Consider the following 72089-nt stretch of genomic DNA (forward strand, 5'->3'; position numbering starts at 1 on the left):
GGTGTTTCAAGGCTGCTCGGACGGCCAGGGAGTTTCCCCCACAGAGCCATCCCCCCAAATACAGACATGTTGCCATGGCTGAGAATATATTGTGAAATACACTCAATAATTTCTGATGACATGGAAAAAAACACAAGACTACACACACACACATACACACACACACACACACACACGCACACACGCACACACACACACACACACACACACACACACACACACACACACACACACACACACACACACACACACACACACACACACACACCACACACACACACACACACACACACACACACACACGCGCGTGCGTATCTGGAGACGCAGCGGTGCAAAAGAAGAAATGAGGATTGTTGAGATCTATTCCAGTTTCCCCCAACAGAGCCATACAGCGACCAGAAACATGTTGCCCTGGCTTGTAAATATTTTACTTCAGATGAAATTAGTATGGACTGAATTGAGAATAGTTTTAGTCTGCAAGTGTCCATCACAGCTTGCAGAACAGCAAAGGTGTGTGTGTGTGTGTGTGTGTGTGTGTGTGTGTGTGTGTGTGTGTGTGTGTGTGTGTGTGTGTGTGTGTGTGTGTGTGTGTGTGTGTGTTTGTGTGTGTGTGTGTGTGTGTGTGTGTGTGTGTCAACATAAACTTTTTTCATGAGGCCTTGTTCCTGGGATAAGTACATTTACGTTTCACTCGTCCAGGCAGAAAGTCACTTTTCTGAGTAAAAAGTCGTCATCTTACAATGGTCAAATTTTTTCATGTTGTTTGCGAACGGAGAATGATGAATTCAGACGAACAAACAGTTGCAATCCTTCACACCATGTCAACCACGTCACTAAAACAGCCATATCCCTCCCCCCAATTACACCGGCTCTGAGCAATAACTGTTTAAATCCTCTCACTCACTCACTCACTCACTCACTCACTCACTCACTCACTCACTCACTCACTCACTCACTCACTCACTCACTCACTCACTCACTCACTCACTCACTCACTCACTCACTCACTCACTCACTCACTCACTCACTCACTCACATGTTCATCGCACACACGCTCACACACACTCTTTCTCACACACAACTTACACCCACACTGTTCCCGATTCCCAATGCAATATTCCCTCTGTGAGCCAAACCCTCTCCCTGTGATTGGACGACACTGTGGAACAGAGTGAGCGTACGCCCCCCCCAGCCCCAGGTTGGTTTTCAAGTCTAATGAGAACCCTTCGTCTCTCTCTCTCAATCTCTTTCTCTCTCTCGCTCTCTCTCAGTCTCTCTCTTAGGTTGAATCCCATTACTTGTCTCGCTTCAAAATCTCAGCCCTAACCCTTGCTGTTGCGCGTTCACGCGCCGTGGAGCCATGTCCCAATACAGTTTAAAGGTAGCTTAAGGGGTAAGGGGGAGGGCTAACATCGTCTCAAAATTGAGATTTTCGATGGGCACCCTCAAAGCGCTTCAGTTCTGACTTGCTCCCACAATACCTTGCGAGAAAACGGAAAATCAAGAAATATCCTAGACAAGATGGAGGGCGAAAAGATGCGACAGGATTGGAAAAACACAAATGTAAGTGTTTTCTCTGTAATTAACTATTAATTATTTTATTGATTATACTCTGCAGCCCGGCCGCGGTCTTCGAAGCCCGGCCGCGGACTCTCGGAAGTCTGTGGCCGACTTTCGCGGAAGATCGCGAAAGTCCGACGGCCGGGCTCTGCAGCCCGGCCGTCGGACTTTCGCAGGCCGCCCGACCCCGGTTCTCGGCCGGGCTGCAGCCCGTGATCGTGCTCTGCAGCCCGGCCGAGAACCGGGGTCGGGCGGCCCACTCTGCAGCCCGGCCGTCGGACTTTCGCAGGCCGCCCGACCCCGGTTCTCGGCCGGGCTGCAGCCCGTGATCGTGCTCTGCAGCCCGGCCGAGAACCGGGGTCGGGCGGCCCACTCTGCAGCCCGGCCGTCGGACTTTCGCAGGCCGCCCGACCCCGGTTCTCGGCCGGGCTGCAGCCCGTGATCGTGCTCTGCAGCCCGGCCGAGAACCGGGGTCGGGCGGCCCGCTAAAGTCCGACGGCCGGGCTGCAAGACCGGGCTGGATATCATGTCGTATGATATCCAGATCTTCCATGTTCTAGTGACTCCAGGTTAAAAATAAGCTTTATACTAATATATTATATTATATTAGTAACATTCTATAAGTAATATTATATATACTAATATATTATATTATATTAGTAACATTCTATAAGTAATATTATATATACTAATATATTATATTATATTAGTAATATTACATGGTTAATCAATGTAATTTTTGGCAGTACTATATTGTGTTGCATACATTATATATTGTACGTAACATATGGCCATATCACCCAGTTCTGGCACATAATTCCTAATTCCTTCTTATTCGTTTTCTTTCAGGACATCGTTGAGTCCACTGCCACCAGCCCCCCCACCTCTCCCTCATGCTCCTCCACCCCAGGCACCTCTTCCACCACCCCAGACACCCCTTCCAAGAGAAGAGTGCCAGGGAGCAGGCGAGGCATGAGGAGAGCGAGGCAAAGTTGGCGGAATGGTGGAGAAGATGTGATTCTCCACCATTCTCTCAAAAGCTGAGAGAGAGTGTGTGTGTGTATTTTTAGGTGTGCGTGTGTGTGTATTTTTAGATGCTTGTGTGTGTATTTTTAGATGTGTTGTTCAGTGTTTCTTATTTAAATAAAGTGTTTCTTCTAAAGTGTTCTTGTTCATAACCAATTATTATCTAAGGGTGCACTCACACTAGGCCAAAATATAAATACCATTTCAGGTTAAACATCTTTACAATGGGTCTTGCTCGTTGCCCGAGACAATGGCAGCCAGTCTGTCTCTTGTAACATTACCAGGGGTCTGGTTATCTGCTAGGGGGCACGGGGAGGCCATGATGACGTCACAGGGTAGGGTTGTCCCATTTGGTAGGGGATCGGTTTGGGTAGCAATGAGGGGTAGCAATGAGCATGAGCAATGAGGGTTAGGGTTGAGATGTAGGGTTGGGACAGTGAGCAAAGAAACGGGATTGGGCCTAGGTATTTAGTTGACTATTTCCTTCATACATTCCTCTTAAATGAGTCATCTCGTTGGGTTGGATTCATCTTGTGTTTTTCCTTCATCACACCCTTTACTGACAGGTATGGAATGGCCAAGGCAAGGCGCACACACACACACACACACACACACACACACACACACACACACACACACACACACACACACACACACACACACACACACACACACACACAGACACACACACACACACACACACACACACACACACACACACACACGATTAACTGTATTAATCCCAAAAGGGGGATCTTCATTGTTCCAGCGAATATACGACCAATCATCGAAAGAAAACATGACATTTAGCGAGCTGTACCTTAGCTTCTCTGTGATGAAAACATGTCGTGACCCGTGTTGTATGAAAATATAAAAGCACAAAAGAAGGAAAGTAAGATCCGTTGAAGGAAGAGATTCAGTTGTTCACAAAACACAAAGTAAGTGTTCAGAACGGAGACAGAACGTGAACACGGTTCTAAAGGTTCTGAGTAAAGACTGAGCAGCTGGGCTCCTCAGTGAAGACAGATCGAATGAGGAAGGAACTTTGAACACAGCTCACTACGTGTAAAGCCTTTATGATGAGGCCAGGGCAGGGCTTCACCAGAACACACACGCAGAACCTTATCAAGTGATAAGATAAGACGGAGCAAAGGTTTGATGAAGTCCCTATAAAGCTATGAACCACCAGGTCCCAGTCACGATGTTGGAGGTTAAAAGAGTGGAACTAAAGTGACTTCTAGTCTACAAAGTACAATTGTATCGCCTGCGGTGAAATCATGTCACTCCCAACGTATCAAAATACAGACAACACCTAACCCCTAACCCTAATTGTAAGAAAAGCTAAGGGAACACTTCTAATTTGAAGGAGAACAAAACCACTTTTCAGAGTTAGGAAACAGACAGGACAACAAACCAAACAAACATAGTAAAGAGATCTTTAGAAGAGTATCCACGCTGCTCGGATCAAATCAGGAAACGACCTGGACCTGAGGAAGAGCTGTCAGTAAGACCATCAATCATTAACTTACTAAGGAGGACAACTGGTTTACCTGTAGCACACAGTCTCTCTCTCTCTCTCTCTCTCTCTCTCTCTCTCTCTCTCTCTCTCTCTCTCTCTCTCTCTCTCTCTCTCTCTCTCTCTCTCTCTCTCTCATTAATCCCAAAGGGATAAGGGTCAAAAGTAGAGCAAAGAGAGATTTAGTGATAAATACGATAAAAGATTAAAAACGATGGACACTGTATACATATAGTTTATATGCTCAGTATAATTGCATATGATCATTTGTGTATGCATCGATATGAATAAATCAAGTTAAACATAGACTCCTAAATAATAATACCCCACCAAAACAGTCATAGTTAGATATTATAATATCAACCCCACCCAAATAGAAAGTCAGTTATATAGATTATATTATAAAGTAAAGACAAACAGAACAAACAGGGCAAACCAAAAATAAGGTATAAACAATATACATTTAAAATTATGAGTGTAAATGATAAAGTCGCAAAGCACATGGTCGTCAGTTTGGTTTGAAATGTGCCGGGGACAGAGACGCATTCAGAAGTGCATTTTCAGAAGTGCTGGGTACAATGAGGATGCACTCTTTTTTTTCTCTTTAGTGCCGGTAATGAAAGGTTCTGAAAGACGGCATACCCATGTAGCTAATTACTAAGGAATGAAATGTAAAATCTGTCTGGCACGCTTATGAAGAAAAAGTTTCCAAAAAGCATCGGACACATGACCCACTATGTTCTGCTCCATGTATCCAATGTTGACACAACCCGGTATCACGCAATTGCGTGCTCCTGCGCACGAACGTTAATCTATTGAAGCGTGTTCCCGAGCACGATAGTCCGACTTTTTGCGTGTTACACAAAACGAAATGTAAACCAATGCATTCTGAATGGGAGTGTTCTAAGACAATTAACGTGCTCCACAAAACGGTACGAGAGAGAGAGAATGAGAGAGCGGGAGGGACAGAGAGAGAGAGAGAGCGAGAGAGAGGCTTCAGAAAGGGTGTGCGCAGATAGTACAGTGCACCCTAGTTATGTTTATGCCAAAACCTATATATATAATTAGGCTGTGGAAATTGCAATAAGTTAAGAACACAACTTCGCACGTTGAGCACACAGCCGTGTGACTCGTTTATTTTGTAAAAAAGAAAACCGGAAAACAAAGCGTGCTGAAGGTAAACAAATCCAGCATGGTCTGTGACGTCATGAGACGCACGTAATCCTTAGGGACGCGATCCCTGAACCACCAAGAACGTAAATGACATGCAGTAAACAACAACACAATTGAAAGAACAACACATAACGAAATACTGTAGGTGAATTATGTTACGGTCACTACAAGGCTATAATTATATTATTTAGCGTGTAATGAGACAGTCTATAGCCAAATTGTCGAAGATGCCCGAGAATCTTCGGGGATATCAGCATGGGAAATCGGCGAATCAGACCCATGAAGGGGGGGGGGGGGGGGGACACGTTAGTTGAAGGGGGGGGGGGGGGGGGGAGGACACGTTTGTTGAGGGGGGGGGGGACACGTTTGTAGGGGGGGGGCACGCTCGACAACGAGAGTTGGTTTTTATTGAACGCTCAACAACGAGAGTTGGTTTTTATTGAACGAGACTTCAACACGGAACAGCTGCACGAAACGATGGTCACGTCACTCTCGGTGACGGTGTCGACAATAATGAACACACAAACAATGTTATTAGAACAACACACAACCACATAACATCCCGAACCCATTAACCCCACTTAATCCTAACAACAAAACAAGTTAACAAAAGCCCCATTTGTCAACTGAGAACCCCAATTCCCAGAATCCCCCGCGGCTCCGGAACACGGCGTAGCTTATATTAATCTTTATTATCTGAATGGGAAATGCAATATTTTAGGACAGATACACCATTAAATGCGTTTCTAATGACATTTCTAGCGAGAAATGTACATTTTCCTTACATAATCTTCAGTCAGTGAATGTGTATGATCTTTATTAATCTTTATTATCTGAATGGGAAATGCAATATTTTAGGACCGATTCACCGTTAAACGTGTTTCTAATAACATTTCTAGCGAGAAATATACTTTTTACTTGCATAATCTTCAGTCAGTGATTGTGTCTGATCTTTAGTTTTATAGTTATTAGGATTTGATCGGCTCGCTCGCATGTTTCAACGACGTCAGGTTGCTTTCGCTAAACTAGCAGCTCACGTGCTTCCTGCGTTTGTGTTATTAAACTGTTACTTTATGTAACTTTTAATGATATCATCTTGTTAGAAACACAAGATGATATCTGAGAGCCAACCCAGTCGCCAAAAGCATACGTTGACAGTGTACTTTTCGTGAACACTGGATTACGTCGCATTTCAACATAAAATAGTGTGTTATACACACACACACACGCACGCACACGCACAGACACACACACACAAGCACACACAAGCACACACACGCACGCACAGACACACAGACACAGACACAGACACACACACACACACACACACACACACACACACACACACACACACACACACACACACACACACACACGCACACACGCACACGGTGCATTTCGCTGCTAAAACCACAACAAAAAAATATTCCCTCAAATAATATTACTTTCAAAACGTTGGCCAAAATGGCCAATAATATCATTTTTTATTTGGGATGCTTCTAGGACATTTTGGGTGGATTTTGAACGGTATGTGTTGGGCACGTTTTTTTGCAGGACCTGGCAACCCTGCGCTGTTGCCCGAGATCTGGATCCACCCCGGCGTGGTGCAGTCTCCTTTTGACCTTTTGACCCCAGACTTCTATGGAGGACCACAAGTGTCACGGAAATAGTAATAAAGAAATAGACTCAATTATAAAGTAATTCATTATTTGATCTTTTAATGGGCAATAAAAGAGGAATTAAAAAAATGTATTTACAAATAAAATATTAATCTATCAATAAGTAGCTCAAATTAAAAAGGGATTTACAAAAACAACATAAAACAGTCAATAAGTACATCGTTTAAAAATACATTAATGAATTCATAAATAAATGATGCAATTTAAAAATCGATTTGAAAATGCAGTTTAAAAAGAGAAATAAATAACTGGATTCACAAATTGAATTAAGAATACAGATTTTAATCAGGCATTTAAATGGGCGATTTCCTTGGTATTTGCATTTCCATTTCCCCGCTGCTTTTCCTTTTCCTATTAGCTATTCGATTAGCTTAGTCATTTAGCTTCTCCTATTAGCCTCTCCATTTAGCTTTTCCGTGACACTTTGGTCCTTGCGCTGGTAAGACGAGGTAAAGCAATGCAAATTAGCCATGTAACAAGCTCTCTGATTGGCTATCACCTGGCATGTCATATGCAGACGTATGACATGGATGTGGGAAGGAGAAGGTGGGGTTTTTTTAAGCACTAGATGGAACTAAATGGAAGAAACACGGAATAACACAATAAATGCCATAATTAATTTGGCTGACTATGTCGACAGTAATGTTCCAGTTGACTATGACTATGCTCTAACGAGGTTGCTTCAGCTAAGGGAAAACTTGGAAGCATCCAGCTGCCATTTAGAGGACGCTGTTCGGGCCAAGTTTGATGAGGTGGAGCATTTAATTCGCCAAATTGGTAACATTTCAGAGATTCAGCCCTGTCTTGACATACAAAGAGACCAGTTACAGCGGCAGATCTCCTTCGGAATCCCGCGCAGGGAGATAGCAAGACGTTTTGGTGTGTCTTTGAAAACTCTCCATCGCAGTTTTGCACTGCGGTCAAGCCAGCCGACCCATCGAGATCGGCAGTCAAGCCAGCCGACCCAGTTTTTTGCTGTACCTGTTTATACTAGCCATTACGGTAATAGCGTCTCAGAACTAGTTTAAAATAAAAGCATTCGTCGGGTACACACAAAAAGACAGTCGCAAATACTATCAAAGGAAGTGTACGGCCGTTGTGATATTTACTTTCAAAATAAAAGCCCACCAAACATTCCAATATGAGACATATTACATATGATTTTGGATTCGATTCAAAAGGAAATGCCCTGTTGTTCCATGTTCATTTCACGCGTCCCAGCAGCCAATGCTCCGTCTATGCTATAAGATGTCAATGGCTCTCTAACCAATCAGAGAGCTTGTTACATGGCTAATTTGCATTGCTTTACCTCGTCTTACCAGCGCAAGGACCAAAGTGTCACGGAAAAGCTAAATTGAGAGGCTAATAGGAGAAGCTAAATTACTAAGCTAATCGAATAACTAATAGGAAAAGGAAAAGCAGCGGGGAAATGGAAATGCAAATGCCAAGGAAATCGCCCATTTAAATGCCTGATTAAAATCTGTATTCTTAATTCAATTTGTGAATCCAGTTATTTATTTCTCTTTTTAAACAGCATTTTCAAATCGATTTTTAAATTGCATCATTTATTTATGAATTCATTAATGTATTTTTAAACGATGTACTTATTGACTGTTTTATGTTATTTTTGTAAATCCCTTTTTAATTTGAGCTACTTATTGATGGATTAATATTTAATTTGTAAATAAAACAATTGAATTCCTCTTTTATTGCCCATTAAAAGATCAAATAATGAATTACTTTATAATTGAGTCTATTTCTTTATTACTATTTCCGTGACACTTGTGGTCCTCCATAGACTTCTGGGGGAATAGCTGAATCAATTCATTAGTCAATCAGAAGCATGTAAATATCGTCCCGGTGGCGTAAGAGGACGAACAAGGTGTCCTTCAACATCTTCGCTTCCAGGAGATTGCAACGGTGCCACACATGAGCATATTCGAACATGTTTAATGGTAGTAATTAGCTGTCGAAATTGGAGGCCTTAATCAATACTGAGCAGCTATTGATTTGCTTCCCGATAAAGATTTGTCACAAATGACATGTTATTTAGCATCTACACGTTGAGCTGAGTCCAATGACACCAAGAACGACATCTAGCTAATGGTAACATGTATTTTACATGGTACATCTAGGTCTAGGACATGATCTCGGTGTAGCAAGAGGCCGAGCTTGATCTCATTGGACTCAGCTTAACGTGTAGATGCTAATTAACATGTAATTTGTCAAAAATCTCCATCGGGAAGCAAATCTATAGCTGGTCATTATTGATAAAGGCCTCCAAAATCGACAGCTAATTACTACCCCGAAACATATTCAAATATGATCATGTGTGGCACTGTTGCAATCGTCTCGAAACGTAGATGTCAAAGGACACCTTGTTTGCTCTGTTGCACTACCGGGAAGATATTTTCATACTTCTAATGGATTGATTCATATTTTAAGGTTCTCGGAGTGAGACTTTAAGTGGCTGCAGCAGAAGTGTTGAGACGAAAGATGATATCAAGAGATTTATAGAATATTCCCATTCACATTATGATTCTTCGTCGTAACATCCGACCAAACATCCTTTACATTCACAGAGCGAAGATTATGAAAGTCCAGGCTCAGCAAGTGCTCCATCTCGTTGCACCTGCACCCAGCGGCTCGCTTGCAAGATTTTGGCCTGAAGTTCTTCCCAGACCTACACCCTAGCCATCCAACATGCATATCTGAGAATCAGGCCTCTCTTTAATAATGACAAAAAGTTATGAGAGAAACACACATTAACTTTTTGTTATCTCATAAGCGGCGTGGTGCCGGCTCCTTTTGACCTTTTGACCCCCGACTTCAAAAACGTGGCCACAGGCCAGCTGTGTCTACACACCTTTAGCCACAAATGTACACCTCCATCCCACAAAAAATGGGGACTAGAAACTAACCTCTGTCTTATGTACATTTACTGTACTGTTGGAGGTCACGCCCCTTTGCCGACCTTTTCGAGATAGCTAGGGATGCTAAAATGTTTACACACATTTCCCGGGGCCCCGTGTACGACATATCCGAGATTTGGAGTTCTAGCCCTTAGAGAAAAAAAGTTTTCCCAAATGGAGTGTCATTTGGACAAAGCCCCTCAGAAGTGTAGCCTGCAAGGCCTAATGGTTCAGAATGTGGTGGTAAAACAGTTTTTGAGATAGGAAGGTCCTACCGCCCTGAAATTTTAATACCTTATTCTAGGGCTTACCTGGGACCTCCGCACCGAAACTTGGCCCGGTCGGACCCCGAGGGCAGGAAGGGGGGGCCCTTCCTGCCCGAGACTTGGCCCGGTCAGACCCCGAGGGCAGGCCCCCCCTTCCTGCCCTCGGGGTCCGACCGGGCCAAGTTTCGGTGCGGAGGTCCCAGTTATCGGGACCGGGAAGCAAATCAATAGCTGCTCAGTATTGATTAAGGCCTCCAATTTCGACAGCTAATTACTACCATTAAACATGTTCGAATATGCTCATGTGTGGCACCGTTGCAATCTCCTGGAAGCGTAGATGTTGAAGGACACCTTGTTCGTCCTCTTACGCCACCGGGACGATATTTACATGCTTCTGATTGACTAATGAATTGATTCAGCTATTCCCCCAGAAGTCTGGGGTCAAAAGGTCAAAAGGAGACGGCACCACGCCGGGGTGGATCCAGATCTTGGGCAACAGCGCAGGGTTGCCAGGTCCTGCAAAAAACATGCCCCCCACATACCGTTCAAAATCCACCCAAAATGTCCTAGAAGCATCCCAAATAAAAAATGATATTATTGGCCATTTTGCCCAACGTTTTGAAAGTAATAATATTTGAGGGAAGATTTTTTTGTTGTTGTTTTAGCAGCGAAATGCACCGTGTGCGTGTGTGCGTGTGTGTGTGTGTGTCTGTGTCTGTGTGTCTGTGCGTGCGTGTGTGTGCTTGTGTGTGCTTGTGTGTGTGTGTCTGTGCATGTGCGTGCGTGTGTGTGTGTGTGTATAACACGCTATTTTATGTTGAAATGCGACGTAATCCAGTGTTCACGAAAAGTACACTGTCAACGTATGCTTTTGGCGACTGGGTTGGTTCTCAGATATACGTGTTTCTAACAAGATGATATCATTAAAAGTTACATAAAGTAACAGTTTAATAACACAAACGCAGGAAGCACGTGAGCTGCTAGTTTAGCGAAAGCAACCTGACTGAAGATTATGCAAGTAAAAAGTATATTTCTCGCTAGAAATGTTATTAGAAACACGTTTAATGGTGTATCTGTCCTAAAATATTGCATTTCCCATTCAGATAATAAAGATTAATATAAGCTACGCCGTGTTCCGGAGCCGCGGGGGATTCTGGGAATTGGGGTTCTCAGTTGACAAATGGGGCTTTTGTTAACTTGTTTTGTTGTTAGGATTAAGTGGGGTTAATGGGTTCGGGATGTTATGTGGTTGTGTGTTGTTCTATTAACATTGTTCGTGTGTTCATTATTGTCGACACCGTCACCGAGAGTGACGTGACCATCGTCACGTCACTCGTGACGAGTGACGTGAAAGTCTCGTTCAATAAAAACCAACTCTCGTTGTCGAGCGTTCAATAAAAACCAACTCTCGTTGTCGAGCGTGCCCCCCCCCTACAAACGTGTCTCCCCCCCCTCAACAAACGTGTCCCCCCCCCCCCCCCTCAACTAACGTGTCCCCCCCCCCCCCCCCCTTCATGGGTCTGATTCGCCGATTTCCCATGCTGATATCCCCGAAGATTCTCGGGCATCTTCGACAATCTGGCTATAGATTGTCTCATTACACGCTAAATAATATAATTATAGCCTTGTAGTGACCGTAACATAATTCACCTACAGTATTTCGTTATGTGTTGTTCTTTCAATTGTGTTGTTGTTTACTGCATGTCATTTACGTTCTTGGTGGTTCAGGGATCGCGGTCCCTAAGGATTACGTGCGTCTCATGACGTCACAGACCATGCTGGATTTGTTTACCTTCAGCACGCTTTGTTTTCCGGTTTTCTTTTTTACAAAATAAACGAGTCACACGGCTGTGTGCTCAACGTGCGAAGTTGTGTTCTTAACTTATTGCAATTTCCACAGCCTAATTATATATATAGGTTTTGGCATAAACATAACTAGGGTGCACTGTACTATCTGCGCACACCCTTTCTGAAGCCTCTCTCTCGCTCTCTCTCTCTCTCGCTCTCCCTCTCTCTCTCTGTCCCTCCCGCTCTCTCTTTCTCTCTCTCTCGTACCGTTTTGTGGAGCACGTTAATTGTCTTAGAACACTCCCATTCAGAATGCATTGGTTTACATTTCGTTTTGTGTAACACGCAAAAAGTCGGACTATCGTGCTCGGGAACACGCTTCAATAGATTAACGTTCGTGCGCAGGAGCACGCAATTGCGTGATACCGGGTTGGTTGACAACGTGACATGACATGGCTAAGCTACCAACATAAACAAGAGGAGTTATCAAAGGATATTAACTGCGTGTTTAAGTTCAGAAGGGCCAAAGGTGTGGCTACACACAGCACTACAAAAGTCGTCAAGATTGAAAAAGAAAAATATATTTGTTGCACAGCTGAACGCTGTATCACATCGTGAGCTGGCTGTTCTCAATTCACAACACGCATTCCATCCAATCTAGCCTACATCAGGCCTTCTGACCAAACCTCATGCACTCCCCCACAAAATTATTCCAGAATTCAAGCAAAGCAAGAATGACTAGAAGCAGGGGTGATTCTAGGGTCAGAGCTTTAGGGGTGCTGAGCTCCCAATGAGCCCCACTGCCACCACCCAGAGTGGTAGATATAACAGAGTGGCGACACTTCCATTGGACTCCGTTGTAGCGCCTACTTCCGGGGTATGGAGCCTCGAATAGTTCCAAACAACCAGTTTACGGCGTAGGAGATCATCCATTTCCATTGCTGGCCGTCGAGTAACTTCTGCGGTAAATTGATTAAATAGCTTCCTCTTTTGAATTGTCAACTGTCTATATTGTATCAGAGGCCCTTTATGATGCATATACTGATATTTATTTGTAAATGCACAGCGTAGTTATATATATATTTATCTTGGTAGACGACCGTTTGCCTGCTAGTTTGTTAGCTCAACTTCGCCACCTGTGAAGGTATCTCCAGGGGTCAATTGTTTAAATAGCTACCTCTTTTGAATTGTCAACTGTCTATTGTATTAGAGGTCCTTTTATGATGCATATAATGATATTTATTTGAATATGCACGGCGTAATTATATATATATATTTGTCTTGGTAGACGACCGATTGCCTGCTAGTTTGTTAACTCGACTTCACCACCTGTGAAGGTATCTCCAGGGGTAAATTGATTAAATGGCTACCTCCTTTTGAATTGTCAACTTTCTATTGTATTAGAGGTCCTTTTATGATGCATATACTGACATTTATTTGTATATGCACAGCGTAATTATATATATTTTTATCTTGGTTGACGACCTATTGCCTGCTGGTTTGTGAGCTCGACTTCGCCATGTGAAGGTATCTACACCAACAATTACGAAGTTCAGTAGTGAATCAAACTTTTATTTAGTTAGTTATTTATGTTGGTTTACTAGGATCATTTAGGTTGATTTAAGGACGGGTTTTATGATGCGATAGCTAGTAGAAATAACGGTGTGTTTGTTTAATTATATCCTGGAAAGGGTGATGTTCAGCACATGAAGCCCTACAGATGCCGCCGCTTCAACAATGCTGATTATGATGGGCGGTGAATTTAACCTGTATGGCTTTTTCGTTTTAACTTCTCCAGTCGCCCCATCAGTCCCTGGCAGTCTGGTCCCTGGAGCAACTGGCCCTGGAGCAGCTGCCCCTGAATCACCTGCCCCTGGCAAAGTGGCCTCTTGATTGCTCTCGGTGTCTCCTGTCATGTCCTTTTCATCGCTCTTGAAATCCACCTCAATTTCTCCCTCAATCTCTGTAATAATTACAAGGTAATGTTGCTGTTTTATGTATTTTGACTTTGCATTTGCAACTACTGTCATCTCCAATGTAAGAAAATTAATTAAAGCGAATCATTTCTGTAATGTGAATTAAATCATCTCCCACAATCAGAAACCAATAAAATGTATAAATGGATCTACCGGCAATTGTTAATTGGGTAGAAATGTGTCGATTATCTACATTGTGTGCAAATCCTCAGTGAATCCCTGACCTCTGGTTGTTTTTTAAACTGAATGTACAAATATGAATTACGTAATCTCATTAGGAGTGTAGTCTATCCTTGAATTACATGAAATGGGGAATATTGTTAGCTGCATGGATCATACCGAAGTTTAATTTGATGAAATATGTGTGGTCCGTTGCACTTGGTTCTGGAGGCACCCTCACAGAAGGGGGTTTCCTCCTCTTCGGCTTAGGGCGATGAATGAAAACTGTTGGGACTGCATCGGGCCTCAACATCAACATCCCTTCTCTTTTTGTGGCAGTGAATTGGTCATCTTCAAAGTGTACCTTTTTATAGGTAGGCTTGTAAGATCAGTTTCCATTGCACTTAAAATATCATTGAAAAGTCATAATTCTCTACACTTAGAATTATTATGCCCTTTGAAATGCTATCAAGTGATGTGAACATTAATTACATTGCATAGTTTTTGACGGTTGCTGACCCCTGTCACTTGTACGTTTTGACGGCTGACCATTGCCATCCATTTCTTCCTGCGCTCTTGGTCCTTGGGGAAGCCATACATGTGGTAACCCTTCTCGGACCGATTGGAGCATCCAAACGCTGCACAGCCAACCATGTAAACCAATTTTGAAGGGCTATTGTAATGGCAAAGTATAGTATATTTGCAACGTTATATGTTAATGGTTTGCCCTAAGTATATTATATAGTGTTCCCTGCTGTGTCCATTGTTGAATCTGTTAACACAATCACACTCACTTGTTCTTGTCACACTAATTGTTTAATAAAAATAAAAACGATTTCATTCATCCAAGCGTAATGAGTTGTTATTCTTTAATATATTTGATACTTTGTGTGGCTCATATCTTAAAATGATCATGGTAAAACATCTTGATTACTTTGATTTCAATACAGATGTAGGGTAAAAGTTAAGGTTAAGCCAGTATGCTAACACGACCGTGAAGCTTTCCCTCAAACTTAAAAACGTATCTAACCACTCTAAAGCTAAAACTGACATTAACAAATATGCAATAATGCCATAACAGTCAGACAAATACTTGTATGTGTTTTTTTCATTCATATTTACCATTCAATATTGAAATCTCTGCTGTCGTCCCATAGAATAACATTGACTGCGCGGCGTGTTTGGAACTATTGAGGCTTACATGAACCACGTGACAACCACGTGACCACCCTGTCGGCGAGATCATAGCGTGTCGCAACTCTCTCTCTCTATAGCTCTGCCACCACCCACCATTTTTTCCACACAAAAACGAAAATATGTCAAAAAATAACTTTCATTTTAACATTGGTTCAACTAACTCCAAAATACGGATTATTTCTATTTTTTTTTTTAGCCCTTTCCAGAACACCAGCTTTATTGTGCCAGTTCACACAGACAGCCCCCTGTAACAAACACAAAACCTGCTTCACTCAGCTGGTTTTCCTGACCGTTAACTCCAAGTGCCTCCTTTTGTATCAACAGTCATTCGATTAGATTAGATTCAACTTTATTGTCATTGAACAAAGTACTAGGTACAAGGGACTTGGACAACAAATCTTCTGTTAATTATTTACGAATAAGCCATCTCTATTCTACTTGGTTGCACACCTATCTGAACTTTCATAAACCAATATAAGTCATCAATAATTAATAATACATGCTTCACATCAAGAGCAAAAAAAAAAGAATAAAAAGAAGGTCAACCCAAAAAGTCCAAAACATCGATGTCGCCGCACTTTGAGGGTGGCAAACCTGTCAATGACCCTTTGGTGTTCAATTCTTTCAAGCAACTCCTTCGCAATGGACATCACAGCTAGGTGCTGGAGTCTGCTTTGGCCTGTGGTCCTCCTGAGCCATGTATGGAGCCGACGCAAGGCACTAAAAGACTGCTCACATGTACAGCTGCTGCCGTCGCAAGAGACGCCGCCGCCGCAAGAGACACACCCGTCGCCGCAAGAGACGCAGCCGATTCTAGGTTTCATAAACATCCGGGACTTAGCCCAGAGGGAAAAGAAAAGTATCCCTTTGGGCATACAAAAAAACAGCTTTAAATAGCTACCTGACTGCTTTGCTGCTTATCCCCAAAGATCTAAAGTTCTATTCAATCTATTTCAGAGTAAAATGAATGGAAGTGGGTCTATATATATATATATATACATAGATATATATATATATATATAGATATATAGAGAGAAAATTATTCTTTTATTTTATTTATTTTACCCAAAAATTATATTCAGGGCTAATTAAATAATATCCGGCGCTTTAGCCCCGAATAAAACAGCCTTGTGACGCCACCGAGTATAAGTACACAGGACACTGCCTAAGTATGAGTATAAGTACCCAGGATACTGGCTCAGTATGAGTACAAGTACACAGGTTAGTGGCTCAGTATGAGCATAAATACACAGGTTACTGGCTCAGTATGAGTATAAGTACACAGGATACTGGCTCAGTATGAGTATAAGTACACAGGTTAGTGGCTCAGTATAAGTACACAGGATACTGGCTCAGTATGAGTACAAGTACACAGGTTAGTGGCTCAGTATGAGCATAAGTACACAGGTTACTGGCTCAGTATGAGTATAAGTACACAGGTTACTGGCTCAGTATGAGTATAAGTACACAGGTTACTGGCTCAGTATGAGTATAAGTACCCAGGATACTGGCTCAGTATGAGTATAAGTACACAGGTTACTGGCTCAGTATGAGTATAAGTACACAGGTTACTGGCTCAGTATGAGTATATGTACACAGGATACTGGCTCAGTATGAGTATAAGTACACAGGATACTGGCTCAGTGTGAGCTGGAGTGGGGGGCGTTGGAGGCCCTTTGTGGCCCCCTGCCATCCGTCGGACCCCGTCCTCCGCCACCTGACGTCCGGCCCGTCGATGTGAACGCCGTCGACGGCAGGGGTGTTTCTAGGTCTCATGAACATCCGGGGCTTAGCCCAGGCGGAAAATGAAAATGCCAAAATTATTTCTATGCTTTAATTTGCATGAAAAAAAAAAATCATAATGCTTCACATAAATCAACAAAATACGCAGTTTATTTTAGCATAAAATAGCTACCTGACTGCTGTGCTGCTTATCCACTTCGAGTTATTTGCAGACAAACTAGACCAGCACATGAACATTTTAAAATGTAAATACACAGACATCCCTGTATAATTAAGGTGTATGACAGCTCCCTCTGCTGGACAACAGTCTCGCACCAAACTACATTTTCCGTTTGAACCAACGTAGCTATAGTACATTGATGTGAGACGGGTTGGTGGTTTGAAAGTGTTGTAGTAGCAGAGAATGGCCTGCAGGGCAGTATGTACATTGTTAAATACATGAATAGGCTTGAATTTTGTAGTAATATTGCGGTTTCATATTTTTACTGAATGGATTATGTGAACATTGCTGAATAACAATCATGTATATTAAATGTATTGCAGGAGTTTAGCTTGACATTAACCAAGTTAAAGGACAATTAAATGAACCGGACCAAACATGTAGAAGTCAATGTGGGATTTTAATATATAAACAAAAACACTTGACAGAAGTTCAATACAATTTTGTAAAGGGAAGCAGATGAAAACATTTTCCCGAATGAATCTTTTCAAAATGTCACCACCATTCCGAAAGCAAGTGAAGAGGTTTGTGTAAAAGCAGTCCTCCCTGACCACCTTGGTCCCTGACTCTAAACCCTGACTCTCAACCCTAACGCTGAACCCTCTGAGGGAATGGAGACGCGCCTCCCGTGTAAAGGTTCGAACCACAGAGAAGGAAGAAGAGGAAGCAGTAGAGAGTAGTGAAGTAGTGAGGTTAGTGACAGACGTGAGGGAAAGGCGTGTGGAAGCACACGATTACATGTGGGGTTAAGAAGATCCCTCCCACTGGAGGTCATTGATCCATCAGCCTCAGACTGCTGAGCTCAGCAGGTCTTCTGGAGGACGAGGCTCAGATGAACTGAGGAGACGGGACCAGCAGGATGTCAGGATCAGGGCGGGTTCAGTTCAGGTGTGTCTGCCCGGACCAAACAAGAACATTGATTAGGTTCAATATTCAAAAGATGCAACATTTTCTGAACCAAAGATAAGTCATTAAGGAGCAGGCAGGCTTTAGGGCGCCTTGCTCAAGGACGCATCACTGTATTCTGAGGACTTGAACCCGGCACCATTGGTTTGAGAGTTTAACCCCCTACCTAGTCCACTATGTCCAGATCTTGCAAACTTACGAGGAATCCTTAATGGTAGAGTCCTGGTGGTCCTCAGGATCTGCCTTCTAGATGTACGGCTTCTCCATCAGTCCTCCAGATTCCTGGTCTGGTTACAAACGTAATTGGTCTCTAATGTAAAGTAACAAACACAGTAGTAATTTGTAATTAGAGTGATGTCATCCTCCAGATTTGCGGCTCCCCAACCAACTTGCCTCCGCACCAGAAACACATTCTAGTAAGAAAACACAGCGGTAGTTGGTTAACGCATGTCAAAGTAACAGCTGTATTTTGCCCTTTAAGTCAACCATGTAAGTAAATACAAACTTACAAGGAATCCTTGTTGGTCGATTCCTAGTCGTCCTCCAGCAGCTCTCCTCAGACAGAGTCCTGGTCTGGAACAAACAGAAGTCTTGCTTCAACATGTGGTAAAACAGATGTAGTTGTCTGGTATATGTGGTACAAACGCCGGTAGTTTGTGGTAGCAGTATTCTACAAGAAGTGGCAGTGAGTGTGATGATCACTTCAGAGTCAGGCTCCATCTACCCCACGACGGACGTCCTTCCCCAGACAGGGCCTCCACCAGCTCCTCCACCAGGCAGGGCCTTCAGCACCTCCACCAGGCAGGGCCTTCAGCACGGCTCCTCCACCAGGCAGGGCCTCCATCAGCTCCTCCACCAGGCAGGGCCTTCAGCGGGGCAGCTCCATCAGCCATGGATTCCTGGTCTGGTTACAAACACAGAAGTTTGATACATATTTTTGTAAAGGAAAGCAGAGGAAAACATTTTCCCAAATGAATCTTTTCAAAATGTCACCACCATTCAGAAAGCAAGTGAAGAGGTTTGTGTAAAACCAGTCCTCCCTGACCAGCTCTTTCCCTGACTCTAAACCCTGACTCTCAACCCTAACGCTGAACCCTCTGAGGGCAGGAAGACGCGCCTTCCGTGTAAAGGTTCGAACCACAGAGAAGGAAGAAGAAGAGGAAGGAGTAGAGAGTAGTGAAGTTAGTGACAGACGTGAGAGAAAGACGTGTGGAAGCACACGGTTACATGTGGGGTCAAGAAGATCACTCCCACTGGAGGTCATTGATCCATCACCCTCAGACTGCTGAGCTCAGCAGGTCTTCTGGAGGACGAGGCTCAGATGAACTGAGGAGACGGGACCAGCAGGATGTCAGGATCAGGGCGGGTTCAGCTCAGGTGGTTCTACCCCCGACCAAACATGATCAGGTGAGGTTCAGCTCAGGTGTGTCTGCCCGGACCAAATGGACATGGATTAGGTTCAATATTCAAAAGATGCAACATTATCTGAACCAAAGAGATGTCATTAAGGAGCAGGCAGGCTTTAGGACGCCTTGCTCAAGGACGCATCACTGTATCCTGAGGACTTGAATGCCGGCACCATTGGTCTGAGAGTTGAACCCCCAACCCCCTACCTAGTCCACTATATCCAGATAATGCAAACTTACGAGGAATCCTTGATGGTAGAGTCCTGGTCGTCCTCAGGATTTGCCTTCCAGATGTACGGCTTCTCCGTCAGTCCTCCAGATTCCTTGTCTGGTTACAAACGTAATTTGTCTCTAATGTAAGGTAACAAACACAGTAGTAATTTGTCTCTAATGAAAGGTAACAAACACAGGAGTAGTTTGCTCTAATGTAAGGTAACAAACACTGTAGTAGTTTGTCTCTAATGTAAGGTCACAAACACAGGAGTAGTTGGGCTCTAATGGCGCGTAACAAAGTAGCAGCAGTAGTTTGTCTGGTAACCAACCACAGTAGTATGCCTTAACTTCTACTGGACAAACTAATCCTGCGTTACAACAAGTCCACTCTGTTTACTTAATGCAAACTTACGAGGATCCTTGTTGGTAGAGTGATGTCGTCCTCCAGAGTCTTGGCTCCTCCATCAGCTCTCCTCACCCAGAGTCCTGGTCTGGAACAAACAGCGCAAGTCTGGCCCCAACGTCTGGTAACAAACATGTCGTTTGTCTCATTTTTAAGCCCTTTATTTCCACTTTGTTAGGTTAATACAAACTTACAATCCTTGTTGGTAGAGTCATGGTCATCCTCCAGATTCATGGCTCCCCTACCAGCTCGCCTCCGCTCCAGAAACACGTCCTAGTAAGAAAACACAGCAGTAGTTTGTTAACGCATGTCAAAGTAACAGCTGTATTTTGCCCTTTAAGTCAACCATGTAAGTAAATACAAACTTACGAGGAATCCCTGTTGGTCGATTCCTAGTCGTCCTCCAGCGTCTCAGCTCCTCCATCAGCTCCCCTCAGACAGAGTCCTGGTCTGGAACAAACAGCAGAAGTCTTGCTTCAATATGTGGTAAAACGGATGTAGTCGTCTGGTATATGTGGTACAAACGCCGGTGGTTTGTGGTAGCAGTATTCTACGAGAAGTGGCAGTGAGTGTGATAATCACTTCAGAGTCAGGCTCCATCTACCCCACGACAGACATCCTCCACCAGGCAGGGCCTCCGTCAGCTCCTTCAGCACGGCTCCTCCATCAGCTCCTTCAGCCATGGATTCCTGGTCTGGTTACAAACACAGTTGGTCTCAGCAGTAAATCACCTGGGGACACAACACACCCCACCTCCTGCATCTGAGGTTCACTTGTAAAATGGAAGACGAATTTAAAACATATTTGAACACTTAAATTAGACAACGTCTGCAGATTGTCGCATTCCGCAATTCATCCACTACGGTCATAGCAGCACTAGTAACAATAATGGCTCATATGACTCCTACATAAACCTGGTATGAATTAACTCAAATCACAGCTTTGCACAGATAAAGTCATAAGATGATTAAAACCAGACCTAAACTAGCGTGGATTTTAGTGTTTGAGATGAGCTTGGTGACGGTTACCCCCTGGTCCGGTGCTGCAGGCCCCTGGTCTCCAGCCTCAGTCACCGGTCCACCCTGGCACCACAAGCCTCCGGTCCCCAGCCTCGCCTTTCAGCTACAGCAGCAGATTTATATCAGCATTTGCCCAACAATAAACTTAATTGACTCATCCAAAACCTAGTTATACAATTAAATTAACTATTATTTTATAACTCAAGGCTGGAAAATACTTGAGACCAGACATGAGCATTCCATTTTGGGAATGAAGACAGAGCAGTCTAAAAGTTTAAAGATGTGGTTCAGGCCATGCATTGAAACTGACCACTACTCACACACAAGAGCACTGACCTGTTCTGGAGGACTTGTGAGGAGGTGGAGGTCTGGCTCTGGGTGAGGAGGTGGACACCTTGGGACAAACTACATGTTACCTTTTTAACCTTGTACAGATACAGAGTATCTTCTACTGTAACACATGGGAAGGACGGCCATTATTTTAGCTTTGATATTAACCAGTTGGTAACTCAGCACCAAAGTCGTTGTTTAACGTCATTCCATTAGGTAGGGTTTAACTTATGTGGCAATTAATGACAGCGGATAGAAGTAACAAAGAACACTAAGTAGTATTGATATTAAATCAAATTTACTCGCCATATTCAGGTGCTGGGTTCCGCTGAAGAAATGTCAAATTGCCTTCCACCTTCAAATGTTTTTCAGCCTTCACTGATGTCAGAAATGGGCCCGCAAGTAGAATGCCGTTTCGTACGCAGCGAGAGTCCCGTTAACGTGGTTAAAAGTACGCCGCAACCATCGGAAATTATCAACATATTGTACGTGTCAGTATGTATTTAATATCAAACTTAAGTTGTTCAAGATAAGGGGAAAACATTTCCCAATGGAAACGACTGAAAAATAGTTTCCGTTGGCAACGGCTCGAGGTTACGCAAATACAATCCAGAACGTTCAGCCAGATTCCTATCCAACTAACTGCTAGGTGGCTTCTAATGGTTGTCAAGACTACAACGTTCTATGCTAACCATTGGGACTAAATCAAGTGACCGCACTCAAAACCTTCCACGGCGGGAAGCACAAACCGTCCGACTGGAATCCGAACATTCCGCCCGGAACCAACCAAAGAAAAAACAGAACCAGCGCCTCACCTTGAGCTGAACGGAGGAAGATCCTGTAGTCCAGCGATGGTCTTCATTAAAACACAGCCAACAGACTTACCTTGAGGAGATCTGTTTGTTGCTGTTGGTCATTACTACTATTCAGTGTACCTTTAAATTATTATGCACCCAGTGTGTACAAGTTATATCAATCAAAACCGTACGAAGAACCAAACTACCATGTACATCCCACAACAACAAATCCTTGCCTAAAAACAATGGAATCATTCAATAAGGACTGCCCATACTAAAATAAAGCCCAATTCCTGAACTATCCAACCATCTTCATGGTTTAAAGATTTACAGACTTGACATGCCATTGTGTTCTAATCACCTTTGTCTTCTCCCTCGTTACTTATAAAACTCTACATCTCCATCGCTAGTGTTGCATCCTACTCATGGGGGTGTGGTCTGAGTGAGCAGAGATGCAGGCTGGGATACAGTGCTGTCTGACGTCTTCAGTTCTATAGACAAGCCCCTCAGGAGAAACCAAGTGTTTGAGAATGTGTCGTGACATAAGTTACATGCGCTAGAATATCCTTCAAGATGGCGGCAGGATTCTCAGAGGAGAAAGGCCAAGAGGAAGATGTGAGGGTTCTTCCCCTCAGCCAGTGAAACACAACAACGGTCTTCATCAGAGTACCATGGAACACTTTGAAACAGTCCTCCTCTTTACACCTTGAAGCCCCAGTGAAGGTTTCCTTACCTCCTCAGCTGAAGAGCACAACTTCAGCTCGAAGAGCGCACTAGTTGGAGTTCCCACGATTGGTTCCCTTAAATCAGAACCAATCGTTCAGCTAGTCCTGTCCGAAACAAATACAGTTCAGCCTGCGAAGACGTGCAACTGAGAGCGAGACAAGATCCACAGGGCTCTCCATCAATCCAGCCAGGTATGAAGAGCCGTCTCCTTGCAGGTCTGAAGGTCATCTTGAATATCCATTTAGGTCCATTTCCAACGTCAGACTCTCCTTTGGGAATTCCTTTAGGTGTCCATCCTCCATTGATCCTGATTGGTGTAGTCCTAGTTTGAAGTCACTGATCTGAACACGCCGCTTGCATCCTTTTACACTCGAGTTGGATACTCTCCTTCCTGCCCAGTGTGTTGGATATCGCTCCGGAGCGTCACTCTGGGCTCTGCATGTCAACTGGAGGCCTCAAGTAAACGTGTGGCCGTCCATCAGGTATGATTTAGTTGACCATTCCAATATCCCAAGCCAACCACACAGACCCCCGTATGAACATTATCACCGTCAAAGCAAGCCGGACACACACACACACACACACACACACACACACACACACACACACACACACACACACACACACACACACACACACACACACACACACACACACACACACACACACACACACAGAGAACCCAGGACACGGACGTAGAACCCCATGCCAAGTGGAACCAAACACACGTAGAACCCCATGCCAGATGCTCAAAAATCATCCATCTCATGTCAAACCCACACACACCACTGAGCCATAAAAGGCCAAACAATCATGCAGGGTAAAAGCCTCATGCCAAAGAACATTCCATCATCCAACCCCAGCTCTCCTGCCAGGGCACCCAGAACAGAACAACCAATGTCTCCAGAGGCGTAAATTATGTACAACATTCTTCAGTGGCGTCCCACATTGGTGATGGATTATTCTTGGCGTCTCCAAGGTAGATTCAACGTCTCTGAAGTCATGTCTTTGTAGTCCAGTGGTTTCCTGAATGAGGGGGCTTCACAGATGCAAACGGTGCAGCTTTAGTCAGCCCGAGGACAGGAAGGTGGTCATCCGTTCAGTAGACCACCCAGTGGAGGGGGGTGGCTCTTGAGGAGCAGGATACATCTGGGGATGGCCCCAAATAAGACCTTCTTGGAAATGAAACTGTTCCTGAGGATTCACGATGCCTGGAGGGGACTGTTGAATGTGTTCCATGGTTCTCTGTGTCAGACTGTAGTTGTGTTTCAGTCGTTGAGATGAGGAGCCCCCTCATCTCCCCTGGCGTTTCTCCTTCTGAATCCCTGTCTCCATCTTAAAGAACATTCTAGTCCAGGTAACTGACGTCACGACGGTTTCTCAAACACTCGGTTTCCCCTGAGGGGGCGCGTCTACAGACATGTAGACTTCAGACAGCTCTGTATCCCAGTATGCACCTCTGCTCACTCAGACCACAACCTCATCAGTAAAGCAACACTCATGTGATGAAGATGCAGAGCTCAGGAGAGTAGCTGGAAAGAAGACTGAAGATATCAGAACCCAACCCATTACTCCAGTTTACAACGATAACTTAGAACCTGTAACCGTTTTAACAAACCATTAAAACCAACATAAAACAAACACCTCAGTAACCCATGAACCAATAAAACATCCTCACTTCTCAGATCAACCTTCAGCTAACAGGTTAACTCGCCAGGAAGCCAAAGTACATCAATGTGCCCAAGAGTAATGAGAAACTAATCACTTACAGTTCGCAGTTCAACTTCAAGTGTGTGTGTAGCAGAGAGAGAGGTCATGTTTCCCAAAGCTCCGCTAGGCATTGGAAAAAACTACTTAATTTATCGTTCAGATCTACTTTATCTTATTTTATTTCATGATCACAATACCTAACAGTATATAGTTTGTTTTCGTCGTCCTCCATCGCTCGATTCAACAATACTTTTTGGCACTTTTTACTCCCGGATCAGACCGCAGAAAAAGCCTTGGACTTTCCTATCGCCAACATGCCTCTGTACTCGGATATCTCAGGCACGGAGACTGGGAAATGCACAGACTGCACCAAACTGCAACAGACGGTGGCTTTAATTGAAACGAGACTAGCAGCATTAGAAAAATGCAAAGGACCCCTACAGGATACAGTGCCGATGGGTGAGTTTGCTGAGCTCACTCAGATACAGCAAGATGATCAAAGCTACACTGTATCGTTCCCGAAGCTGGACAAGAGAGAGACAGTTCCAGCTGCGTCTCACTGGCACAGAGTCGGCGCTAAGCCAAAACAACATACCAAAGTGAATCAACAAGATCACTCAACACCAAAAGCTAAACTACCCAAAGCTAAAGTTATCAGCCGGATTAGCCCGTCACTGAAATTAACCCTGCCACTGAAGAACCGGTTCCTGCCACTTCAAGAGTCCACGAACGAGCCTGCCACCCATGCACCCCTGAGCCCCGAGATGCGTCCGGACGGACAGTGCGGACAGAGACGGAACATGAACCAGTCGCCATGGAGGCGAGCTGCGCATGCCTCGGCCACCTGTGCACCCCTGACCCCTGAAATGTGTCCGGACAGACGGTACAGACAGACATGGAACAACCAGTCGCCACGGTGGCGGGCTGCGCATGTGTCTGCCACCGTCCAACAAGGGCCCATCTCAGAGGAAGCAGATGAACCAGACACTCTGATTATAAGAGACTCAACCATCAAGGATATAACCGGTAAGAAGATCAAAACATACAACTTCCCATATGGAATGGTTAGTGATATCAACCATAAACTAGCCAAAATCATATTGGAAAACCCCAATATCTCACAGATTATTGTGCATGCAGGATCTAATGATATTCAAAGAGAACAGTCAGAACTTCTGAAGAGGGATTACACTGATCTATTGGATACACTGGACAAAATACACATCAACTCATTCATCAGTGGACCCATACCAACAGTTGACAGGGGAATAAACAGATTCAGTCGTCTACTTGCACTGAATACATGGCTTTCCAGAGTCTGCAATGAAAGAGGAAGGGGCTTTATTGACAATTTCAACTTATTCTGGGGGCGCAAATATCTTTTCAGAGCAGATGGCCTACACCCAAACAGGTTAGGCTCAAAACTGTTGAGGGACAATCTTCTCTTCTCGCTTTACGCACAGGCCACAATCTTGCCATGGTCTGACGCACAGGCCACAATCAGAGCACAGGTTGAGAAGAAGCGAGACTACAGCCTCCCCCACACATCTACTCTGCCACTATCTGACACACAGATAGCAGACAGCCCACAGACCTTGAAGAGAGACAACAGCCCGCCCGACGCCATCAACACTGTGCCTTCCCCAATCGCTGATGCTGGCTTGACGAGGAACGGCCACCCCCCTCCTCTGCATTACAGACCAAAGACCTTGAAGAGAGACAACAGCCTGCCCGACACCATGGACACCGTGCCCTCCCCCATCGCTGATGCTGGCTTGGCGAGGAACGGCCACCCCCCTCCTCATCTCTCCCATAGCCACAACAACTCCAGCTCCACTGTCTCCTCCCTTTGCGATTTTCCAGCTGAATTTAAGAAACAGGAATATGTAGGCATCAAACTTGCATCTGTGTCAATGATAGCATCGCCAGGTCATTCCCACAGGCTGATAACACCCAAGCGGAGGGCACCCCAGCCCCCCGCCCCCTGTACTGATAGTAGTCCTGAGTATTACTGAGACAAAAAAGGGTTCAGCCGTAGACAAAATATAAAGGAAGTTTCGCATAATCTGCTGAACCCAAGGTTGCCTATGTCAAAACATGGCAACTTTTGCATTCCTGCTGTAACCACTAAGAGAGTAAACAAAGGGAAACTTAGACACACTGCTAACCTCACAAATCTCATACATATTTCCTCCAAACCAAAAACAACCTTAAAGCCTATCAACAACACCATCAGGATGGGTCTACTTAATGTTAGGTCTCTTAATAACAAATCATTTTTAGTTAATGATTTTATTACCACCTCTAATCTGGATTTTATGTTTTTAACTGAAACATGGCTGGAACAAAATAACAGTGCAACCGTTCTGATAGAGACAGCTCCTCCCAACTATAACTTTTTTGATGCATGTAGATCTGGAAAAAGAGGTGGAGGGGTTGCTGTTATATTTAAAAATGATTTTCAGGGGAAACAGATGTTATTTGGTGATTTTCCATCATTCGAATACCTTTGTGCTGTATTGAAATGCTCCCCCAGAGTTCTCCTATTAATTATTTACAGGCCACCCACATACTCTGCAAATTTTTTCGATGAATTCACAGAATTATTGTCTAGCATCTCCACAGACTTTGACTGTCTAGTTATAACTGGTGACTTCAATTTTCATACTGATGATTTGAATGACAAGTGTGCAAAAAAACTTTGTACCATTTTGGACACATTTGAACTGTCCCAACATGTGAAAGAGACTACTCATTGTAAGGGCCACACTCTAGACCTGGTTATCACAAAGGGCCTCAATGTTTCTGATCTCTCTGTGACTGATCCTTCCTTGTCTGACCACTTTTGTGTTTTCTTTAATATATATTTTATTCCCGACATACAGACAAAATCAAATACTGTCAAAAAACGGTATATCAATGAAGAATCGTATGTACTTTTTAGAAAGGCCATCTCCTTACTACCACCTCTCAACCCATGTTCTGCTGATGATCTTGTAGAAAACTTTAATTTGAAAATTTTGAAAGTCATGGATGTCATTGCACCTTATAAGGTTAAAACGATTTCTGGAAAGCAAAAGGCACCCTGGAGAAAAGCTGCTTCTGTAACAGCACAGAAAAAAGAATGCAGGAAGGTTGAACGCATCTGGCGTAAAACAAAACTTCATATTCACCATGATATCTACAGAGAGCCTCTGTGCCTACAATTCAGACTTAAAAAGTGCTAGAGAAACATTTTTCTCCAATATCATTAAATCCAATAATAATAATGCAAAAACCCTATTTGCAACTGTTGACAGACTGACCAACCCCCCAACACAAATTCCACCTGATCTCCATTCCACGCAGAAATGCAATGAGTTTGCAGCTTTTTATACTGATAAAATTGAAGGCATCAGACGCGCCATCAATATCTCCACTTCAAACAAAAATGTTGGACTACCACCCTGTTCAGGCAAAAGTAACGTGGCAGGGATGGCATGCTTTAATGTTATTGACTCTAAAACTCTTGTGGAAACTGTTACGCAACTAAAGCCATCCACCTGTTGCCTTGATTCTTTACCTACCAACCTCTTTAAGAATGTTTTTGACTGCCTAGCAATAGACGTATTGCAGATAGTTAACAACTCTCTCCAGTCAGGCAACTTCCCAAAAGCCCTGAAAACTGCAGTTATTAAACCCCTTTTAAAAAAGCGGAGCCTAGATACCTCTATTATTAACAACTACAGACCAATATCAAATCTGCCCTTCATAAGTAAAATCATTGAGAAAGTTGTCCTCCAGCAACTTAATCACTTCCTGGAATCAACTGGTTGTTATGACACCTTCCAATCAGGATTTCGACCCCTGCACAGCACTGAGACCGCCCTCATTAAAGTTGTAAACGACATCCGTCTTAACACAGACTCTGGCAAAACCTCAATACTAATGCTACTAGACCTCAGTGCTGCATTCGACACTGTAGACCATACAATACTTTTGGACAGGTTAGAAAACTGGGTGGGGCTTTCAGGCACAGTCTTAAATTGGTTCAGATCCTACCTACAAAATAGGAACTACTTTGTTTCCATCGGCGACTTTGTATCAGAATCAACCAACGTGATGTGTGGAGTCCCACAAGGTTCAATCTTAGGACCCTCTTTATTCAACATCTACATGCTCCCACTAGGGCAAATCATGCATAATAACAATATTGACCATCATTGCTATGCTGATGACACGCAAATCTATGTATCGCTATCACCAAATGACTATCGGCCCATAGATCTGCTGTGCCAGTGCATTGAGCAAGTGAAAGACTGGATGTGCCGAAATTTCCTTCAGCTAAATGAGGATAAAACAGAGATAATTGTATTTGGTGCTAAAACGGAAAGGCTTAAAGTAACCCAACACCTTCACTCTCTGTCCCTGAAAACCTCAATCAAAGCCAGAAATCTAGGGGTTATCATGGATTCTGATTTACATTTCGAAAGTCACATCAAATCAGTTACAAAATCTGCATATTATCACCTTAAAAATGTAGCAAGACTTAGAGGGCTCATGTCCACCGAAGACTTACAAAAACTTGTACATGCCTTTATCACTAGTAAGCTTGATTACTGCAATGGTCTCCTTACAGGTCTCCCAAAACAAACTCTAAGGAAGCTTCAGCTTGTTCAGAATGCTGCTGCTAGAGTTTTAACAAAGACCAAAAAATTTGAACATATTACACCAATTCTTAAATCGTTACATTGGCTTCCTGTAGGTCAGAGAATTGATTTTAAAATCATGTTGCTAACCTATAAATCCCTACATGGTTCAGGCCCAAAATATTTAACTGATATGCTTCCACTACATAAGCCTTCTAGAACACTAAGATCTTCTGAGACCAATCTGTTAATTATCCCCAGAGTAAACACGAAACATGGGAAAGCAGGATTTAGTTACTATGCAACAAATAGCTGGAATAAACTCCCTGAGGATTTAAGACTTGCCCAACTCTGAGCACCTTCAAAACAAGATTGAAGACTTTTATGTTTGCTTTAGCTTTCTGCTAAATCTTAAATACTTTACCTTTATTTTACTAAAATGCCTTTTTAACTTTCAATTAAATTTTCTCACTTTCTTAAATACATTGCACTTTCAATTTTACTTACTAAAAAGCCTTTTTAACTTTCAATTAAATTTTCTATTTTTACCAGAAAGATACATGATCTGATACCAGAGAGAAAGGATAAGGGTTACTAGAATCCGGGTTGGAGTCCCAGAGAAAGTACCAAGTTCCTTTTAGGTCGGGTTGGAGTCCCGACGCGGATACCAGAGAGACTGTTGATCTGATCTTAAATACATTGCACTTTCTATTTTACTAATTTCTTTGCATATGTTTTCCTTTACTTATCTATTATTTTATTTTATTGTATAACAATGTTTATATGTGAAGCACTTTGAGTCTGCCTTGTGTATGAAAAGTGCTATATAAATAAAGTTGCCTTGCCTTGCCTTCATGGTCAAGTTGGGATACTCACAGAACTGCAGTTACATATCCATGATAGACCTTTGAAGGAAAGAACAGATTACTAATTTTCCCCAAACTTGGGCACTGTCCCACAGTTCAACATCTACCATCTCCATTAAATCAGATAAATGAATGACAATACAAATTCAGGGCTTTTGGGATCATCCAACTTTTAAATAATGATTAAGATAATTAACTAATCCAGCTTTTTTATATAAGTTACACTAATTATTTGACTGTCATTAGTCAAGAGTGATTTACCTCTTACTTTGACAAGTTTGAATGTATAGTTTCTAAAATGTTACTTTCAGGTAGACTCATTATTTAAATTTCAAATGAGAGTTAAACCACCACAATCCCTGATTTCCTTCGCACATTATCAGTGATTTATATTCAACATACAAGTCACCACAGTTGTGCTTTACCACACAATTCTACTCACATCAGGTTCAGATGAGATGCTCCTCCTTACTTCAAAAAGTCTTTAACCTATGAAACAGGAAGAGATGTCAAATAAGTTACAACAGACCTCAACAAAACATTAAACACACGTTCTGATTTCTGGGAACACAACATACCGCGTTTGGGAGACGCTACACTGCCAGTGGAGAACTCCAACGTACTGTCCGGCTCCCTTTTAAGTGAAACGCACCAGATGCAACCAATTAACTAATTAAGAAAAACACTTGGCAGGCGAGCTTCGGCAGGTGAGCTAATTAGTGAAACCCAACGCAGGTTCTCACTTGGTAACAGTGAGAGGCTATTTCAGCTCTGTGTTTGATCTTATATGACCTCCCTCATTTTAATTAAAGGGATGAGTCTGATTTGACTGATTTAGATTCATACTTCAAAACGAAAAAGTCTTCATTCAATTCACCTTACTGTGTGCATGTGTGTGTGTGTGTGTGTGTGTGTGTGTGTGTGTGTGTGTGTGTGTTACTGATGTCAAGTTGGTGAAAAGCAAGTCCCGTATGATCTTGCGTCCCTGTGTGTGTAGTGAGCGGATGTGGACAGCAGAGGGCGATGTTACCACACGAGAACATCTGCTCTCTGAGCGCTCTGCGAGACACCGTCTCCATTGCACCCGTAACTTGGCAGCATCCTGAACGGCCCTTTGAGGAGGGAGAAGGAAGCTTTCATCAAAGAGACCAGAGAGACTCATTCACTGGTTAAACTGAAGTGCGCACACACACACACACACACACACACACACACACACACACACACACACACACACACACACACACACACACACACACACACACACACTTTCTCCTCTCCTTCCTCCCTTCTCCGTCTCTCTACCACGCATATCGCATTTTTATTGCCTTTATTGTGCATGCAAACATTTTCATAATGCTTTATCTAAATAAACAAAATACGCGGTTTATTATAGCTTTATAGCTACCTGACTGCTGTGCTGCTTGTCCCCAAACATCTGAAGTTCCATTCAAGTTATTGCAGAGTAAAATTAATTAAAGTGAATTCCCTAAATTATAGAATAAGGCAGGTTGGACGTACCTTATTAGGGGTCCGAGCAGCGAAGCTGCTTAGCCCCTATTGTTTCTGTACTGGGGTTTTTTCAGACGCATATAAAACCCCTCTAATCCTAAGTGAGCTTCGTAGTACCATTTAACTCTGATCGTGAGTTGCGTCTCTGTCGAATGGCTGGGTATGTTCAGCGAGGTTCGTATACCCCGCCGGTCTGTTGTCTGGCCAGGCTCCTGCAGCACCGTCCGTCCACACCTGCAGACAATCTCCTAAGTAGGAGGGAGAGAAACACACGCATACACACAGCAGGGGCGGGGTCAAAGACCCGACTGGGTCCTCACGGTGTGCGTGCGTGCGTGTGCGTGCGTGTGTGTGCGTGTGTTTGCGTGTGTGTGTGTGTGTGTATGTACGTGTGTACGTGCCCCCTAGTGGTTCCACATGCCATAACAGAGCCTGGCTTTGATAAACGGCCTCTTGGCTTTCTTTTAGTCATTCATCAAAGAGGAACCTGTAAGTTCAACAAACCACCAATAAGAACCAATGCAGAAGGGTTAAAAAAATAATGGAAAGAAAACAAGGTATTATTTGCATCAAGCCTGTATTTCTTGCTTAGGTGCAACGGGGAAAGGTTACCTCCCCTTTCTCTGCTTTGCCCGCCCAGAGAATTGGTCCCGACCACCCATGAGAAAATGAGCTACGACCGTGTGAGCTCAGCCCACATAGTTCTTTCCTGGAGAGACTTCATGTCTTGCAAACGAGCGAAGCATGGCAGTTGCTCAGTGTTTGGATGTAGTACAAATGAACACAAACGTTTATTTTTACTTCCTTCATCCGAGCCTCTGAAGAAGCAGTGGGTTGATTTCATTTTCTCTGGAAATGCGAAAGTCTGCGCCAAACATTTCACCGACGACTTTTCTGTTTTTATTGTTTATAAATTATGTCTGTGTGATGAATAACTTATTTCTAGGACACTTCTGACAGCAAAATATTTGATTTAATTTTAGAGCTTAATCATGGGAAGAAACAGGCAGCAAAGTTATCAAGCATTCGTCCAATAAGTTAAATTGTTAATGCAAACAATCTTAAAACCTTTCAATTAGAGAGTACAGGAGGTATCTCTAGGTCCAAGGAGAACGTATAGAAATTCCTTTCATTTGACTAGTAATTAAATAAATCGGGTTTCTATCATTTGTATATAATTGTATATTAAAGTAACTCTTGATATTTCCACAATACTGTCATTACCTCTGTTATTAGAAAAATCCTGCAAAGTTCACTAGTGAAATAGACGGCAATTAAACCCCACATTATACATGATTGTGTTCATTTCACTTACCTTTTCATTCTGTGTGCTTAATGCCAACTACCTCTTGTTTTGACTTTCTAATTGCTGTCTTTCTACTGCCATTATTTTCTAGTTCATACCTTATATCACAATCTGCAATCGTGGTTGAAGAGGATCCACTTAAAAGGTCCCTGGTTAAATGTCTAGATCTCAGTGATGCTTGAGTCAGTTCATGGTTGAAGAGGATCCACTTAAAAGGTCCCTGGTTAAATGTCTAGATCTCAGTGATGCTTGAGTCAGTTCATGCCGGTCCTCTCTCTAGAATGCAGCTTTATTCTAATGGGACAGAGTCAGAAGATTCCTAGCATTGGTCACCCTTCACTCCTTGTTTGTCTAATGAAAGTTAAACGAAAAGATGATGAATTTATTATTTTAACTTCAAGTCTAAAAGATATCAATGAATGGTGTGAAAGATAACTTTAAAAAAAAAAGTTGAATCAAACGTTTGACGCATTAGATCAGGGAATAGTAGCATGTACTTTATCCCGATTACATGGATCCCTAAGAAATCAATAATTTCACACAAAATATAGCTAGTTATTGACAGAAGGTTTTTTGACACATCTTCTATAGGTAATAATACCTCAACACAAAACAAACTGAAAATTTGAAAATGCTGAAATATTCATGGTGAAAAATGCAATATTTTGATATGCATTCGTCATTATTTCTTTTACATTTCTAGCGAGAAATGTGTATTTTATTTTCATAAGTCGTTCAATGATTGTATATGACGATTCGTTTGTTAGTTATTACAAAATTCTTTCAGTTCTCAACAGAAAATTATTTGAATTTAACGTTTTTTATCGTTACTATGGTGGTTGATACCATTTAGACCCGTTTACCCTAATACTTCTTACAGTATATAGATACATGCCATTCAAGGGGTAGGTAGGGGTTAGACAGTCAATACAGTTACATGTGATTAAGCAGCACGTAGGGGTTAGACAGTGAATAACGATATATGTGCTAACAGGCAGGGGTTAGACAGTGAATAAGGATATATGTGGTAACAGGTAGGGGTAGGCATCTTGCTCTATAGGTTGCTAAAGGTTAGGTTGCAGTGATTGGGGGTCAAACTTTTTAAAAAATGCTCGGAAAGGTTACCTCCCCTTTCCCTGCTTTGCCCGCCTAGAGAATTTGTCCCGACCGCCCATGAGAAAATGAGCAACGACCGTGTGAGCTCAGCTTCAGCTTCTTTCCTGGAGAGACATCATAGCTTGCAAGCATGACAGTTGCTCAGTGTTCAGATGTGCAAATTAACACAAAAGTCTACTTTTAGTTCCTTCATCCGAGCCTCTGAAGAACCTGCCAGTGGGTTGATTTTATTTTCTCTGGAAGTGCGCCAGTCTGCGCCAAACATTTCACAGACGACTGCTTCCTCAACTTGGGCCAATACAGAACTGGACTTGCTGAACGTCTGAAAATGAAGTGCGGTTTTTCAGTTCAACTCGTGACTGTGTTAACTGGTGACCATCAGCCGAATGCGTCGCTTGTTGTCGTGGCTACGGCAGCTGTTGGAAATCGGGAAAAGACTCGTAGCTGTCCTTGCAAATTCCTCTTTTATTTATTTTTATAAGATGTGATTTCCTGCATTCTAGTCAATTTTAGGGTGACCTGCTGGACATTGGCAAATCCTAAATCCCTTCTAATTCAAATAAAAACCTAAACATAAATATTGTAGCGGCGGCCAAGAAGTACACAGAGTCAGGCTTAAGTCAACTGTAGCTCTGCGTCCCACACACCGCACGACTGCAACGATAAACACACATATTAACATTGAACAACTCACAACCACACACAACCAAATAACACCCCGAACCCACCAACCCCACTTAACCAAATAACAAAACAAGGACGACAAAAGCCCCTCTTGTCAACATCAACACCAACTCCTAGGATCCCCAGCGCAACACTGGAGGAGTCGCCACAAAGCTCCCCCCTGAGGGGTCAGTCGTCCCTGACGACGACCCTGTCACCCGACACGTCGTCTCTCAGGTGTCCAGGGGCCCGGCGCCGCCGGCTAGGCCGCTGAATCCCCCCAGGGGCTGCCACCCGTAGTGCCCCGCTCCCACCGAGCCGTGGACCAGCTGCAGCGCCTGGGGACGAAGCGCACGGTTGCACCAACAGCTGCAGAATGTCGCCCTTACCCCTAGGGTCCTGCCAGCTGCGGTGGGCCGTCCCGTCGTGGAGCCGGAAGCATCCCCACTGGGAGTGGTAGGCCTTCACCTCAGGCCCTCGCACCGACGCCTCCGGCCAGCTGGGGCGCTGCCCCGCCTCCAGCCAGTCCCTCGCCAACGCCAGGGCCTCGTCAGCCCGCTGCTGCTGCTCCAACTGACGCGCCGTCAGCGGGAGCCACCCCTCCGCCTCACCGATGGTCCGGTCAGCCTCGGTGGTCTGGAGAGCCGCCCGCCACCATCGGAGACTCGTGGGCCCGCTCCTCCTGCCGCAGGCAGTAGCGACACTCCAGGACCGCACAGGGCCGCCGGGAGAGTGCGTCGGCGCTGCTGTGGAGACGCCCCGCCCGATGCTGGATCTCGAAGTCCTACTCCTGTAAAACCTCCAGCCATCGAGCCACCTGGCCCTCAGGGTTCTTAAAACTGAGGCGCCACGTGAGGGACGCGCGGTCGGTGCGGATCAGGAAGCGCTTGCCATGCAGGTACGGCCTGAAAGGCCGCACGGCCAGGACCACAGCCAACAGCTCCCGTCGGGTCACGCTCCGCCCGACTCACCCCGAACCCATCAACCCCACTTAACAAAATAACAAAACAAGGACGACTAAAGCCCCTTTTGTCAACATCAACACCAACTCCCAGGATCCCCTGCGCGACCCAGGAGGAGTCGCCACAATATCTTTTATTTATGTATTGAAAAATATATATATAGATATTGAAAACCTCCCCAAACCCGACAAACACAAGTTTGTCGGGTTTGGGGAGGTTTTCAATATCGCTCCATTTGTACTCCCGAGCGAGAATTGCCTTGTGACGGGCGACGTCTTCGAGATCAGCTGTCAGGCTTCTGAACTTCAACACCCATAAGTCTTCCATTTTGTAAATATAACATTTGAAAAAGGAAGAGTTATGGTGATACAGTATATCCTGAAGGATAAATTAGATATATCTAAGGATGATAAATTAGGTAACTTGACTACAGCAGCACTGATTAAAAACATGATTGACAATGTCTTTTACATGTGTAAAAATCTCCCTTTTCACACATAATTAATTATTGCTTCTCTATTGTTTGTCGACTATAGTCAGTTATATTCGTCGCAGTCTTTGTCATCATATCTGACTTTTCGTCATAGTCTTAGTCAACTAAATTAACACTGCTGTAGATGCAGTGGGAAGGCTAATTTTGCTGACAGCAGGCATGTTTGCTGTTTCGACATAGATGCCAGTGCTGCAAGACACTACAAAAGGTGGTAGATGTGGTTGGATAAGTAGCCTACAATACAAAACAGAAAAAAAGCTGCTGGACTTAATTTTATTTTATGTAGGTTGATTGAATGAATCTATTAATCTATCCGTCGTTATCTATCCGTCTAACCGTATGTAAAAGTTGTGTTTTTGTTCATGTTAGTCCATGATTACACATGATACTTTTTTTATTTTTTAGAGAGAGTGGAAATAAAATGTACCACATTCAAAATGTTTTCCCCCCCGTCCATTACTGCGACCCACCCACAAATTTGATGACCTGCCACCACTGCAAACAAGGAGTGAAGGGTGACCAATGCTAGGATTCTTCGGACTCTGTCCTATCAGAATAATGCTTCATTCTAGAGCGAGGACCGGCATGAACTGACTCAAGCATCACTGAGATCTAGACATTTAACCAGGGACCTTTTTAAGTGGATCCTCTTCAACCACGATTGCCGATTGTGATACAATACAAGGTATGAACTAGAAAATAATGCCAGTAGAAAGAGAACGATTAGAAAGTCAAAACAAGAGGCATTAAGGGCATTAAGGACATGCCAAAAGGTAAGTGAAATGAACACAATCATGTATAATGTGGGGTTCAATTGCAGTCTATTTCACAAGTGAACTTTGCAGGCTTTTTGTAATAACAAAGGCAACGGTCATGACGGTTGTAGAAATATCAAGAGTAACTTTAATATACAATTGTATTAAAATGATATAAACCCTGTTTATATAATTACGAGTCAATTTGAAGGAATTTATTTACAATCTCCTTGGACCTAGAGATAACTCCTGTCCTCTCTAATTGAAAGGCGTTGTTTGCATTTTCAATTGAGCGAATGCTTGGCAACTTTGCTGCCTGTATCTTCCCATGATCAAGCTCTAAAATTAAATCAAATATTTCGCAGTCAGAAGTGTCCTAGAAATATGTATTCTTCATCACACTGACAATTTATAAAAAAAATAAAAATCAGAAAGCGAATCATAAGTTTGAAAGCGTTTTAATCATGAAAAAAGGAAGCAAAAGGCAGCACATTTTTCAAAATAGAGGATAGAGAAGCGCATCGTGCATTAATCGCACCTTAAGGGCTTCTCGTCGGTGTGAGTCTTCATGTGGCTCTTCAGGTGGTCACTTTGACCGAAGTGCTTCGTGCATTGGTCACACCTGTAGGGTTTCTCGCCGGTGTGAGTCTTCATGTGTCTCTTCAGGTTTGTGTTCTTCCTGAAGCGCTTTGCGCATTGGTCACACTTGTAGGGCTTCTCCCCGGAGTGCGTTCTCATGTGGCTCTTCAGGTTCTCTTTCTTACTGAAGAGCTTTTTGCATTGGTCACACTTGTAGGGCTTCTCTCCGGTGTGAGTCGTCATGTGGCTCTTCAGCTTGTCTTTCCGAATGAAGAGCTTCGTGCATTGGTCACACCTGTAGGGCTTCTCCCCGGAGTGCGTTCTCAGGTGGATCTTCAGGTGTTGTTTCCGACTGAAGGGCTTCATGCATTGGTCACACTTGTAGGGCTTCACCCCGGAGTGAGAACTCATGTGGAAACTCAGGGAGGACCTATGACTGTAGCGCTTCGTGCATTGGTTGCACCCGTACGGCCTCTCGTCGGGTTGTGTCCTCATGTGGATGATCATATTGGCATTGTTGGGAATAACCTTTCCACACAAGACACCGGGCCGGCCCTTGCGGCCGCCCTGATGCCCAGTCAGCTCCTCAAGGCGGACCAGCCGCACGCTGCAGTTCAGGCTCTTGGCCACGCTGCGGTCCACGGACAGCGAGCTCAAGGCCTCCGGTTCTGACGTGGTGAAGAGGGTGTCATGGCCGTCCACCGCCAGTGGGCCCTCCCCTTTTCCGTAGACGCTCAGGATCCACAGCTCCCCGTTGTGACTGGCCATGTGGGAGGAGCCAGGGGCGTCCACACCCAGACTCTCTGAGGTGTCGCCGCGCTGCGTGCTACGGTCTCTGATGTCATTGCCTTCTTCAGAGAGGAAAACAAAGACAGAGAAAGTAATGGTTTGAATTCATGATTTGCACAAAGGGATACAGCATGTACTTTTACACACTGGTGTATTGGAAGAAGTATATTTTGACACTTTCTTTCTAACGTCTTTTTGATTATTATGTATTTCCCTTGTTCCCCTTGGGGGGGTCAAGGGTCAAAGGCTCCAGCTGAAAAGGCACCGCTACGTCTCCGCCTTTTAAGGATGTGGGGAGGTCATAAAGACACAACCCAGGTCATCTGTTGTTTCCTATCACCTGCTTTACCAATACTGTAGTTATACTGGGAATCAGAGCGGATTCAGCATTCCTGACACCTGCCATGAAGAAGATGGAAATCATTCTACTATAAACTGTATAGTAGTCCTTGTGTTTTAGAAGGGCTTTGGTCATGATGCTTTTCAAAAGAGGACCAGGCTTTTTAGCGCAGGTAGAATCGAGTACATTCTCAGTTGGTAGGTTGTTTGCTTGCATGGATGCAATGTGTATTACTAACCTACAGCGGGAATGCCTCCACCAATATCCTCTTCAACCTTGATTGAAATGGTGTCTGGGGTCTGCTGCTTTCCACATAAAGAAGGAAACACACACAAGACAAATTCTTTAATTTGCACAGAATAGTTGTTAATCCCCACCTACGATAGACAGGGTGCCCCCAGCCTGTTCTGCCGGCGTTTTGAATTCGCCCTGTAGAAGGGTCTGGAGAAGAGCAAATCATTTCTTTCTGCTTCCGATACGTTTTTGGAGAAGCCAATCACCAAGTTGGCGTCTCCCCCTGGCGCCCTATTGGCTGGTTTAACACAATGACGACTGGGAAGCGACGGCAAGCAGCCATTTGGGGACAGAGTCAGTTGAACAAGTTGATCAAGCCTCTTGTGCTGAAGACAATGACAGCAGCTTCCCCAGACCTAAGTGCAATCTACGATTGAGCTTACACTTACGACTCATTAAATGATAAAGGACTGTGCTTTCTATGGATGTGTGCTGGAGTTGTAACAGAGGACACCTCTCATTTGGATGCTGAATAAGAAGATGATTTCCAACCTGCACACTCAGCTCCTCGTGGCAGACCAGCCGCTCGCCGCGCTCCAGGCTCTTGGCCGCGCTGTGGTCCGCAGACAGCGAGTTCAGGGCCTCCACTTCGGACGCGGTGAAGAGGGTGTCATGGCCGCCCACCGCCAGTGGGCCCTCCCCTTTACCGTAGACGCTCAGGATCTTCAGCTCCCCGCTGTGACTGGACATGTGGGAGGAGCCAGGGCCGTCCACACCCAGACTCTCCGAGGTGGCGCCGCGCTGCGTGCTGCGGTCTCCAAAGGCTTCGCAGTCTTCTGCAGAGGGAGAAAAAAAAAAAAGGCCCAGTAATTGTTTTGCTACACTGTGGAAGTGTACATGAAATAAACAATTTAAATTAGTGCATGCAACATTGACACAGAGAGTTTTAATTGTGTACTGCAGTGAGAAAGGGTAGCCCCCCCTTTTCACATACATATGACACTACCCGCAACACATAACGGATCAACACGCACACACGCATCCATCGGTTAATGTCGAGTATCACGCACGGTGCCGGCAAACCGGGTCTCGTCATGAGACACAGCGATCACAAACGACAAAACCTTTCACTTACTTGCATGTCAACATCCTCGCAATCGGTTAGGTACCCGCCGATATGCACCATGACCCATTCTCTGCCGTTAACCCATACATTTTGCGGGACACAAACAGACACCGACAGCCACACCCACTTCCTGGGTCCCTAAACATCTTGAACCCCGGGCAACACGAGCACCTGGAAAATGCAGCACTTCATTGCCTGATTGGGATGCAGGAATATGACTATTTGTAAGGGGGGGGGGGGGGGGGGGGGGGGGGAGACTTTATTTGCACTATGTTTAATTATTACAGTATTTGTAAGTGTATGGTCGAATATCATTTCTTTGTTAAATAAAAATGTATTATGGTACATGGGTCTGTGAACCCCTATGGTAGTTGGTGTCTACCAATTTAGTTAATTGTTCGGCTTTATTTAAGCCCGGTATTTTCTGCTTTCGAGGAGGGTTGGTGGAGGCAGAGTGAGACGGCTTGCTGGTACATGTTCTGTGATTCTCATGTTGTTTGAACTTTGCTAGTGAGCAACCCTCTGGTTGATTTTTGGTTTGTTTATGACAGTATTTTGTCTGGCTTAGCCATTTTCCCTTTGGAAGCACGGTAAGTAAATAAGTCCTTGAGTAGGACGCTACTCAAGGACTTCATTGCGTCTTCACCGCTACATCCCGAAGTGGAAGTGAGTCGGGAGGCTCATTTTCAGATGCAGACAAAGATTCAGAGTTTTGGAGAGGGATGTCTCCTCCAGCACCCTCCCCCCCTAGACTCAAAGCTCAAGCGGAGGCCAGGTGGAGGACACTGAACGAACACCAGCGCAAAATGATCGGAGCACAACATGACATCTGAGACTAGCGCAATTATTCTATTTTGACAATAGCAAGCGACAACGTGTCCTTCCCTGTAAGCTGATCAGCTAACATTCATACATTTTGATTTCATTGATGTTTGAGAATAATAAACCAGCTAATGTGATATCTGTCCTGAAACCCTTCTGGGCTCTTGACTGATTCCATCTTTGAAATGCAACTCCCAAGTTTGACTCGTGTTTAACAGGGCGCTGGTCATGATGCTTTTCCAAAGAGCTTTTTAGCGCAGTTGGAGTCTAGCATCAGCTTAGAATCTATGCTGCCTAGAATCTACTACATCAAAAGTAAATGTACTCAAGTTGGAAAGTACATACCTTCACTTTTAAAATGGGTCTGCAAAGTCTTTAAGGAGAGCCGTGTGGCTACAGTATGTGTTTCCAGGTGGTCTGTATGGCAGGCAACATCCCTTGAGAGAAGCTGCTGAATGTAAGCACTTGATGTGCTGGCCTGTGTAGAGACAACAAGGTCAAATTAGTACTCAATGTATTACTTTGTATTCCAGGTGCAAGTTGTAAGAAGACATAAGATAAGCATGTTTAGTGAATTACAGTAGCCTAACTCAAAATTAGATCTATGAAATGATAAAACGATGTTACATCATTTGTTTATTTGCATAGTTCATATATCTTAAAACTTCATCTCAATACAATTAGCCTACATCAAGGTATTCAGAAACCTGTAAATAACCCATGGATTTGAATCAGGTGTGAAGGGGAAAATATGAGTGGGCCCTGGAATGGCAGTCCAACCCGCAACTCACTACCTGTGAACTCGTACCAGATCGATGTATAACATTATGCTGCGTTCCGGGGACACTTTTTAGACCGTAAGTTACGAGCTGTAACGGAGGTCATCGATCTGGTAGAGGGTTGTGAAAACACGGGTTACCTGGATCGCACCATATTTATTTAGGTAGAGTTAACGGGCCATAATTATCGCATTAGTAAAACGCTACAACTACTGCGGTCACGTAGCTGGAAAAAGACAGTTGTATTCATTTGTAGAAGGGTGAGCAGACATTCTTAAAGATTCGGGACATTCCCTTGGTATCCAAGCAGTAGAGATCAGTGTCTGTACCCCCTTTGCTGAACTTTTGCCCATTCTCGTGTGATCCCCCTGGTTTGCAGAGGTGCACGCTCAGTCAGAACAGTTATCCAAATAACAAAGAAGTGTCCAACACTCGCATTACAGTGCGTGTATTCACACACATACCTGATGCCATCTACCTTTACATTAGAGACAGTAACTGGGCTGGTAGCTGTAGAGCTAATGCTAGGGTAACAAGGTAACCATATACAGTAAAGCAACACAATGATATAGCGGTAGTTGACTTACTTGTCCGAGGTTTGTAGCTGAGCCGATGAGTGTTGGTACTGAAACGGACTCCATTTCCAGACGTTCAGCAAGTCCAGCTTTGTATCGGACCAAGTTGAGGAAGCAGTCGTCTGTGAAATGTTTAGCGCAGACTGACTCATTTCCAGAGAAAATTAAATTAACCCACCGGTTCTTCAGCGGCTCGGATGAGGGAACTAAAATTATACTTTTGTGTTAATTTGCACATCCGAACACTGAGCAACTGCAATGCTTGCAAGCTATGATGTCTCTCCAGGAAAGAATTATGTGTGTGCTGAGCCCACACGGTCGTAGCTCATTTTCTCATGGGTGGTCGGGACAAATTCTCTGGGCGGGCAGAGCAGAGAAAGGGGAGGTAACCTTTACCCGTATTTTTCCTTTTCTTCTATTTTGTAACATGTTTTAAAAATACAAACAAAGAATGACCAATAAAATGCAAGAATTAAAATAAAAACAAACAAATGGGATCATCAGGATCCTATGCAACAAATACAGACTTAGATAATACAGTTCAAATAATACCGTTTTTTATAATTGTGATGATGATGTTCAGCTCTTGGTTAAAAAAAAGCTTTTGAACAAAACAATAACAAAATTGTTGAACAGATTAATTGAAACCATCAAACAAGGAATAGCAAAATAGAAATTCACTGCTCCAGCTCGTAATAATAATAATTTATTTTTTTGTTTTAATTTTACATTTTAACCCTTTTGCAATGGTTCCTATTGGTGGTTTGTTGGATACACAGGTTCCTCTCTGATGAATGATTAAAAGAAAGGCATGAGACCATTTATCAGTCATGATTTAGTACTGTTATTGCATGTGGTACCACTAGAGGGCGGTGACTCCCCCTCGGTGCAGTTCACCTACTGAACTGCACAGACGCTCATCCGCACACACACACACACACACACACACACACACACACACACACACACACACACACACACACACACACACACACACACACACACACACACACACACACACACACAGTAGGCAAGTAAACAGAGAAAAAGTAGAAAACCCCACACAAACACAACCGCTGTTAATGAACACGCAACATTGTTCATCAACGACGACTGCTTCCTCAACTTGGTCCAATACAAAGCTGGACTTGCTGAACGTCTGAAAATTAAGTCCGGGATCAGTACCAACTCTCCTCGGCTCAGCTACAAACCTCGGACAAGTAAGTGAAGTGAACTACCGCTATGTCATCGTGTTGCTTATGGTTACGTTGTTACCCTCATAATGTTGCTGTAGCATTAGCTCTACAGTGTGATGGAAAATCTACATGTTGTATTGTTTTAATCTATGTATGAATTTAAGTTTTGTTGCTATTCTGTGTAATTTTAAATAGGGCCTAGGTTCTACTCCTTGTGGGTCATCTAAAGTGTAAAGCCATCAAGGGTTGAGTGATGCATTTTGATTGCCTGCTCTTTCTGTTATCTTTAAATCAGCTTTCAAGCAATGCTTTGATGTATGGGTTAGGTGGCACGGCCGCTACCCCCTCCAATGGCATCCAGGGCAGCTACAGTTGTAAAGATAACCATCTGCTACACAAAGGCTTTTCTTTATTGGGGGACACACCCCCTCCTGAAAGCCAACCGAAGTGAATAAGATCTCATTGATTCAGACACTCGGTGGACTTGTCTGAGCGTACCTTCAGAGAATGAAGTAACACGCAAAGAGGAGCTCCCATCTGGGGCCTCAGATTATTGTAATGTATGCCTGTTATGTTGTTTGTTGATGCATGTTGTGATGTATCTTTGTTCGTACTTTTATTACAAATATATGACCACTAATTGTCTACAAGTATTGTGTGCTTTTTTGCATTCAAATATCTCATCTGTTTAGACGCAATATCTGACACAGAAATTGCCACGACAGTTTGGGGGCTTGTCCGGGATATCTAACCTGAAGATTCTACGAAATATCGCTCCAAAACAGGTCCGAGTCGGACTCGGTCCCAAAGCTCTACCCCGCCTCCAGGTGACTGTAACCAGACTAATGGGGTCGAGGAGAGAGTGCCTGTGGGGGATAAACTAGTGGTTCTTCAGTACGGTATCCAAAGCAAAAAGAATTCGAGCAGGTGAGATCACAATACTTGTTTAAGCTACAATAAATCTGTTACGAAAACGGTATATACTGTTTTGGGAACGTATATTCGAACAAATCGGCCACGTTCGAACTTTGTTATAGGAACATACGGTAAAGCAACTCCGGTAAAGTTCCGTCAATATATAGGCCTATAGGTTATATATGTAACAGAAAGGGCAGGAGGGTCTGTCAAAACGGTAAAGGGAAACCCGTTAAGCGCTGTTGGGGTTATATATAAATAAATAATAATAATAGGCATTCATTAATAAATATATGTATATGTGTGTAGTAACAAGGAGGTTTCGGCGATATTAGATAATTTGTTAAATAATAACTAGTGTAAAAGGATCTAAAATATGGGGAACAAATCTGGAAAAACGGAGATAACGGGACCTGCGAAGGTGATGTTGGAGAAGCATGGTGAAGCGGCTCTGGAGGGTTTAAAATATTGGTGCAAACTGGGTTTTCCTGAAATGGGGAGTTTTAGCTTAAAACGGTTGTTGAAGTTTTAATTATGTTGGTGTGCATTTCATTTGAGGGAAAGAGAGAGCCAGGATAGAGAAAAAAAAATCAGCCAGGGACAGAGAGCGTAGAGAGTGTAGGAATATTTTTATCTCAATTTCACCCGAGATGTAGACCCGGACCTGGACTGCACCGGCGGACCGCGTGCGAATCCCCCTTCACCTCCACCGTATGACGACAACGCCCAGGCCGCCGCCCCATCATTCAACCTCTATCCAGACCTCACTGCAAAGGAGGCACCCGCTAACAGCGCAACAGGGGTTATGGCAGTCCGGCATACGTTTTCCGTGCATGGAGACCCAGTGACATTAAGGACATAGCAGAATGTCTCCCGGACCCATCTACAGTGGGAGGGGAATCCCTCGCTACAGCCAGTCTGGAAATGGCCCATCACCCATCGGCGAACCACGCCAAGTCAAACTGGGCCTACGGTGGGGTCGTATTCAAGGCGACATTCCCGGGAGAGACCAAGCTGATATAATGTTCGTGGAGGCGCCGGACGGCAAGGACGACCACAGGAAAGTGGGGAAGCACAGAGGCAGGCCTGCTTTCGTTGTGGCGTCATGGATCCTTGGTTCAACGATTCTCCCAAAAGAATCGACAAAGACAATGGAAGGGCCGGCTGGCAGTTCGCACCTTCCCGTGAAGTGACTGTGAATCATCCAAGAGGCAGAGGTGGAAGGGGGCATTCGCATTGACGGGACGCGGGAGCAGACCAGGTCCAAGGAGCAGGTATGAGCACCATAACACATAACACAACCAACCAAATGATTGTTGTATGGTTCACCAGCCTTAAGCGAGCTAATCAGCTACATTTAATATTAGATATGGTTATTTTAAACAAAGGGCTATTGTAGACAGTGGATACTCGATTTTTACAATCTATCACAACCAATTTAATGGTCAACCATATCACACAGCCATGACATGACCCCAACTGACCCAGACTAATCCCGACTGACCCCCACTGACAACAGAAGTGTATTGCCTAATATTGAAAATGCAGATTTTTATATTATGATATTTTGTTAATGTTTTATGGCCAAAATGGCAACAAGGTGAATTAATGAACGTATGAGAGAGATTGGAAGAAGTATGTGTTATGGAAGGAGAAGAGATAGATAAGAACGTAAGGCAAGACAAGATAAGGAAAGGGGTGGAGAGAAAGATAACCCATCTGCATCAAGTTTTGTTCAAATAGATCCGGACCTGGACAACGCTCCTCCTCCTCCTGCTTTCAGCCCGACCAGTGGCCCAATACAGTGCAAATACCCCACGTCACAACTCCTCTGCATCAGACTTTATGAAGTTACAGACCATGGGAGGCCCACCTGAAGAGCTACGGAACGGTCTGCTGGACGACACAAGGAGACAGTCCAGCAGGACCAAAGCACCAGAGTGGTGGCCTCCATGGTGCCTGTGTAGCCACAAGGAAGTGGCCTGAACATTGAGACAAAGGAGGGTCTCAGAGACGGGAGAGACGTGGGGACAGGCACTTCAAAGGACAGCCCGTGATGCAAATGAGAGGCAGAAGGCAGAGAGAGAGGTGGAGGCGTGTCCAGGCGGATGGAGAGAAGAGCAGTGTCCAGGCGGATGTAAAGTATCGCACTAGACACAGCATTAATTTCTTACATCTGAAAGGTTTGAAAGGAAAAGTAGTTTGAAGGATCAAAGACAAGTAGAAAAGTTGAAAGTTAAAGAAATGTTTTTTTTAGAATTAAATTAGAAGGTTTTTGGTGCGCTCGCAACAGCAAGCCATGCTTACAGGCCTGGGCTTTCCCTTATAATGGTAAATTGACACATGGGAAAGTTCATGCGTCAAAAGGGGGGATGGGGAGCCCACAACAACAACCTTGGGTATACCAAAGCAAACCAAAGGAGATAATTACTCAAAAAAAAAAATTAAACAAACCCCATGTAGGTCCCTCAGAGACATCATGAAGGACAATGGGAAAGAGAAGAGGAATACCGTTTAAATGTTGGGTTATACTGTGTGTTATTAATACTGACTGGATTGACAATTAATGTTTAGAGTAGTAAACATTAAGTGCTTGCCAACTACTCATGTGTTTGTATCACGGAAGCAGCATTAAGGACACATCAAATAAGAATATTTTTGTTTAGAAATGTTTTTAAAAGGTAGCCTTGTTTCTTTGTTTTAGTTTTTTTTCTGTTTTTATTTTTATGACTTTTGAATATATGGAAACAGATGACTTGATTGTGATGTCAGGTGATTTTATGCTACCTTCTGTAAAAGCGAACGGTGGTATAAATAGTCTGAACAAACTCCTATAAAAGCGGAGAAGTGCTGATGGTCGGACATGATAGATTTTTGAATTTGTGATTATAAAATAATCAAAGGGGGGATTGTGATGGAAAATCTACATGTTGTATTGTTTTAATCTATGTATGAATTTAAGTTTTGTTGCTATTCTGTGTAATTTTAAATAGGGCCTAGGTTCTACTCCTTGTGGGTCATCTAAAGTGTAAAGCCATCAAGGGTTGAGTGATGCATTTTGATTGCCTGCTCTTTCTGTTATCTTTAAATCAGCTTTCAAGCAATGCTTTGATGTATGGGTTAGGTGGCACGGCCGCTACCCCCTCCAATGGCATCCAGGGCAGCTACAGTTGTAAAGATAACCATCTGCTACACAAAGGCTTTTCTTTATTGGGGGACACACCCCCTCCTGAAAGCCAACCGAAGTGAATAAGATCTCATTGATTCAGACACTCGGTGGACTTGTCTGAGCGTACCTTCAGAGAATGAAGTAACACGCAAAGAGGAGCTCCCATCTGGGGCCTCAGATTATTGTAATGTATGCCTGTTATGTTGTTTGTTGATGCATGTTGTGATGTATCTTTGTTCGTACTTTTATTACAAATATATGACCACTAATTGTCTACAAGTATTGTGTGCTTTTTTGCATCCAAATATCTCATCTGTTTAGACGCAATATCTGACACAGAAATTGCCACGACAACAGCTAACAGCCCAGTTACTGTGTCTAATGTAAAGGTAGATGGCATCAGGTATGTGTGTGAATACACGCACTGTAATGCGAGTGTTGTACACTTCTTTGTTATTTGGATAACCGTTCTGACTGAGTGGGCACCTCTGCAAACCAGGGGGATCACACATGAATGGGCAAAGTTCAGCAAAGGGGGTACAGACACTGATCTCTACTGCTTAGATACCAAGAGAATGTCCCGAATCTTTAAGAATGTCTACAAATGAATAAAACGTTGTATAGACCCTGCGTTCTATATACGTTTGCTGTTATCAGTGTTTTACGATGTTTCACGTGTGTTAGTTTGATATTAAAATCTTTATTGAACGTATCGCATTTCAGACTCAATCGACGTCTGCTGCAGCTTTGTTCTCGTCGTCAGAAGATGATCCACCAGTCAGCACCAATGATGTCAACACCAGTCAAGCATCCTCCCTCTGGCCAAGCACCGTTTGTAAGTTTGTACAGCATATTGTCTCTAATTGAATTGTAAAACTACTGTAATTTGTTGAATTTAACATTGAAAATAAACCTCTTGTTTTATAGTCACCCGGCCTCAATACCAGTGCCAGTAGCCTTGAATTGAAGCTGGTGAAACCGACGAAAGCTATGAGCCTGAGTCAACCCTCACCCCCACATCGGCGTCGTCATCACAAGATGAATCTGTAAAGGACTGCCGTGAAAAGATTATTGGCAATGAATTCAGCCTCATGTCACTATTCAAATTCAAACATACTTGTGAGAATAGATGGCCCTTTTCTCTCGCATATTAACAGCCAAGTTAACGGCAATACACTATGGGGGAGGTGGACATGTCTGCAAGGAACAACAATCTACACAACAAAGTATTCAGTCGATTGGCCTGGCCTGGCGCGTTTCCACTGCAGGGTGCGGAACGGATCGGATCGCAAAGGTGCGGGTCGGGTCGCGTTTCCACCGCCAAAAGTGGGCGTGACCCAGACTTTGCCGTACCCGTTCCGGCCCCATTCTCGGGACTCCTCCGTTGCGGTACCCAAAACGAGACCAGACGCCTGAAAGGGTCCCGTGAAATTCTAGCTACACCCCCCCTCCGTTGATTGGTCGACAGAATCGTCACTTCCGGGTGACGCGGGGATAAAAACAAACAAACAGTAGCCTCGAGGTATTATTCTTTACAATTAACATGTCGCGTAAAAAGCTTGCTTGGGCGAACAAGGAGGTGGAGACGTTCGTCTGCATTCTTGGGGAGGAAGACGTTGTTTACGATGTTTACGTAGCTGCCGCGGCGATCGACATCCGGCCTACCACCAAGGGTACTGTCGGCAGTGGAAACGCGACCTCGGAACTGAGCTGGGCTACACCGCCCCCTCCCTACCGCACCTTTGCGATCCGGTCCGTTCCGCACCCTGCAGTGGAAACGCGGCAGTATCAGACTTAATGGCTCCAGTAGGAATGCAAATGTGAACTATCTTTATGGGGTCAGAACAGTCTCATTCAATAATTCACAAATGTATTTTCTACCCATGACACAATTCTTTCATTTGTGAATAAAAAATACAATGTATCTCCTGCTTTGTCGACAGCAAAGTTCAACATTATAAACTTAGAAGGAGGTCACTGATAGGCAGCTAACTTATAGTGCAATTTAGACTTATAATACTTAATAAAAATGAAGTATGACCGTTATTCTGACAGGGCCTATTGTTTTCATCTAAGGAAACAGTAGCTTAGTAGCTCCGCTTGTGAAACGTTGGTCGTCCAATAATATTATTTCTCGAATATACACTTGGAGCAACACTACTACTACAACAACGTGCATTTGAACAATTTATTTCAAGAAATATAAACAAAAATATATGTAAACAATGAAACTTATAGTTCCTACGGAGCATCGTCAGCTTCTTGGTGCCCGCACTACTGGCCGTCTAGAGCTGGATATTTTAGTCGGATGGTCTGCACGACGCAAGTAGGTAAAACGACACGACAGCCTCTGCCCAATCTCTCGCCTTGCAGGACCCATTCCAGAAAGTCCCGGTAGGCTGAGCCTGCAACCCGGTATCACGCAATTGCGTGCTCCTGCGCACGAACGTTAATCTATTGAAGCGTGTTCCCGAGCACGATAGTCCGACTTTTTGCGTGTTACACAAAACGAAATGTAAACCAATGCATTCTGAATGGGAGTGTTCTAAGACAATTAACGTGCTCCACAAAACGGTACGAGAGAGAGAGAAAGAGAGAGCGGGAGGGACAGAGAGAGAGAGAGAGAGCGAGAGAGAGAGAGAGAGCGAGAGAGAGGCTTCAGAAAGGGTGTGCGCAGATAGTACAGTGCACCCTAGTTTATGCCAAAACCTATATATATAATTAGGCTGTGGAAATTGCAATAAGTTAAGAACACAACTTCGCACGTTGAGCACACAGCCGTGTGACTCGTTTATTTTGTAAAAAAGAAAACCGGAAAACAAAGCGTGCTGAAGGTAAACAAATCCAGCATGGTCTGTGACGTCATGAGACGCACGTAATCCTTAGGGACCGCGATCCCTGAACCACCAAGAACGTAAATGACATGCAGTAAACAACAACACAATTGAAAGAACAACACATAACGAAATACTGTAGGTGAATTATGTTACGGTCACTACAAGGCTATAATTATATTATTTAGCGTGTAATGAGACATCTATAGCCAAATTGTCGAAGATGCCCGAGAATCTTCGGGGATATCAGCATGGGAAATCGGCGAATCAGACCCATGAAGGGGGGGGGGGGGGGGGGGGGGGGGGGGACACGTTTGTTGAGGGGGGGGGAGACACGTTTGTAGGGGGGGGGCACGCTCGACAACGAGAGTTGGTTTTTATTGAACGCTCGACAACGAGAGTTGGTTTTTATTGAACGACACTTCAACACGGAACAGCTGCACGAAACGATGGTCACGTCACTCTCGGTGACGGTGTCGACAATAATGAACACACGAACAATGTTAATAGAACAACACACAACCACATAACATCCCGAACCCATTAACCCCACTTAATCCTAACAACAAAACAAGTTAACAAAAGCCCCATTTGTCAAATGAGAACCCCAATTCCCAGAATCCCCCGCGGCTCCGGAACACAGCGTAGCTTATATTAATCTTTATTATCTGAATGGGAAATGCAATATTTTAGGACAGATACACCATTAAACGCGTTTCTAATGACATTTCTAGCGAGAAATGTACATTTTCCTTACATAATCTTCAGTCAGTGAATGTGTATGATCTTTATTAATCTTTATTATCTGAATGGGAAATGCAATATTTTAGGACAGATACACCATTAAACGCGTTTCTAATGACTTTTCTAGCGAGAAATGTACATTTTCCTTACATAATCTTCAGTCAGTGAATGTGTATGATCTTTATTAATCTTTATTATCTGAATGGGAAATGCAATATTTTAGGACCGATTCACCGTTAAACGTGTTTCTAATAACATTTCTAGCGAGAAATATACTTTTTACTTGCATAATCTTCAGTCAGTGATTGTGTCTGATCTTTAGTTTTATAGTTATTAGGATTTGATCGGCTCGCTCGCATGTTTCAACGACGTCAGGTTGCTTTCGCTAAACTAGCAGCTCACGTGCTTCCTGCGTTTGTGTTATTAAACTGTTACTTTATGTAACTTTTAATGATATCATCTTGTTAGAAACACGTATATCTGAGAGCCAACCCAGTCGCCAAAAGCATACGTTGACAGTGTACTTTTCGTGAACACTGGATTACGTCGCATTTCAACATAAAATAGCGTGTTATACACACACACACACACGCACGCACATGCACAGACACACACACACACACAAGCACACACAAGCACACACACGCACGCACGGACACACACACACACACACACACACACACACACACACACACACACGCACACACGCACACGGTGCATTTCGCTGCTAAAACAACAACAAAAAAGTATTCCCTCAAATATTATTACTTTCAAAACGTTGGGCAAAATGGCCAATAATATCATTTTTTATTCGGGATGCTTCTAGGACATTTTGGGTGGATTTTGAACGGTATGTGGGGGGCACGTTTTTTGCAGGACCTGGCAACCCTGCGCTGTTGCCCGAGATCTGGATCCATCCCGGCGTGGTGCCGTCTCCTTTTGACCTTTTGACCCCAGACTTCTGGGGGAATAGCTGAATCAATTCATTAGTCAATCAGAAGCATGTAAATATCGTCCCGGTGGCGTAAGAGGACGAACAAGGTGTCCTTCAACATCTACGCTTCCAGGAGATTGCAACGGGGCCACACATGAGCATATTCGAACATGTTTAATGGTAGTAATTAGCTGTCGAAATTGGAGGCCTTAATCAATACTGAGCAGCTATTGATTTGCTTCCCGATGAAGATTTGTCACAAATGACATGTTATTTAGCATCTACACGTTGAGCTGAGTCCAATGACACCAAGAACGACACTCTAGCTAATGGTAACATGTGTTTTACATGGTACACCTAGGTCTAGGACATGATCTCGGTGTAGCAAGAGGCCGAGCTTGATCTCATTGGACTCAGCTTAACGTGTAGATGCTAATTAACATGTAATTTGTCAAAAATCTCCATCGGGAAGCAAATCTATAGCTGGTCATTATTGATAAAGGCCTCCAAAATCGACAGCTAATTACTACCCCGAAACATATTCAAATATGATCATGTGTGGCACTGTTGCAATCGTCTCGAAACGTAGATGTCAAAGGACACCTTGTTTGCTCTGTTGCACCACCGGAAAGATATTTTCATACTTCTAATGGATTGATTCATATTTTAAGGTTCTCGGAGTGAGACTTTAAGTGGCTGCAGCAGAAGTGTTGAGACGAAAGATTATATCAAGAGATTTATAGAATATTCCCATTCACATTATGATTCTTCGTCGTAACATCCGACCAAACATCCTTTACATTCACAGAGCGAAGATTATGAAAGTCCAGGCTCAGCAAGTGCTCCATCTCGTTGCACCTGCACCCAGCGGCTCGCTTGCAAGATTTTGGCCTGAAGTTCTTCCCAGACCAACACCCTAGCCATCCAACATGCATATCTGAGAATCAGGCCTCTCTTTAATAATGACAAAAAGTTATGAGAGAAACACACATTAACTTTTTGTTATCTCATAAGCGGCGTGGTGCCGGCTCCTTTTGACCTTTTGACCCCCGACTTCAAAAACGTGTCCACAGGCCAGCTGTGTCTACACACCTTTAGCCACAAATGTACACCTCCATCCCACAAAAAATGGGGACTAGAAACTAACCTCTGTCTTATGTACATTTACTGTACTGTTGGAGGTCACGCCCCCTTGTCGACCTTTTCGAGATAGCTAGGGATGCTAAAATGTTTACACACATTTCCCGGGGCCCCGTGTACGACATATCCGAGATTTGGAGTTCTAGCCCTTAGAGAAAAAAAGTTTTCCCAAATGGAGTGTCATTTGGACAAAGCCCCTCAGAAGTGTAGCCTGCAAGACCTAATGGTTCAGATTGGGTGGAAAGACAGTTTTTGAGATAGGAAGGTCCTACCGCCCTGAAATTTTAATACCTTATTCTAGGGCCTAACTGGGACCTCCGCACCGAAACTTGGCCCGGTCGGACCCCGAGGGCAGGAAGGGGGGGCCTGCCCTCGGGGTCTGACCGGGCCAAGTCTCGGGCAGGAAGGGCCCCCCCTTCCTGCCCTCGGGGTCCGACCGAGCCAAGTTTCGGTGCGGAGGTCCCAGGTAGGCCCTAGAATAAGGTATTAAAATTTCAGGGCGGTAGGACCTTCCTATCTCAAAAACTGTTTTTCCACCACATTCTGAACCATTAGGCCTTGCAGGCTACACTTCTGAGGGGCTTTGTCCAAATGACACTCCATTTGGGAAAACTTTTTTTCTCTAAGGGCTAGAACTCCAAATCTCGGATATGTCGTACACGGGGCCCCGGGAAATGTGTGTAAACATTTTAGCATCCCTAGCTATCTCGAAAAGGTCGGCAAAGGGGCGTGACCTCCAACAGTACAGTAAATGTACATAAGACAGAGGTTAGTTTCTAGTCCCCATTTTTTGTGGGATGGAGGTGTACATTTGTGGCTAAAGGTGTGTAGACACAGCTGGCCTGTGGCCACGTTTTTGAAGTCGGGGGTCAAAAGGTCAAAAGGAGCCGGCACCACGCCGCTTATGAGATAACAAAAAGTTAATGTGTGTTTCTCTCATAACTTTTTGTCATTATTAAAGAGAGGCCTGATTCTCAGATATGCATGTTGGATGGCTAGGGTGTAGGTCTGGGAAGAACTTCAGGCCAAAATCTTGCAAGCGAGCCGCTGGGTGCAGGTGCAACGAGATGGAGCACTTGCTGAGCCTGGACTTTCATAATCTTCGCTCTGTGAATGTAAAGGATGTTTGGTCGGATGTTACGACGAAGAATCATAATGTGAATGGGAATATTCTATAAATCTCTTGATATCATCTTTCGTCTCAACACTTCTGCTGCAGCCACTTAAAGTCTCACTCCGAGAACCTTAAAATATGAATCAATCCATTAGAAGTATGAAAATATCTTCCCGGTAGTGCAACAGACAAATCTACGTTTCGAGACGATTGCAACAGTGCCACACATGATCATATTTGAATATGTTTCGGGGTAGTAATTAGCTGTCGATTTTGGAGGCCTTTATCAATAATGACCAGCTATAGATTTGCTTCCCGATGGAGATTTTTGACAAATTACATGTTAATTAGCATCTACACGTTAAGCTGAGTCCAATGAGATCAAGCTCGGCCTCTTGCTACACCGAGATCATGTCCTAGACCTAGGTGTACCATGTAAAACACATGTTACCATTAGCTAGAGTGTCGTTCTTGGTGTCATTGGACTCAGCTCAACGTGTAGATGCTAAATAACATGTCATTTGTGACAAATCTTTATCGGGAAGCAAATCAATAGCTGCTCAGTATTGATTAAGGCCTCCAATTTCGACAGCTAATTACTACCATTAAACATGTTCGAATATGCTCATGTGTGGCACCGTTGCAATCTCCTGGAAGCGTAGATGTTGAAGGACACCTTGTTCGTCCTCTTACGCCACCGGGACGATATTTACATGCTTCTGATTGACTAATGAATTGATTCAGCTATTCCCCCAGAAGTCTGGGGTCAAAAGGTCAAAAGGAGACGGCACTACGCCGGGGTGGATCCAGATCTCGGGCAACAGCGCAAAAAAACATGCCCCCCACATACCGTTCAAAATCCACCCAAAATGTCCTAGAAGCATCCCAAATAAAAAATGATATTATTGGCCATTTTGGCCAACGTTTTGAAAGTAATAATATTTGAGGGAATATTTTTTTGTTGTTGTTTTAGCAGCGAAATGCACCGTGTGCGTGTGTGCGTGTGTGTGTGTGTGTGTGTGTGTGTGTGTGTGTGTGTGTGTGTGTGTGTGTGTGTGTGTGTGTGTGTGTGTGTGTCTGTGTCTGTGTGTCTGTGCGTGCGTGTGTGTGCTTGTGTGTGCTTGTGTGTGTGTGTCTGTGCGTGTGCGTGCGTGTGTGTATAACACGCTATTTTATGTTGAAATGCGACGTAATCCAGTGTTCACGAAAAGTACACTGTCAACGTATGCTTTTGGCGACTGGGTTGGCTCTCAGATATACGTGTTTCTAACAAGATGATATCATTAAAAGTTACATAAAGTAACAGTTTAATAACACAAACGCAGGAAGCACGTGAGCTGCTAGTTTAGCGAAAGCAACCTGACGTCGTTGAAACATGCGAGCGAGCCGATCAAATCCTAATAACTATAAAACTAAAGATCAGACACAATCACTGACTGAAGATTATGCAAGTAAAAAGTATATTTCTCGCTAGAAATGTTATTAGAAACACGTTTAACGGTGAATCGGTCCTAAAATATTGCATTTCCCATTCAGATAATAAAGATTAATAAAGATCATACACATTCACTGACTGAAGATTATGTAAGGAAAATGTACATTTCTCGCTAGAAAAGTCATTAGAAACGCGTTTAATGGTGTATCTGTCCTAAAATATTGCATTTCCCATTCAGATAATAAAGATTAATAAAGATCATACACATTCACTGACTGAAGATTATGTAAGGAAAATGTACATTTCTCGCTAGAAATGTCATTAGAAACGCGTTTAATGGTGTATCTGTCCTAAAATATTGCATTTCCCATTCAGATAATAAAGATTAATATAAGCTACGCCGTGTTCCGGAGCCGCGGGGGATTCTGGGAATTGGGGTTCTCAGTTGACAAATGGGGCTTTTGTTAACTTGTTTTGTTGTTAGGATTAAGTGGGGTTAATGGGTTCGGGATGTTATGTGGTTGTGTGTTGTTCTATTAACATTGTTCGTGTGTTCATTATTGCCGACACCGTCACCGAGAGTGACGTGACCATCGTTTCGTGCAGCTGTTCCGTGTTGAAGTCTCGTTCAATAAAAACCAACTCTCGTTGTCGAGCGTTCAATAAAAACCAACTCTCGTTGTCGAGCGTGCCCCCCCCCTACAAACGTGTCTCCCCTCCCCCTCAACAAACGTGTCCCCCCCCCCCCCCCCCCCCCCTTCAACTAACGTGTCCCCCCCTTCATGGGTCTGATTCGCCGATTTCCCATGCTGATATCCCCGAAGATTCTCGGGCATCTTCGACAATTTGGCTATAGATTGTCTCATTACACGCTAAATAATATAATTATAGCCTTGTAGTGACCGTAACATAATTCACCTACAGTATTTCGTTATGTGTTGTTCTTTCAATTGTGTTGTTGTTTACGGCATGTCATTTACGTTCTTGGTGGTTCAGGGATCGCGGTCCCTAAGGATTACGTGCGTCTCATGACGTCACAGACCATGCTGGATTTGTTTACCTTCAGCACGCTTTGTTTTCCGGTTTTCTTTTTTACAAAATAAACGAGTCACACGGCTGTGTGCTCAACGTGCGAAGTTGTGTTCTTAACTTATTGCAATTTCCGCAGCCTAATTATATATATAGGTTTTGGCATAAACATAACTAGGGTGCACTGTACTATCTGCGCACACCCTTTCTGAAGCCTCTCTCTCGCTCTCTCTCTCTCTCTCTGTCCCTCCCGCTCTCTCTTTCTCTCTCTCTCGTACCGTTTTGTGGAGCACGTTAATTGTCTTAGAACACTCCCATTCAGAATGCATTGGTTTACATTTCGTTTTGTGTAACACGCAAAAAGTCGGACTATCGTGCTCGGGAACACGCTTCAATAGATTAACGTTCGTGCGCAGGAGCACGCAATTGCGTGATACCGGGGCCCTGTACCACGAAGCTCGCTTAGAGGGTTAGCGAGGTATGTTGAGCTCCAAGCCTGGGTTAGTTGTACCACGAAAGTCGATCTCTTTTAGCGTCGCTGTATCACCATGGTGACTTATGCTCGCAACCAAACCTGGTCGGGAGCAGTTTTTCGGCTTAGTCTAGCCGGAGATCGGCTACTTAAATCGGCGTGCGCAGCTTCCTAGCCCCTCCTCTGACAATGGCGTCACCATTTGTGGGTGTTCCCGTGGACCCTGGCGCACTTCTCGTACAGGCGTCTCTCCGGAGACAAGGGTTTTACGGGACAGAACCGATCCCTTGGCATTGTCTGACGATATTCAGATTTCAGACTTTATTGTCATTGTGCAAACAACGAAATTGGGGTTCTTCATGAGAGATACAGATTCTCATCAGAGGGTGTTCGTTATTTGATCGTCCTTTTGGACCTTATGTAGACAATGATTACTGTTGCGCATTGTGTCACAGTGACAGAGTGCTAGAGAGGTAGCGCGTCAGTCTTGAATTTCTGCGCGGGGGGTTCGACTCCCAAGTGACGCGAATTTATGTGAAGCTTCAAAAGTCCTAATTCTCATGCATATGGAATACCTATTCACTAAAGCTTATGGAATTATATTTTTGTGCTTATTTCGACCTTGAACCCATATTTTCAAGGCCGTGCTGGCACCACATCTATGGGGGTAAAATGCATGATGATAGACCGGCGAATTTGAACCCCGGTCGCTGGCGTTCGGGTCTTATACTAATCCACTATGCTACAGCCGCTACCTCTCAGCGGTCGAAAACATGCAATACATTTCTTAAATAGGGTGTATTTAAAGTGAATTCCCTAAATGATAGAATAAGGCAGGATGGACGTTGCTTATGCATTTTTAAATCATCATCATTCTATTTGGATTAATGGCGAACAATTCTGCATTTGGCATAGTTATTTTACAGACAATATGCAGAATCTTTTCACTAATACTCATAAAGACTGCTTGATCTATCGTAGAGGTGAGAAAAATTACGCAAAAAACGGCCCTTTCACGTGAACGCGCACTGAACCTAAAGAGGAAAACCTGGTTCAACTAATTGAACCTAAAGTGAGCTTCGTGGTACCATTTAACTCTGATTGCGAGTTGCGGCTCTGTCGAGCCAGGTTTTCCCAAGAAAGCCTGGATATGTTCAGCGAGCTTCGTGGTATAGGGCACGGGTTGGAGCCTGTTAGGTGATATTGTCTAGACAAAACATTGAGCACACAGATGGCGAAAAATGTTCTTTACCGTTCAAAAATATGAGTTGGTTTCTAACGATACAAAGATTAATGAAAATGGGTGACATTTCCATTTAAACATGTTCAATAAAAGGATAATAGAACGGGGAAAGGTTACCTCTTAAGGTTGGGGCACAGTGCACTAAATAAAACAATGAACTTGATAGGTAAACACCACACTGGATTATGTGAGTGGTGCTGTTGCAGGTGTATGTGCATGGAAGAATACATGGGCCGTGTTCCAATACCTGTACTGTCCGTACTGCGTACTCAAAATTTGAGTACGCAGTACGTTCCAATTCAGATCCGGCGAAAAGAAGTATACTTCAAGGACCCGGATGCCGTACTCAAAATGGGCTAATCGTGAAGTGTGGATCGAAGGACACTCTCCGTACTCAACGGCAGCCATCTTAGCTACGAAGCGGAAGAGGCGGAGCCAGGCTGAGCCAAAGTCGGCGCATTTTCCACATAGCCTGCATTAATAGTCTTTTTGTAGTTTTTATAGTTTCTATAGCTTTTTATAGCTGCTAGGCGTAAAGAGTTCACCGTTCAAAGCGGGATGTTTATTGCGGGGGAGGAGCCGCGGCGGCAGTCGTGATCGTAATTTCCGGTAAGTACACAACGGAGTACTCGATTTGGAACAGCACTCACATCTGAAAAATGACCGTACTCAAGTGAGTACGGTTAGTGCAGATAGTGTACTTCCTTTAAGTATACTCATGGAAGTACGGGTATTGGAACACGGCAACGGAGTCAGGGGCTGTTTCCCAAAGTGAAGGCTGCAGCCTTGCTAGGACGCGTCCTTGCTAGTCGCGTCCTATGGAGATGAGACTAGAGTGCTAGCTCGAGTGCTTCCTAGCGTTTGTAACGTCGGACTTTGGGAACGACTTGGTAGTGTGGAAGCGCTTCCGCTTCCGCTTTTTAATACTGCGTGTCCGCTTGTAAACACATGTGCGCTTATGAATAAAACATGGCAGCAATCAAGCTGATCGATATTTATTTGACTTTTGTCTGTTATGAATGCGGTCATGTCTCCTTCGCATGGAGCCTCTTTGGGGAAGTCACAAAAGCTTTGTTGTGGTTGATCGAATTGTCTTTATTAAAAGGAAAATCCATTCAATTTTTATAAAACTAAGTGAAATTGTCTGAGAACTTAATTCATGCATCACATTTACAGTACGGTTGATTAATATTATGCAGGGGGAAAAAGACAAAGAAAGAGATGATAAACGTGTATTTATTTGGATATATTGATCTGATTCATTCATTCATATATGCCTACAATCTACCAGTGCTTTGAACACATACGTATATCATATAAAATACAATTATATACGTTCATTAAAAATTACAAACATTGCAAATGATCGGTTGCGCATTAATTTTACAACATTGGATAGTGGCACTATCCCTTCCACCGCTAAACAAATGTTTGTGCGCCACCCTAAGGCGCACAAAAGCCTCCGTTTGCTGGGCTGACCCTAAAAAAAACGATTCAACACAAACATAAATAGGTATACACAAATAATGTAATCTTGTGAGCGAGTAAATTGACATCGGTGACAGTGGTGTTTAACACCAGCTACGTCCATGCAATAAATATAGCAACGTATCATTAAGTTGCAAAAACGTTTGAAAAGTGGCACAGGTCTTTAGGCTTGATTATTTGCATTAACATGATGAATCTATAAAAAGCAATGCGGCACAAAATATTTCTGAAAAATAAGATAACTTCACTTCGTTTGAACGTGTACTGCTCTGCCATTTTCAAGAACCCGCCCAGTGAACGCAGAGGATTGTGGGTAGTTTTGGCTCGTCTAGGATGCAGCGATGCATCCTTGAAAAATCTCGGAATTCTCAAAAACAAAGGACGCAAAAATGGCGCGGCTTTCGAGTGTCCTCAACATTGGAACAGTGCTTGTCGGCGTTCTATGACGTAGCGTCCTTAAAAGGGCGGCCGTTGAGCATGCTTCCTTGACATTGGGAAACAGCCAGGCTGAGTCTCTTAGGCTACGTTTACACGATGACGGTCTGAACAGAAGACGCAAAAGTGGCGTTGCGTCTTCACTTTTTATTCCGCGTTTAGACGAGCGTTTTCGGGAGGAAATCTGCGTGCATACGGTGACGCAAAAGTGTGTGGAATTCGATTGGGTATGCATGCCAGGCGGCTGAGCGCATGCGTAGAACCTTACTTCTTCTCTTACCTGTACGCCGCGACAAACAAATTATGGCTACCGCCGGTAACAAGAAAAATTTCGTCTGGTCAGACGAAGAAGTGGAATTATTGCTTCAGGTTACACAGGACTACAAAGCAACGAAGACACAACAAGGTGTGGACTGGGAGTCCTGCCAGACCAAATACACCGATATATGGACCGCATTCATAGAGCAGTATCCTACTCCCCCAGACGGCCAACCGAGAGTACCTTCATATCCACATGCAACTGATGAGATCAATAAACCCCAAATTGCATCTAAACTTAAAGCCGTTAGGATGAAATATAGAGGGGCCGTGGATACGCAACGCAAGAGTGGCCATGGGCGAGTTATCACACTATTTTTTGATTTGTGTAACGACATATGGGGTGGGTCGCCAGCAACCACCTCTTTGGCGAGTGGTATTGAGACTGCCGAGGTGAACGGCGACACTGTGGACTCTTGCAGTGAATCGAGCATATCTGAGCAAACTGAAGAAAGTGTCAGCCCCCAGACCTCGAGTATCCAGACCCCACTCCAGAGACGAAGAGGCCTACTTCAGGTATGTTTTTTTTGGCTTGTTAGATCCATAGACTGTCTGGTTAGACCTAAGACCCGTGGAGTACACTTAAATACTGTAATCAACTTTCTGTATCTTTACTTTGTTCCTTTTGGGGGAAAAATTCCTTGTCAAAATTCAAGGTTACTTGACATCAAACATGAAAGAGCATGTATTTGTTTTAATAAGCACGGCTTTAGAGAATGGTGTTGGGATGGGCGTGAGGAATCGATTACTCGAGTAGGCCTACTGCTCGTTGCAAATGAACTCGGTTGGTGGACAGGCAAACTCGAGTTTGCATATACACACACAAACAAAGTTTTCTGAAACAAATGTATCAATTTTCTGTGCTGCGCCACTAACGCATGCCGTGGGCACAAAGCAAATGAAATGTATCATTTCTGTGTGGCGCGTGCCTTGCCGGCACGCCAGAATTCAAAAAGTTAAGAGATGGCGGTTAAAGCAAAGCGCAGCGAAGAATTGAAATACTTTAAATAAATAGGAGATCATAAGGTGAAATATAAAATCTGCCAAGCGAAATCGAGCTACCAGAGTAGCCTACTATAAGTACTATGCGGCAACATATGCTCCTGAAACACAACGGTGAGTTCGGGAAAGCAGACCCGCAGCAACCAAGTGTGTCGGCTATTTTCACCGCCGCAAGACGCGCTTGTAATCCCGGCCGTGTAGAGAAGGTCACAACGCTGAGTATTTCCATAGTCCATTTGCTGCCGTTTTATTTCTAGCTTTAAATTATTTGCAATGGTTAGGCTACTTGTTTTTGTTTTTTTTAAACTGTTACAGGTGTTTTGAAACATTGCAACGTTACATTCTAAACATTGATTCGATTGATCCTCGAGGAATTCCGTCGATCACTCGAGTTTGGAATTTACTACTCGTGCCCATCCCTTGTATCCACGACTACTGTACCTTGTTGAGTTTTTTGCAAAACACCTTACATGTGAAGGCAATTAGGCCTGCTTTTCTACTTCCATAAGTGGAAATAGAAGTAGGACTTTTTACTTTTGGGAGTATTTAACCATGTGTATTTCTACTTTCACTGTCAATACCAACACTGTCATCAGCTAATGCAGGTTACTTTCTCTCTGCTTTTTACAAGGCAAGGCTCGATGGCCATAGAGGCGAAAGGCTCCAGAAAAGACTTCGTGTGGATCCAGTGCAGACCGACCTCGACATGAAGAGGAAGATTGTCGATATAATGGAGAAGGCTGAGAGAAGCAACAGTGAGAGGCTGGACACAATTGCAGAGGCTCATGTTAGAATGAGCAACAGTTTTGATGTCCTTGTTAGACACTTGTGTCAACCTCAACCAAACCGTGCCCCACCTATGCAGTACTACACAGCCCCAGCACATTGATACACACCACCACCCATGGCCCCAGCACATTCATACACACCACCACCCATGGCCCCAGCACATTCATACACACCACCACCCATGGGCTCCGCACATTCATACACACCACCACCCATGGGCTCCGCACATTCATACACTATGGGCTCCGCACATTCACACACTATGGGCTCCGCACATTCACACACTACACCACCCATGGGCTCTGCACATTCACACACAGCTCAGCAGATGGGCCCTGCACCTCAATCCTGCTACAGACAATTACTGGAGGGACACTCCGATGAGGAAGACCATGATCCTGTGTCTTGGTAGTAAAAAACTGAGTTTGACACAATTTGTTTACACTTTGTTGCACTGTTTTTGTTCAGTACCTGCCTAGTTTTACTGTTTTAAGCACTTTAAGTTCATTCTTTCTCACCACCAGGCAGAGGCCCACTTGTGGGCTACACAGTGATATGGTATAAGTATGATACATGTTAAATAAGTTTACAAAAGCATTTAATGTTTACATTATCATTTAGATGCATAACCTTTGTTAACCATATATTACAGTTTAATTTAATTTGTATATTTATCTGTTCTGTAAGTATGTTTGCCCTGAAGTAAAAAAATATTTGAGACTGTTTGGTTAAAATGGCACTTTATTATTCATTGCCTTGTTTGGTTTTTGATTTGACTATTGCAATAAAAATCAAAGTAAATGACAAGTTTGCAGTCTGAACAAGTTGATGTTGCAACACACCTGAGCTTAAACATTTTGATCATGAGGATCAACTCCAAATTAACATATAAGGGAACATAGTGCTTGTTCGTTTAACTGAAAGTCCTAATGTAAATAATGCTATGCTGTATTTTAATATAAAGTAGGTATACTGATCTATACAAGGTAAGTGCAACGTACACTGTGCACAGTCTCGTTCAAATGCCATTAGGGGTCAAGATATTTGGTGAGGATTCTCCTCACTCTCTTTCCTCTCAACTCATTACAGTCAGTCAGATAGGTGTTTGTCTGGGTGGGAGGCTGCAGATCCCTGTCATACTGTATGGCCTCCTGCTCAACACGGGGATCTACAGTGTCGTTCCAGGCCTCACAGTAATTGTGGAGGACGAAGCAAGCGTAGATGACACTTGGCAGGTCGGCGAGATTTATGTCCATGGGCCGTCTCAGGGCTGAAAACCTGCCCTTGAGCCGACCAAATGAACATTCAATGACCATACGGGCCCTACACAAACAAAGTCCAAAGTACTGCTCTGATGGGGTAGAGCCGCCACCAGAATATTCTTTCATGAGGTAGGGGAGAAGGGGGTAGGCAGGGTCTCCTAAGAGAAAGACAGGTATGGGCTCCTCTTCATCCACTATCTGCTTTTCCAGTGAAGGTATCTTCCCAGTCTTCAAGTAGGTGTTCACCTTGGAATTGGCAAAGACACGTGCATCATGGACACTTCCAGGCCATTGTATGGCCACATCCATGAATCTGTGAGGCAAACCAATAGCATATTTTAAATGTGTACAAATACAGAGTGCTTTACTTGTATACAATAACAATATAGTGAAACCTATATGGGCTATAGAAAAAGCAGAAAACCTTTAGCCTACCTATATTTGTGGTCGCAGACCGCTTGGACATTCAGGGAATACCTGCTCTTCCTGTTAATGTAGTCCATGGCATTGACGGCTGGCTGTTTAATTTCGATATGAGTCCCATCTACTGCCCCCAAACATTGGGGCATTCCATGGTCCTTCTGGAATCCGGAAACGAGCTTCTCTACTTCGGACCCAGTATATGGCAACCGGAGGTACTTTGGACCAAGGTAGTCAGTTATGGCCTTGCAAGTTTGTCGGATGAGAATTGACACAGTTGATCGGGATAAACCGAAAGCGTTGGCAGTTTTCCTTAGGCGCCCCTCGTCGCTCAAATAATATAATGTGCAAGCTACCTTCTTCAAGACTCCGACAGGTGCCCTCATGTTGGTGGTTTCACCCTCTATGTAAGGTCGAAGTTCTTCACTTAAAGCGATAAGAGCATCTTTGGACATGCGGAAGTTTTCACCCCACGCATTTTCATCAGCTACTCCTTCCACAAAGTTATCCCACCATCGACTAGATCTCCCAGGTCTCGTCCAAAGCCGTCTGTCTCGCCTCCGACGATTTGGTGCATCCAAATGTTGACAGAGGTAATTACAGATCCTTCTCTGTTCACTGATACTATCCGTACACATCCTGTACATTACGCTGAAAGCCTCCTGTACGCTTATTAGAGCTGCCAGAGCAGCTTGAAGGTCCGACGCATGGATATAATCGGACATGTCTGTTTATTTTTCTGTACTGGCACGTGTATGTGACAAACATGTGACGTAAACGCGTACGACGCGTGAGCAGGTCTGAACAGTGTTTTGCGTCTTGGCCGTTTAGACGGATACGCTACGGCGGAGCGTATTCAACTTTTCCACCCTGGAGGGTGGTTTCAGATTTATGCGTTTTCATGCCCCGAAAACGCCGTCACCGTCTAAACGAAAGGCACATCCGATAAAATATTTTGTCGTTTTCACCCGCAAGCGTCCTCGTGTAAACGGGGCCTTAGTCGCATGTTTTGAACGCGTTGTCACATAACAAGACTGGCACGTGTTGACTGCCGGAGTCCATACACACACAAGCCCACTAGGGGGAGCTGTCGGCTTGCATAACATTGGCCTACAAAGAACCTGTAAGTTCAACAAACCACCAATAAGAACCAATGCAGAAGGGTTACAAAAAATAATGGAAAGAAAACAAGGTATTATTTGCATCAAGCCTGTATTTCTTGCTTAGGATCCTGAGGATCGCATTGCATCAACAAGTTCAAGAAAAAATACGGGGAAAGGTTACCTCCCCTTTCTCTGCTTTGCCCGCCCAGAGAATTGGTCCCGACCGCCCATGAGAAAATGAGCTACGACCGTGTGAGCTCAGCCCACATAGTTCTTTCCTGGAGAGACATCATGTCTTGCAAACGAGCGAAGCATGGCAGTTGCTCAGTGTTTGGATGTAGTACAAATGAACACAACAGTTTATTTTTACTTCCTTCATCCGAGCCTCTGAAGAAGCAGTGGGTTGATTTCATTTTCTCTGGAAATGAGAAAGTCTGCGCCAAACATTTCACCGACGACTGCTTCCTCAACTTGGTCCGATACAAAGCTGGACTTGCTGAACGTCTGGAAATGGAGTCCGGATCAGTACCAACTCTCCTCGGCTCAGCTACAAACCTCGGACAAGTAAGTCAACTACCGCTATATCATTGTGTTGCTTTACTGTATATGGTTACCTAGTTACCCTAGCATTAGCTCTACAGCTACCAGCCCAGTTACTGTGTCTATTGTAAAGGTAGATTGCATCAGGTAGGCTATGTGTTTAAATACACACACTGTAATGCGAGTGTTGTACACTTCTTTCTTCGTTGCAATATTGAGGAACCTTATGTCGGAGAGTGACTTAGAAAAATGTATTCACGCTTTCATTTCAAGCAGGATAGACTACTACGGTAATGCCCTTTTAACTGGGACTCCCCAAAAAACTATATAGCAACTACAAACTATACAAAATGCTGCTAACTAGGACTAAAAGAAGTGAGCACATTACCCCTATCCTAAGGTCCTTACACTGGCTTCCAGTTAGGCCTATTTATAGAATTGTTTTTAAAGCACTAAATGGCATTGGACCATACTACATGCATGACATGTTCACACAGCACAACCAAGCCAGATCACTGGGGTCTCAAAACAAACATCTTTTGGTTCAAACTACGGCCAAAACAAAATGTGGTGAGTCAGCCTTTAGTGTTTATGCAGCTAAACTTTGGACCAAACTGCCAGAAGAAATTAAAAAAAAATCAAGAAATTACGGCACAACTTGTATTTTTAAATCCAAACTAAAGGCTAAGCTCTTCAGTGATGCATACTATTAACTTTTCTAATGTTTTCCTTTTATTTTTATTCTAATCGATCTATACTTATTCATACTACTTATATCTGAAGGTCTTTTTATTCCTTTTTATCTTTTTCTCCCTTTTATTATGTGTCATTTCATAGAAGTACTTTCATTATATTGTTTGCATGTACTTCGTCACTATGATACTGTTGTTTTTTGTATTCTGTAAAGCACATTGAACTGCTTGATGTAAGAAATGCGCTATACAAATAGAATTGCCTTGCTTACGTGACCACAGTAGTTCTTGCGTTTTACTGATGAGGAGATAATTATGGCCCGTTAACTCCTCCTAAATACATATGGTGCCATCCAGGTAACCCGTAAACCGTGGTTTCACAACCCTCTACCAGATCGATGACCCCCGTTACGGCTCGTAACTTACGGTCTAAAAAGTGTCCCCGGATGCAGCATAATGTTATACATCGATCTGATACGAGTTCACAGGCAGTGAGTTGTGGGTTGGACTGCCATTCCAGGACCAGGGCCCACTCATATGTTCCCAATCACACCTGATTCAAATCAATGGGTTATTAGCAGATTTCTGCAGAGCTTGATGTAATTGTATTGAGATGATGTGATGAACTTTTAAGATATATGAAATACCCAAACAAATAAATGATGTGACATAATTTTATAATTTCTTAGATCTCATTTTAAGTTAGGCTAATGGAATTCACTAAACATGCTTATCTTATGTCTTCTTCCAACTTGCACCTGGAATACATACATCATCATCATCATCACATTTCCCTCTTGGCGTATTTAATGGCCTTGGGGCGCTCATGCTAGCACTCTGTCTAGCACTCGCTGAAGTTCGCTTTTATTCATCATCGTCCTCCTAATCTGTTGGGCGTCTATCCCCAGAGTCCTTTCTGTCTTATACAAAGTAATACATTGAGTACTAATGTGACCTTTTTGTCTCTACACAGATCAGCACATCAAGTGTTTACATTCAGCTGCTTCTCACAAGGGATGTTGCCTGCCATACAGACCACCTGGAAACACGTACTGTAGGCACACAACTATCCTTAAAGACTTTGCCGCCCCACTTTACAAGTGCAGGTTTGTACTTTCCAGCATAAGTACATTTACTTTTGATGTAGTAGATTCTAGACAGCATAGATTCGAGGTTGATGCTAGATTCTACCTAAAAAGCCTGGTCCTCTTTGGAAAAGCATCATGACCAGTGCCCTGCCAAAACACGAGACAAACTTGGGAGTTGCATTTCAAAGATGGAATCAGTCAAGAGCCCCAGAAGGGTTTCAAGACAGATGCCACATGAGCTGGTTTATTATTCGCTCAAGCATCAATGAATAAAAAATGTATATGTTAGCTAATGAGCTTACAGGGAAGGACACAGTGTCACTTAGTATTATCAAAATAGAATAATTGGGCTTATCTCGCATGTCATGTTGTGCTCAGATCATTTTGCGCTGGTGTTCGTTCAGTGTCCTCCACCTGGCCTCCGCTTGAGCTTTGAGTCTAGGGGGGAGGGTGCTGGAGGAGACATCCCTCTCCAAAACTCTGAATCTTTGTCTGCATTACACATTTTAAACCCTCTGTGTCTGCGAAGCCTTTGGAGACCGTAGCACGCAGCGCGGCGCCACCTCGGAGAGTCTGGGTGTGGACGGCCCTGGCTCCTCCCACATGTCCAGTCACAGCGGGGAGCTGAAGATCCTGAGCGTCTACGGTAAAGGGGAGGGCCCACTGGCGCTGGACGGCCATGACACCCTCTTCACCTCGTCAGAAGTGGAGGCCCTGAACTCGCTGTCTGCGGACCACAGCGCGGCCAAGAGCCTGGAGCGCGGCGAGCTGGTCTGCCACGAGGAGCTGAGTGTGCAGGTTGGAAATCATCTTCTCATTCAGCATCCAAATGAGAGGCGTCCTCTGTTACAACTCCAGCACACACCCTTATAAAACACACTCCTTTATCATTTAATGAGTCGTAAGTGGGGATTAAAAACTATTCTGTGCAAATGAAATAATGTCTTGTGTGTGTTTCCTTCTCTGTGGAAAGCAGCAGACCCCAGACACCATTTTAATCAAGGTTGAAGAGGATATTGGTGGAGGCATGCCCGCTGTAGGTAAGTAACACACATTGCATCCATGCAAGCAAACAACCTGGATCAACTGAGAATGTACTCGATTCTAACTGCGCTGAAAAGCCTGGTCCTCTTTGGAAAAGAATCATGACCAGCGCCCTGTTAAACACGAGTCAAACTTGGGAGTTGTATTTCAAAGATGGAATCAGTCAAGAGCCAAGAAGGGTTTCAAGATAAATATCACATGAGCTGGTTTATTATTCTCAAAGATCGATGAACTCAAAATGTATAAATGTTAGCTGATCAGCTTACAGGGAAGGACACGTTGTCGCTTGTTATTGTCAAAATAGAATAATTGCGCTTGTCTCACATGTCGTGTTGTGCTCAGATCATTTTGCGCTGGTGTTCGTTCAGTGTCCTCCACCTGGCATCCGCTTGAGCTTTGAGTCTAGGGGGGAGGATGCTGGAGGAGACATCCCTCTCCAAAACTCTGAATCTTTGTCTGCAGTACACATTTTAAAACCTCGGTCTCAATGTTACATAAACATTAGGGCTGTAACAATAAACCAACTCACGATTCGGTTTGTATCAAGATTTTTGACCCACGGTTCGATGCATCCCACGATTTTTTTAATCTAAAAAGCTTTTTATTTAAACAACACTTATGCAACAATAAACTTAATGCAACATTTAATAAAAAATATTTTGGAACACTGATCAGATTGGAACAGAAAGAATACTATTAATGTATCGCTATATTAATAAATAAATGACCAAAGATTGCAGTTGGAGGATGCTTGCAGGTAGGCAAAAACCCTGAACTAGTTTTGTGGTTTAGTCAAATATCCTATTATAGATTCTTATTAGGCTATGTAGCTTAATTAATGACATAATCAGGCCGGATAGAATGCAACATGTTTAATAGCCTAACTTTCAAATAGATGGGGAAAAAACATGAACGTCTGGTTCGCGATAACGAGGCATGGTTACGAGTAGCGTATGCATGTGTGTGTGTGACGTCAGCGAGTGAGTGGACGAGCGAGGAGAGCGACCGGTAGCGTGTGTGTGTGTGTCTAGTGAAGAAACAAACGAGTCCAGTAGAATAAAGTACCCATCCTGTCAATAATCGGTGGCCGCTTCATTCCGACCTATGAGCAGACCAACTGCCGTTCAAAGCACACAAAACACTAGAGACAGGATCACACAGGCTATTTTTTCACATTTGTCCCACTCTGGATAAATGTCGTTCATATCGCATATGAGGACTTCGCAGGCTGTGGAGAAATGCAATCCTCCGTAGCCACGGAGAGCTGTCATCACAGAGAGGGCATCTCGTCGCAGATTTACGGCATCGATAAGAGGAGCGGTGTCAGCAGACTATTATTTAGACAGATTATTAGCAAATTTCCATCTGACAATTTGACCGGAGAGTTAGAAAGGACGTATCGTGCTTCTGCCTTCTCACACCGCGAGACAGGTTTGTAGTTTTGAGTGTCGTGATTCCGGTTTCGATATGCATATCGTTACAGCCCTAATAAACATGCATTTAAAAAGTTTATTTCATGTGTACAAATACACACTTCCTCCTTTTATGCAAACAGTGTATCAAAACAATTACTTGGTCTTTTTTTTCTCCCTCTGCAGAAGACTGTGATGCCTTTGGAGACCGTAGCACGCAGCGCGGCGCCACCTCGGAGAGTCTGGGTGTGGACGGCCCTGGCTCCTCCCACATGTCCAGTCACAGCAGGGAGCTGAGGATCCTGAGCGTCTACGGTAAAGGGGAGGGCCCACTGGCGGTGGGCGGCCATGACACCCTCTTCACCGCATCCGAAGTGGAGGCCCTGAACTCGCTGTCTGCGGACCACAGCGCGGCCAAGAGCCTGGAGCGCGGCGAGCGGCTGGTCTGCCACGAGGAGCTGAGTGTGCAGGTTGGAAATCATCTTCTTATTCAGCATCCAAATGAGAGGCTTCATCTGTTACAACTCCAGCACACATCCATAGAAAGCACACTCCTCTATGATTTAATGAGTCGTAAGTGTAGCCTGGCTATTGCCAGACTCGTTGGTCTGGGGAAGCTGCTGTCATTGTCTTCAGCACAAGAGGCTTGATCAACGTGTTCAACTGACTCTGTACGCAACTTGTTGCTTGCCGTCGCTTCCCTGTCGTCATTGTGTTTAACCAGCCAATAGGGTGCCAGGGGGAGAAGCCAACTTGGTGATTGGCGCTATCGCACCAAAATTGTACGGGGGGCGAAAATTTTACCACCTACGTAATTCGCGTTCGAAACATTACGTCATCGTTCGACACGATTGTCCGTTGCTAGGCAGGTTTCAAAAAACTTTCGCGCTGATGTTGCCAAAGAAGAAATAACAGTAAATAATGCAGTAAATAATACAGACAACACTTTTTTTTACTTTATATTTGTAATGTATTGAATATAGCTAGTAAATTGAGTGTTTTAAAGTGTATCATAGTCTAGCTAGCTTGTGTTAATACACTCAGTTTACTAGCTAAATGCCATTTAACAATTACATCCAATGCAAATATAAAGTTAGCAACGCTAATAAATGTCATTTGAAAAATAAGTGTTATCTGCTTAATGTTATTTCGTCTTGTGACGCTCAATGAATGAGCGCAAATGTTTGAATATTCATGAACCTTCCTATGTCATCGTTCTACGCGATCGTCCGTTGCCAGGCAACGTTCGACGGGATCGTCCGTTGCCAGGCAACGTTCGACGCGATCGTCCGTTGCCAGGCAGGTTTGGAAATTTCGAACGCAGATTACGTAGGCGGTACAAGTTTCGCCCCCGGTACAATTTGGGTGTGACAGCTTCTCCAAAAACGTATCGGAAGCAGAAAGATATGAATTGCTCTTCTCCAGACCCTTCTACAGGGCGAATTCAAATCGCCGTCAGAACTAGTTGGGGGAACCCAGTCTATCGTAAATGGGGATTAACAACTATTCTGTGCAAATGAAAGGAAATGAAAATGTGTTTCCTTCTTTATGTGGAAAGCAGGAGACCCCAGACACCATTTCAATCAAGGTTGAAGAGGATATTGGTGGAGGCATGCCCGCTGTAGGTTAGTAATACACATTGCATCCATGCAAGCAAACTGACCTACCAACTGAGAATGTACTCGATTCTAACTGTGCTGGTCCTCTTTTGAAAAGCATCATGACCGGCACCCTGCAAAAACAAAAGGACTACTGTATAGTTTATAGTAGAATGATTTACATCTTCTTCATGGCAGATGTCAGGAATGCTGAATCCGCTCTGATTCCCAGTATAACTACAGTATTGGTAAAGCAGGTGATAGGAAACAACAGATGACCTGGGTTGTGTCTTTATGACCTCCCCACATCCTTAAAGGGCGGAGACGTAGCTGTGCCTTTTCAGCTGGAGCCTTTGACCCTTGACCCCCCCCCAAGGGGAACAAGAGAAATGCGTAATACAAA

At 43.8% G+C, this 72089-nt stretch overlaps 3 protein-coding genes and 1 long non-coding RNA gene across 15 annotated transcripts in view; 2 read left to right on the plus strand and 2 right to left on the minus strand.

The window, feature by feature from the left end:
* Nucleotides 1-17613: 17613 nt before the first annotated feature.
* LOC130378353 (uncharacterized) lies at nt 17614-31931 on the minus strand. Of its 12 annotated transcripts, XR_008894654.1 has the most exons (17): nt 31741-31931; nt 31250-31331; nt 30798-30853; nt 30662-30708; nt 30230-30258; nt 21499-21556; nt 21172-21265; nt 20726-20837; nt 20513-20593; nt 20338-20416; nt 20153-20231; nt 19768-19855; nt 19349-19550; nt 18846-19025; nt 18631-18694; nt 18321-18431; nt 17614-18109 (listed from the first exon to the last, which is right to left on the minus strand). It is a non-coding gene; the product is annotated as an uncharacterized LOC130378353 (long non-coding RNA). The 12 variants fall into 12 exon arrangements; XR_008894651.1 differs by having other exon boundaries at nt 20726-20832; nt 30798-31331; XR_008894659.1 differs by having other exon boundaries at nt 19397-19550; nt 30798-31331.
* A 5551-nt stretch (nt 31932-37482) lies between these two features.
* LOC130378347 (zinc finger protein 235-like) lies at nt 37483-42584 on the minus strand. Its single transcript, XM_056585127.1, has 5 exons — nt 42283-42584; nt 41262-41394; nt 39521-39804; nt 38973-39036; nt 37483-38456 (listed from the first exon to the last, which is right to left on the minus strand). The coding sequence occupies exons 1-5, from the start codon at nt 42334-42336 to the stop codon at nt 37555-37557; spliced, it is 1437 nt and encodes a 478-aa protein (XP_056441102.1). The 5' UTR covers nt 42337-42584; the 3' UTR covers nt 37483-37554.
* A 22643-nt stretch (nt 42585-65227) lies between these two features.
* Nucleotides 65228-72089, plus strand: part of LOC130378349 (uncharacterized) — a 17408-nt gene continuing 10546 nt past the window's right edge. The window contains exons 1-5 of the mRNA XM_056585128.1: nt 65228-65876; nt 67518-67650; nt 68162-68430; nt 68606-68672; nt 70275-70558. Coding sequence (XP_056441103.1) covers nt 65550-65876; nt 67518-67650; nt 68162-68430; nt 68606-68672; nt 70275-70558 — 1080 coding nt within the window. The 5' untranslated portion in view covers nt 65228-65549. The remainder of the gene's footprint in view (nt 65877-67517; nt 67651-68161; nt 68431-68605; nt 68673-70274; nt 70559-72089) is intronic.
* Nucleotides 70762-72089, plus strand: part of LOC130378351 (gastrula zinc finger protein XlCGF28.1-like) — a 3148-nt gene continuing 1820 nt past the window's right edge. The window contains exon 1 of the mRNA XM_056585131.1: nt 70762-71713. Within this exon, the coding sequence (XP_056441106.1) occupies nt 71578-71713 (136 nt within the window). The 5' untranslated portion in view covers nt 70762-71577. The remainder of the gene's footprint in view (nt 71714-72089) is intronic.

The sequence above is a fragment of the Gadus chalcogrammus genome, unplaced genomic scaffold (assembly GCF_026213295.1).
Source record: "Gadus chalcogrammus isolate NIFS_2021 unplaced genomic scaffold, NIFS_Gcha_1.0 GACHA072, whole genome shotgun sequence".
In the NCBI taxonomy this organism is placed as follows: domain Eukaryota; kingdom Metazoa; phylum Chordata; class Actinopteri; order Gadiformes; family Gadidae; genus Gadus; species Gadus chalcogrammus.

Coding starts and splice junctions, on each gene's coding strand:
- LOC130378347 (XM_056585127.1), bottom strand. CDS start 42,336: ATGGAGTCCGTTTCAGTACCAACACTCATCGGCTCAGCTACAAACCTC. Junction 41,395..42,282: donor CAGCTACAAACCTCGGACAA/GTAAGTCAACTA, acceptor GTCTCTACACAG/GCCAGCACATCAAGTGCTTA. Junction 39,037..39,520: donor ACGAGGAGCTGAGTGTGCAG/GTTGGAAATCAT, acceptor TGTGGAAAGCAG/CAGACCCCAGACACCATTTC.